Here is a 72,089-nt window from a genome sequence, read left to right on the forward strand (position 1 = left end):
CTTAATCTCTGTGATTACTCCCGTTTCTGATAAACCTATGTTAGGACCAGCCGCTGTTCCCTGATCTCTGTATCCCGGTTTATTGGCTGTTTCAATCCTTGTGATTGGTCTTTAGACTCTGGCGGTTCCCCAGTGCCTCAGACTATTTGATTTTTCTGTTCCTTGCACTTCAGAGACTATCCCTTGGTCTTTTTTTGCTGTGGTCTCATCCTCAGGGTCTACCCCCTGTTCCTCTGGTTGTTTTGCAGTCCCTCTGATTGTCTTCCACATACAGGGATTATTTTGTGGTCTCTCCAGATATTTGTTGATCCTACCGTTTTTCGGGTCCAGACACTGTCTCCTTGTCCCTCCAGCTGTTTCCTTGTTTCTCTGGCTGTTCCCTCAGCCTGAGATTGTTCCCTTATCTCTCGGGGCTGTCTCCTAGGTATTTCTGGCTGTCACATGCCATTCAGGAATGGTTTCCTCTTCCATTTGGCTGTTCTAGAGTCTCTGTCCCTCTGGCTGTTTGATAGCCTCTTTGTTGCACATCACTGCGGTGACTGATCCCTTGCCCTAAAGCTGTTTTCTAGTGACCTGGAATAGTTCTTCAGCCCTGGCCTATTTGTCTGGAGCCACAGACTGTTCCTGCTGCTTCTGGGTGTTCCCCAATGCCTGGAATAATTTACCTTCCTCTCCCAGTTGTTCCCTCAATCCTGGGTGTGTTCGCACCTGCTTATTTTCTGGTGTATCCAACTGTTTCTCAGCACCAAGGACTGTTGCATACACAGGATGTGGCTGGGGGTGTTAAACAGCAAAGAGTGTCAGCCTGCAGAGGGAGCACCTTCCTTCCAGGTAGCTCCCTTTATTTATTTATTGTTTAATGTTTATTTTTGAGAAAGAGACAGAGCGTGGGTGGGGGAGGGGCAGAGAGGGAGAGGGAGACACGGAATCCGAAGCAGGCTCCAGGCTCTGAGCTGTCAGCACAGAGCCCGACGCGGGGCTTGAACTCACAGATTCCTAGATCATGACCTGAGCCGAAGTCGGATGCTTAACCGACCGAGCCACCCAGGCACCTGCCTCCTTTAGTTGTGGCTGCCATGAAGAAGCATACCCTACAGACAAGCTTCCTACTTCAGAGTCCTTGTGTGGCTCCTGGTAGGAGATCTGTAGTCCTGAGGTCACTCCATTTCCTCCCATTACCCTTCTAGAAAATCCGCTAATGTAAGGTCAATTACCCCCCCCCCCCTCCAAGCCAGCATTCCACGTGCCTGGGTGTGAATCTCTGCTTAGGAGAGAGACTGATGACTGAGAGGAAGCACGTGGAGGGGTGTCAGCCCTGTGACATGCGCAGCCTTGGGGGGGCGGTACAGCTCAGTGGGTAGCCTGGGGGCCAGCCTTTCCCTCACCTGAGCCTCAGTACTTCTCCCTAAAACATGGGCCTCACTGTACATGATCAGAATCCTGAGGTCTGTACTAGGGTTGGAGGATGACTAATGGGTATTTTTTTCAGGTCAAAACATGAAACTCATAATAATAACTTCCTGTGTACTATTAGTACCAGTGATGTAAGTTCTCAACAGGCAACGTAGTATGATGAAGAACATAGATACTGGAGCCAAATCTGTATTCCAATCCTATCCCTTAATGGTTTCTCAGATACAGCATCAAAAGCACACACTATAAAACCAAAAGGAGATAAATAGGGTTTCATCAAAATTAGAGACACTTTTCCGCAAACGACACTGTCAAGACAGTGAAAACGCACAGAATGGGAGAGGGCACGTGAAAAGCTCCTCAACATCATTAGGCATCAGGGAAATGGAAATCAAAACCACAATGAAAAAAAAACCCCACAATGAGATAACACCTAACGCTCATTAGCATGGCTAGAATAAGAAGGATAGGCGATAACAAGTGTTGGCAAGGAAGTGGAAAAATTGGGCCCATCTTACATTGCTGGTAGGGCATAAAGTGGGGCAGCCACCCAAGAGAAATGAAAACATGTCCACATATAGAAACCTAAGCCACAAATGTTCACAGCAGTATTATTCATAGTAGCCCCCAAGTGGAAACAACACAAATGTCCACTGACTGATGAATGGATAATCAAAATATGGTATATCCATACAATGCAATATTCTTCAGGAATAAAAAGGAATGATGTACTGATACCTGCTACAACATGGACGAAGTTTGAAAATATTACTTGAAAGAAGCCAGTTACAAAAGACTACATATTGTATGGTTCCATTTATAAGAAATGTCCAGAATAGGCAAAACTGTGGAGACAGAAAGTAGATTCAAAGTCCAAGTGAGTTGGGTGCCTGGGTGGCTCAGTCCTTAAGCATCTGACTTCGGCTCAGGTCATAATCTCATAGTTTGTGAATTCAAGTCCCACATCGGGTGAGCTCGAGCACTGCTTTGGGTAAGACAGGAGCCCTGGGTGACCCCCAACTTCTCTCTCTCTCTCTCTCTCTCTCTGCCCCTTGTGGGATTCTCTCTCTCCCTCTGCCCCTCGCCCTCTCTCTCAAAAAAAAAAAAATGTTACAAAACAAAACAAAACAAAGTCCAAGTGAGCTTAGCTGGATACTCTGCTTAATTAATGGTCTCACAAAACCGAAGTTGACCACACTGGACTCTTATCTGGAGGCTCGCAGGAAGAATCCATTTCCAACCTAATTCAGGTTATTGGCAGGATTTAGCTTCTTGCAGTTGTAGTACTGAGGTTCCCGTTTCTTTGCTGGCTGTCAGCCAGGGGTGGTTTTCTGCTTTTAGAGGCCAAATGCATGCCTCGCCACAGGGGCCTCTTTGCCTTCAAAGCCTATTAGGATGTGCCAAATGCTTCTCATGCTTCCAACTTCTCTGATGACCTCTTATGCCACCAGCAGGAGAAAATTGCATTTTTGAAGTCCTCCTGCACTTAATTAGATTAGGCTCACCTGGATAACCTCCCTATTTTACGACCAACTGATTAACCTTATTTTCATTTGCAAGATCCCTTTTGCTACTTAATGTAATACAGTCATGGAGTTATCTGTCATCCTATTCACAAGTTCCACCCACATTTAAGGGGAGGAGCTTATGTAAGGGGGATTGGAATTTTGGGGGTCATTCCCACAATTCTGCTTACTGTAGCCACTTTTGTGCTATCTGCTTGTTCAGAAATATCCCACTGGCATGTCTCCATTTATGATTCCCATTGGTAAATCTCCCCTTTCATAAATACCCACCCACTGGCAACTCTTTCATTCATTAACCTCTTGGGGGAAAAAAAATCACTCCATTCAAAAATACCCATTAAAATATTTCCATTCATGACCCCTGTTGACAAGTCTCCCCCCTGAGAAATAAAAACCATTGACATATCACCCATAGATGTCTGCCATTAAGAAATACTATTCATAAACACCCATTGGCATAGTTCTTATTCAACACTCTTGTTTAAAAATCTCTTTGTTTCCTTATTTTTTAAATGTTTATTTTTGAGAGAGAGAGAGAGAGTGTGTGTGTGTGTGTGTGTGTGTGTGAGACAGCAGGGGTGGGGGAGGGGCAGAGAAAGAGGGAGACACAGAACTCGAGTGGGCTCCAGGCTCTGTGCTGTCAGCACGGAGCCTGACGCGGGGCTCAAACCCGCAAACTGTGAGATCATGACCTGAGCTAAAGTCGGATGCTCAACTGACTGAGCCACCCAGGCACCCCCCAAAATCTCTTTATCGATAGCCCTCATAATACATACCCCATTGTTGCTTGCCCTTTGAAAAAATCTATATTCTGTAAAATATGTATATTATAGAAAATATATTATATAGAATATAAAAAATTCTATATAAAATCTGTATTAAATACCCACCTGATTGTATAACTTATTTATGACTTTTGATGACAGGTTGCCTTATTTTTTAAACACCGGCCTATTGGCAGGCTCCAGGCCATGAACTGCAAGATCATGACCTGAGCTGAAGTTGGACACTTAACCGACTAGCCACCCAGGTGCCCCAAAAAGTTCTTTTTTTTTAAAAAATTTTTTTTCAAGTTTTATTTACTTTTGAAAGAGAGAGAGCATGAGTTGGGGAGAGGCAGAGAGAAGAGGGAGACAGAATCTGAAGCAGGCTCCAGGCTCTGAGCTGTCAGCACAGAGCCCGACGCGGGGCTCGAACTCACAGACCATGAGATCATGACCTGAGCTGAAGTCAGATGCTCAACCGACTGAGCCACCCAGGCGCCCCCCAAAAGTTCTTAATAAGGTACAAATAGAGATGGACCAAAGGGGAAGAGTAATCGAATAAGCATAAAAACATGAAAATGTATATAATGGCCTTATGGGATGGATGTTTTACTGTTGCTGATGTCATATAAACGCTAAACGTAGATGCCCAAATATATTTTGCTGCGAAAGAGCCATGGCCAAAGGTCTGGGGGGTAGCCTGTATAGTAAATAATTTAACCTTACTCAAAGAGAAGCCTGGCCTTTGCCTTCAGCTTCTGGAAAATAATCTCTTAGGCCCTTGGAACGTCATGCCTGATAGGAATGTCTTTGTTTACGTGGGGTCTTTATGCCTTTCAGATCATAACTACGTGATTTAGGGTGAGGGCTCAGAGTCATATGAACAACATAATGAAGTGTGGGGGCTTTGGTTTGTGAAGCTCGGCCTCCTGAGGGTTGGAAACTGAAACCAGCCATGTGAGCAGTCATCTGATGCCTACACGATGGAGCCCCATTGAAGGCTGTGGTCGCCAAGGCTGGAGTGAGTTTCCCTGGTTGCCAGTGCTCCCTCCATGTCATTGTCACGTATCAATGCCGGGAGAGTAATGTCTTGATTTCATGGGGAGAGGACAACTAGAAGCTGTTCTTTCCAACTGGAAGTTTATTTTCCTGGACTCTGTTCTATTCACTTCTTCCCCTGACTGATTTCAATCTCTGTCCTCTAGCTGTAATAAATATAACCGTGAGTTATAACAGCTTTCAGTAACTTCTTAGAGCCCATCTAGTGAATTATTGAAACTGAGGGTGGTCTTGGAGACTTCTGAATTTGCAGTTGCTGTCATAAGTGAGGACAGTCTTGTGTGGGGACTGTTTCCTCTAACTTCTGCACAAGAAAAACATATAAACAGCAACTGACTTTGTATATACTGGTGATTAACAATAAAAATTTTAAATTAAAGGGGTGTGTGGCTGGCTCAGTGAGTAGAGCATGAGACTCTTGAGCTCAGGGTCCTGAGTTCAAGCCCCACATTGGGCATAGAGTTTACTTTAAAAAAAAAAAAGAAAAAATTAAAAAAAAAAAAAAAAGAATGGGGCGCCTGGGTGGCTCAGTCGGTTAAGCGTCCGACTTCAGCTCAGGTCATGATCTCACGGTCCGTGGGTTCGAGCCCCGCGTCGGGCTCTGTGCTGACAGCTCAGAGCCTGGAGCCCGTTTCAGATTCTGTGTCTCCCTCTCTCTCTGCCCCTCCCCTGTTCATGCTCTGTCTCTCTCTGTCTCAAAAATAAATAAACGTTAAAAAAATTAAAAAAAAAAGAAAGTTATTTATTTATTTACTTTAATGTTTTTACTTTATTTTGAAAGAGAGAGAGAGAGAAAGGAGAGACAGACAGAGTGCAAGAGGGGGAGAGGCAGAGAGAGAAGGGGACACAAAATCCGAAGCAGGCTCCAGGCTCCAAGCTGTCAGCACAGAGTCCGATGCGGGGCTCAAACTCACGGACCATGAGATCATGACCTGAGCCGGAGTCAGCTACTTAACCAACTGAGCCACCCAGGCGCCCCTATTTATTTTTTTTAATGTTTATTTATTTTTGAGAGAGAGACAGAGAGAGAGAGAGACAGAGAGGGACCATGAGCGGGGGAAGGACAGAGAGAGAGGGATTCAAAGAATCTGAAGCAGGCTCCAGGCTCCGAGCTGTCAGCACAGAGCCTGATGCAGGGCTCGAAGTTGAGCTGAAGTTGGATGCTTAACCGACTGAGCCACCCAGGTGCCCAAGAAAGAAATTTAAATCGAAAACCAACACCACACAATAAAGTGGAAACAAGACAACACCAAGTAAAAAAGCATCAAAAATATGAGATGCTTAGGGAAGTTTGTCAGAAGATACAAAAGATGTATACGCTGAAAGCTGCAAATGTAACAAATGTAACGACATTAAAGAATACTTAAAGCAACGGAGAGATAGACCTTATTTATGAGTCAGAAAACAATATTGTTAAGATTTCAATTATCCCCAAATTGATCTACAAATTCAAAGTCATTCCAATAAAAACCACAGCAGCTTTTTTGTTGTTGTGGAAATGGACAAACCTATTCTACAATTCATCTGGAAATGTAAAGGACCCAGAATAGCCAAAGCAACTCTGAAAAAGGAACAACTTTATTTTGGTATCATTTACATTCCGTATTTAAATTGTACAGGTCAATGACTTTTTTTTAAACAAAAGTTTCTTCTTCAATGTACAACAAGCTCCAAGACAACAGTTCATTCTAGCTATAGGCGGCAACAGATGTTATGGCAGGGGATCCAGGTGTTTAAAAAGGAATGGAATTAAGGATCGCCTCAGTGACCTTTATTAAACTTATACCTAGTGGGGCAACCGTCACCACGATCACGTTCTAGAACATTTCTCTGACCCCGATAAAAATCCTTGTACTAATTTATAATTCATGACCATTCCAATTTTCATCCCCAGACAACCACTAATCTACAGATCTCTATAGATTTTTTCTGGACATTTCATGTAAATACAATATACAAATACAATACTTGATCTTTTGTGTCTTGCTTCTTTCACTTATACTATTTTTGAGGTTCATCCATGTTGTAGTATTTATTAGCATTTGTTCCTTTTTATTGCTGCCTACCACATTTGGTGTATCCATTTGCCAGTTGATGGACATTTGGACTGTCTGTACTTATTGCCTTATACAAATTACGCTATTATCAATAAGGGCAAGTTTGTGTGAGCACATGTTACATACATTTTGGGTGGACACTAGGAGTGACATCGCTGGGTCCTATGGTAAATTTATGATCGACTTTTAAGGAAACTGCCCCTTTTCCAAAGCGGCTATACCACTTTCGTGCATTTATACCAGAAATGTATGAAAGTTCCTAATCCTCTGTATCTTTGCCAACATTTGTTAGGATGGTCTTTTTTAATTATAGCCATTTTAGCACATGTAAAGTGGTTATTTCATTGTGGTTTTCATTAGAATTTCCCTAATGATGTTGGGCATCTCTTCATGTGCTTACTTGCATCATATCCTCTTTGATGAAATGTCTCTTCAAGTCTTTTGTCCATTTTTAAAGTGGGTTGTTTGTCTTTTTATTGAGCTGTAAGTGTTCTTTATATATTCTGGATAGAAGTTCTTTATCAGATACAGGCCTTACAAATGTTTTCTCCCAGTCTGTGTTTTGTCTTTTCGTTTCCTTAGCTGTGTCTTTTGAAGCACAAACCTTTTTGGTTTTTGGTTTGATGGAAGTCCAGTTTATGATTTTTTTCCTTATGGATCATGTTCTTGGTGTCCTATCTAAGAATTTCTTGCCTAAACCAAGGTCACAGAGTTTCTCCTGTTTTCTACTAAAACTTTTATAGTTGTAGCTTTTACACTTGTGTCTGTGATCTATTTTGAGCTCATTGTTAGAATGGCATGAAGCAAGATTTAAATTTATCTTTTTGCATGTGGGTATCCAATGATCCCTGCACCAAATGTTGAAAGGTTTTTCTTTCCCCATTGAATTGCCTTCACACTTTTGTGGGGAAAATACATGTTTATCATAGTATGAGGGCTTGTTGCCAGACTGTTTTCTGTTCTGTTAATCTATGTGTCTGAAATTGGTAGGTAAATGTCCTCCCACTTTGTTTGGCAGATTCCTTTTCACTATTCTTGGTCCTTTCTACTTCTCTCTATATTTTAAGGATTCGTTTATCAATTCTGGGGGAAGAAAGGCTGCTGGAAGTTTGATAAAATGGTACTGGATCTGTAGGTCATGTGATTTTTCTTCTTCAGCTTGTTAATATGGGAGATTACACTGATTTTTGAATGTTGAGGCAGCCTTGTGTTACAGAACAGACCTCACTTGGTCATGATATATAATTTTTTTATATGTTGCTAGATTCAGTTTGCTAGTATTTTGCTGAAGACTTTCACATCTATATTCATGAAGAATATTGGTCTGTAGTCTTTGTGATTGTTGTTATGTGTTGGTATGGCTTAAGTATCAGGGTAATCCTGGCCTCACAGACTTGGGGAGTGTTCCTTCTTCCTCTTTTTGAAAGATTTTGTGGAGTGTCAGTGTTATTTCTCCTATAAATGTTTAATGCAATTAACCAGTGAAACCATCTGGCTTTAGGCATTTTTGTGTGGGAAGATTTAAAGTTACTAATGGCTTACTATTGTTGCTGAAATATAAATGGTGCAGCCATGCGAGGACCATGACGAGGTCTCAGATCTCAGTTAACTGTCTTGGAGAGATACTACGTTGAGATTGGAAGACAAGAAATAAAAATTAAAATCACATTGAGATATCACTATATACCAACCATAATGGTTATATATGGTTTTATATATATATATATATATATATATATATATATATATATATATATATGTGGGGGGGGCTATACATATATATATGTGTGTGTATATATATATATATATATATATATATATATATGGGCTAAAATGAAAAAGACGGAAAACACCAAGTGTTGGCAAGAACGTGGAGCACAAGTAGAACTCGTATACTGTGCTGGTGGGAGTGTATATTGGTACAGCCACTTTTGAAAAGTAGTTTTAGAAACTAAAGCTGAGCATACGGATACCGTATGACTTGGCAGTTCAAATCCTAGATATATATACCTAATGGAAATTCGTAAATATGTTCATTAATAGATAGGCACTAAAATATTTATAGCACCACTATTCCTAATGGCCCCAAGCTGCAGACAACCCAAATGTCCATCAACAGAGGAATAGATAAATATATTGTAGTATATTCACACAATGGAACATAACGTGACAATGAGAATGAATTATCTACAACTACATTTGACCAAATGGATGAATCTCACATTTATAATGTGAATTTAAGAAGACAGACACCAAAGAGTATATTACTAAAATAGGAAATATAATTGTTGGACTCAATTTATATAAAATACCAAACAGACAAAACCATCTGTGCTGTTACAAGTCAGGATAGTGTTTACCTTGGGGATGGGGGACAAGGCCTGGAATGCTTCTGGAGTGCTGGGGATGTTTTCCTTCTTCATCTGAGTATGTTCGCTTTGTGAGAGATCACTGAACTGTTTGCTCATGCTATCCGCATTTTCTGTGTACATTATACTTTAATAAGAAGGTTTAAAAACAAAATAAAATTGCATGCGAGAAAGCAAGTCCCTTTTCTTATGAGTGTCATAAAAAACCATTTAAGGCAAAATGAGAAAGTGTCTGTACATCAGTGCCTAAAAAAAAGCAGTGCTCTTTCTAGAGAAGTCTCGCAGTTATTCAACTATAATCATATCCGAGACTAACCAAATACAGTGCAAGATGACTTTATCCTGTAGCAATCTACACAAAACTGCTCTTAACGTGCGTGTAGAAAGCGAATGTATCTTATCCAAATTGAAAGGAAAACCAAATCAAAGTTTTAGGTACTGAAACCCAATTTGTCAACCACTCCTTTCCAAACAGGAATCCCAAAGAAAGCAGAAGCCTCAGTGGGTGAGGGTCAGCGTCTAAGGGGATGAGAAGTCTGTGGTCTGCCAGCTTCCATAAATGACAGCTTTTGGGATACAGGTTAGAACGCATGCACGTCTTTTTTGGATGTGAATCGCCTGCTGCCACAGCATGGAATTAATGAGGGAAAAATTGCCACCTTCAGAGGTCTGTAAGGCTTAACAACTATATTTCTGTAACATCCACTACAGCCGTGCCTAAGTTGCCAATTTAAACCTAAAGCGAGACTTTCAGCTTAAAAATTCTATTTCATTTTTAAAAAATATTATATTTTGGGGGGGCCTGGGTGGCTCGGTCGGCTGAGCGTCTGACTTCGGCTCAGGTCACGATCTCAGGGTTCATGAGTTCGAGCCCCACATTGGGCTCTGTGCTGACAGCTCGGAGCCTGGAGCCTGCTTCGGATTCTGTGTCTCCCTCTCTCTCTGCCCCTCCCCCGCCCTCACAAATAAATATTTAAAAAAATTTTTTAAATATTACATTTTTTAAATTCTATCGTGAAGGGAAGAGACAGAACAGTTCCTCATGGCAATCTTTTTTTTGTGTCTTAAATGTCAACGATCACAAAAACTTGTGGCTTCTACTCACAGACCTGCGTTCCCAAATAGTTTTCTGCCTTGACCTTGGTGCTCTAAAAACTCTTCTCCCCGCCCTAGGAATCTGAAAAAGAAGTGGCCAATATCGAGTACTTTTACACCCCGGGGGACGAAGAACTCATCAGTGCCGAATTTATCAAGTCCTTCATCCAAAAAGTGAAACATAACAGGTTCCAAGTCATCTCCTGGGGTCTCTATTTGTACCGCTTGTAGGAGCTTGAGGGTCTGTGGATGAATCATGCACCCAAATAGGACTATTGCTCAAATGCTTTATCAAAGCGTCTCCCTGCACGTCTAATTGCGCGTCAGCTTGCGGCGATGCAGGTACTTGTACTTCCCGTTGACTGAAGGGTACTTGGCTTTGCCTGCCTTCTGTTCACGGAAGCTGTAGTGTCACGGTCACTCCTCTTCCCGTCTACGAGACATCTGACGCGTACCGAGTTGTGAGGTCCAGCTGAAGGCGTTTGCCGTCAGTGCCTTCATAGCTTTTCTCCACTGTGCGTTTTCTGGTGTTTAATGAGGTTTGATCTGTCGGTGAAGGCCTTCTGACATTCTGTACAAGCGTAGGGTTTCTTTCCTGTATGAATGATCTGATGCATGCTCAACGTTGCTTTCTGGATGAAGGCTTTCCCACATTTACTGCATTCATAGTGCCTTTCTCCAGTGTGAGATTTCTGATGGATGGTGAGGCGGGACTTCCAGGTGAAGGTTTTCCCACAGTCACCGCACTTATAGGGTTTCTCTCGGGTATGGATTTTCTGGTGTGTTATCAGATTTGACCTGTCGGTGAAGGCCTTCCCACATTCAGCGCATATGTTGGGCTTCTCCCCTGTGTGAATTTTCTGATGCACACGGAGTTGTGACTTCTTAGTAAAGCACTTCCCACAGTCACTGCATTCATAAGGCTTCTCTCCAGTATGAATTCTGTGATGTGCAATGAAGTGTGATTTCTGGATGAAGGCCTTCCCACACTCAGGACAAACGTAGGGTTTCTCTCCTGTGTGGATTCTCTGATGCACACTTAGTGTTGATTTCTGGATAAAGGCTTTCCCACATTCATTGCATTCATAGTGTCTCTCTCCGATATGAGACTTCTGATGTATTTTGAGGCGTGACTTCCATATAAAGGCTTTTCCACAGCCATTGCATTTATAGGGTTTCTCTCCAGTGTGAGTTTTCTGGTGTTTAATGAGATTTGACTGGTCACTGAAAGCCTTTCCGCATTCAGCACACATGTAGGGCTTCTCTCCAGTATGAGTCTTCTGATGTGTAGTGAGGTTTGTCCTATGAGTGAAGACCTTTCCGCATTCTGTACATATATAGGGCTTTTCTCCTGTGTGAATTCTTTGATGCACGTGGAGTTGGGACTTCTTAGTGAATGATTTTCCACACTCACTGCATTCGTAAGGTTTCTCTCCGGTATGGATTCTCTGATGTGTATTGAAATGTGATTTCTGGATGAAAGCCTTCCCACATTCAGTGCATACATAAGGTTTCTCTCCTGTGTGGATTCTCTGATGCATTCTGAGCGCGGACTTTCTTGTAAAGGCTTTCCCACATTCACTGCACGCATAGTGTTTCTCCCCAGTATGAGTCTTCTGATGTATATTAAGGTCTGAATTCTGGGAGAAGCCTCTTCCACATTCACTACATTCATAGGGCTTTTCTCCTGTGTGAATTCTCATATGTCTAAAGAGATACGATCTGTGGAAAAAGGCTTTTCCACACTCACTGCACTTATACGGTTTCTGCCCAGTATGAATTTTCTGATGTGTAATGAGGTTTGACTTGAGAGTAAAGGCCTTCCCACACTGAGTACATATATAGGGTTTATCCCCTGTATAAACACTTTGAGGTCCATCAATCTGTGGCTTCTGAGTGAGGGCGTTCTCACTTTTATTGCATTCGTGGGATTTTCCCTCAGCATGCATTCTCTGATGCTCAAAGAGATGTGACTTCTGGGGGAAGCCCTTTACACACTCAGTACAAACATAAAGTTGCTCCCCGGTCTGAATTTGCTGCTGGGGGATGAGAACTTGTTTGTTGCCAAGATGCTTTTCACATTGATTAATTTTCCAGGCATTTGCCCCTGTGGCAGCATTCTCAGGGGAGGAAGAGCTGTGGGCAAAATTGTTATCGTTTTCAAAAATCTTATCAAGGTTCTTTGTTGAATTGCTTTTATTATGGTTATGTAAGTTTAAAGTGTGCTTCAAACTCTTTCCAAATGTGTCATAGTTATGGAGTCTTTTAATTGAAGGAACAAGCTTGGAACTCACGTGAATTATTTTTTCAATATTTTTACATTCACAGCTCAGCACTTTCACAGGACTTAAAGGGTTATTTTGGCTTCCTGGATACCTCTCTAGCTCGCTATTATTTTGCCACAATTCTTCTAAAATGGAACACAAAGGAGCTTTTCTTATAGATTGACCAAATTTCTCACAGGGGAGTGGAACTTTTCCAGAAATTCTCTGTTGTTGTACTTTCCCAATATCCTCACCTAAAACGAAAAAGAAGAACGTAAAAATGACTCAAAGGGCAATCAGCCGAGGGTACATGTAGTTCAGACGAGATGGGGCGCGTTTGGGGTGGTCTGGCCGTGGACGGGGTACAAGGTGGACACAGAAATGGAAGGGTCCATATGACAATAATGAAAATAGTAATAATGTAGTAATACAAAATTCTTCTAAAGCACTTACTATATACAAAATAATTTTATAGCATTTATGATGCACCAGGCACTGTTCCAAGTGCTTTATGCATAAATAGCTCATTCAGTCCTCACTAACCCCTAAGAGGCAGCTGTCATGACCAGTCAGATGAGAAAACAGAAGTACAGAGAAGTTGTGTAACTTGCTGAAGACCAAATCGCTAATTAAGTGAGGGAGATGGGCTGTGACCCTGGGAATTCATATCTGTTATGTAGGAGGTCTTGATAATGAGACTAACCAGAAGAAGAAACCTAAGTCTGTTAAGGGGAATCCTAGCACGGAAGAAATATTTCAGATTATATGTCTTTATTACTTATCAGCTCTAAACCTTTCTCTTTTTTTTTTTTTTAATTTATTTAGTTTGAGAGAGAGCCGGAGTGTACACGTGAACGGAGTGGGGGGCGGCACAGAGAGGGAGGGAGAGAATCCCAAGTAGGTTCTGTGAGCCTGACGCTGGGGCTCGATCTCATGAACCGTGAGATCGTGACCTGAGCCGAAATCAAGAGTCGAACGCTTAACTGACTGAGCCACCCAGGCGCCCTTGCTCTGAACCTTTATAACCTCTCTGCTTTGTCTTGCTTTTCCTCTGAACCATAGGAGCACCAACATTAAATTTCTGTGCCTCAGAGATCCATTCCTCTGCAGCTATACCCAACAGTGTTGCAACATCAACCATCCAAATAGTAAATAGGTATCTGTGCTCCAACTCTATAGCCAGCTGCATGTTTTCCTTGGTCCCAGGGATATACGCTTTCAACAAGAGCCAGATAGGAGAGGAAAAGCCACCTGAGGCAGAAAGTACAAGCCGTCCGCCCACAACTAATTGCACTTGCATTTACCAGCCTCGCTTTGTCCTCACCAGCGAAAAGTATGAGCAGAAGAGGTATGTGCAGCTTCCAAGCCGGGCCTAAAGTCAGTGGGAAAAACTCCTCTCTTCCCCTTTCTCCTTCCCACTGGACTCAGCAGTGACCCAACATTAACCACGTAGCTGACCATGGTGCCCTGGGGGATGGCAGGGCAATGACTTGGAACATGGCCCCTGAATGACCCGTCAGGGGTAGAGTTGACCTGTTGACTGCATCCGTTCACCTCCGAATTCTTACACAAGAGAATTTATACTGAGTTTGTTGTTTGGTTTCTCTGCCTATTCAAAATTCTATCTGCTGTGAGTGTAGAAAGCCGACAGGGTACCACTCATATTGATACCTAATTTGGCCCAGTTTTCTGCTCCAACAGAAAGGCTGAGCTTGTTAACATTTCTTCCCTTTCCAAGTATGATGTATGGTCCTTTGAATTCCCCTGAGCAGACACTTGCAAAATCCTGCCGAAAGAGAGCAAGATATCCTCCGCTGCCTATCTCCCCAAATTCAATAACTGGAAGTTTGCCAAACATTTTCCAGGCTCTGCCTCAGTGAACTGAAGAATAAACGTGCCAGGTACCAACCTATTGCCTCTCGGCTCTGAATCCACTCCCCTTTGCCTGCTCTACAAAAATGGATGTGAGTCTCTTTAGATATGTTTCCTTTGCCAACTGGCATGATGTTGGCCCTTTTCAGCACCGGGTGATGGAGAAACACTGCAGGAGGAAGGGGTTTTGCTTCCTGGTTCCGGTGGGCCCACTCAGCAGCCCCCCTGCCGTCCCAGCAAGGGCAGCACGTCCGCCACCGGGCTTCCTGCAGCCACCTGTGGCTTCGCCACCACCACGCTGCTGATGCACTTCTAGCTCCCCGGGCGCCCAGGTCTTGCAGTGTGGGTGGCTTCTCTAGACCTCAGCTCCTGCGGTGGGGACGACTTTTCGAGCACCTATCTCCTGTGGCTCATACGGCTTCCCAAGCACCCAGCTCCCGTCAACTCTGGGAGCTTCTCTAGCTCCGGGCTTGTGCAGTGCGACATGGCCAGCAGCACTCCGCAGTTTACCCTAGCACCCCTCTCAGACGATTCGTAGGGGGCTGCCTCCGCTGAGAAGCTTCCGCATGATCAGCTTTCTCTGGAACCCCAGAGAGCAGATTTCCAGCGAGTTCCACTCTTCTTCCGTGCTGTGAGCCAATGGCTGCGCCTCCCATCAAGCTCTGGATTCATCCCCGGGAAGCAAGGGAGGCCCTTCCTTGGGTGTTCAATCACAGCCCTAGAGGTACCAGCTGTTCTTTTTATCTGCTATTCCTTTATTCTTTAGATTTCTCTTTACTTTTACTAGCTAATCTCTCGTGACTTCAATCTCACCGTAGCCAATCATTCTTTATGTTATACTTTCGCTGTTCAAATTAGTAGGTCGTTTCTGTCTCCTGCTCAGCCCCTGAGTTACACAAGAAGAAACAGGCTCTTAGTTCTGGGAACTTTCTAAAAACAGAGAGGTAAAAGCCTCAGTTACCACATAGTCTAAAGTCTGTACTTTCTTTCTGAGCTCCTGTGGAAAGAAAGGTGAGAAAGAGGAAAGAGCCACATATGCTAGAGTCACTGAGCCATGTCATGGAACACCGAAATCTGATCACCAGGTGAAAATGTATCACTGAATAGACAGAGCACAGAATAAAGAGTCTGATTCATAGAACACTAATACATATGGTGGACATAAGTAAAAATTCTTAAATGCACATCAAAAAAAAAAAAACAACAATCAGCAAAATGAAAAAGCAACCTCTGTAATGTGAAAACGTTTTTGCAAGTCATATATCTGATAAGGAGTTAATATAAAGAACTCATACAACTCAATACCAAAAAATAAATAAACCGATTAAAAATGGGTAGAACTGAACAGACAGTTTTCCAAAGAAGACATCAAAATGGGGCTCCTGGGTGACTCAGTCGGTTAAGCGTCAGACTCTTCATTTGGCTCAGGTCATGATCTCACGGTTTGTGAGACTGAGCCCCATGTCAGGCTCCATGCTGTCAGCAAGGAGGCTGCTTGGGATTCCCTCTCTCCCCGTCTCTCTCTCTCTGCCCCTCCCCCACTCTCACTCTCTCTGGCGCGCTCTCTCTCTCTCTCAAAATAAATAAATAAACATTTTAAAACAAAAACACAAAGAAGACATCCAAATGGCCAACAGGTACATGAAAAGGTGCTCAACATCACTAATCACCAGGGAAATGCCAGTCAAAACCACAATGAGATACCACCTCACACCTGCTACAGTGGCTACATCAAGATGACAGAGAAGAGGTGTTGGTGAGGGTGTGAAGAAAAGGGAGTCCTTGTGCATTGTTGGTAGCGATGCAAATTGGTACAGCCACTATGGAAAACAGTATAGAGCTTCCTTGAAAAATTAAAAGCGGAACTACCACATGATTTAGCGATCCCACTTCTGGGTATATATCCATAAGAACAGGAATGAGGATCTCGTAGAGATATCTGCACTCTCGTATGCATTGCAGCATTATTCACAATAACGAGATATGGACACAATCTGTCAGTCAACGTTGAATGGATAAAGAAGATATATATATATATACCCCCAAGGAAATATAATTCAGCCACGAGAAAAATATTGTGCCATTTGTTATAACGTGGCTGAATCTTAAGGGTATTATGCTAAATGAAATAAGTTGGACAAAGACAAATACTGTATGGTATTATCACTTGTATGTGGAATCTCAAAAAAGTCAAACTCGGAGTAGAGTGGTGGTTACCTGGGGTTGGGGGTGAAGGAAATGGAAGTATTGGTCAAAGGGTACAAACTGCCAGTTCTAGGTTCTATGATGAACGAGTTCTGAGGATCTAAGATACGGCCTGGTAATTCGGGCTCACGATACTGTATCAAACACTCGAAAGGTGTTAAGAGAGTAAGTCTTAAATGTTCTCATCACAAAAAAGAATTGGTAACTATGTGACAGGATGGAGATATTAACGAAGGCTATGGTGTTAATTATTTTGCAATACATAAAGGTATTAAATCAACATATTGTATACCTTAAGCTTATATAATGTTATGTGTCACTTATATCTCAATAAAGCTGGGGGGAAATAGCATAAAATGTGGTATGCTTAGGGGGTGCCTGGGTGGCTCCATTGGTTAAGTGTCTGACTTCGGCTCAGGTCATGATCTCAATGGTTCGTGAGTTTGAGCCCTGTGTTGGGCTCTGTGCGGACACCTCAGAGCCTGGAGCCTGCTTCGGATTCTGTCTCCCTCCCTCTCTACGCCTCCCCCCACTTGCACTCTGTCTGTCTGTCTCTCTCTCAAAAATAAATAAACAGTAAAAATGTGGTATACTTAGGGATAAATTTGACAAAAGATGCACAAAACCTCTATACTGAAAGGTAGAAGATATCACTGAGAGGAAGTAAAGAACGCCTAAATAAATGGAAATGTATAACTTATTCATGGCTTCGAAGACTCAATAATGTTAAGATGTCAGTTCTCTCCAAACTGAGCCAAACTGAGCCACAGAGTCAACATAATCCCAGTCAAAATTCACTTTTGTAGAAATTGAAACACTGATTCTAAAATTCAAATGGATATACACAGTACTCAGATAGCCAAAACAATTGAAAGAGAAGAACAAGGTTGGAGGGCTAACACTGCATGATTTCAAATTTATTATATACTAATCAAAACAGTGTGGAATAGTATAAAGATAAATGAATAGATCACAGGAATGGAGTAAAGACTCCAGAAAGAGATCCACACACATATGGCAACTGATTTTCAATAAACGTGCAAAGGCAAATCAGTTGACAAAGGATCATGTTTCTTTCTAATGTTTATTTATTTTTGAGAGAGAGAGAGAGCACAAGTGGGAGGGGGCAGAGAGAAGGGGACAGAGGATCTGAAGCGGGCTCTATGCTGACAGCAAGGAGTCTGACATAAGCCTTGAACTCATGAACTGAGAGACCATGACTTGAGCCAAAGTCGGACATTCAACTGACTAAGCCAACCAGGTGCCCCAAGAAAGGATCGCTTATTTTAATCTTTTTTTAAAATGTTTACTTTTTGAGAGAGAGAGAGAGAGAGAGAGAGAGAGAGAGAGAGAGAGAATATGAAGCAGGCTCTGTACTGAGAGCAGAGAGCCTGATGCAAGGCTCAGACACACAAACTGTGAGATCATGACTTGAGCCAAAGTGGGACGCTTAACCAACTGAGCCACCCAGGAGCCCCAGCATCATTTTTTAAAAAATAAATGATGCTGGAATAATTGGATGGCCATGTGTAAAAAAGTGAACTTCGATCCATACTTGAATCACATAAAAAATTAACAGAAAAGAGATCACAGAACTAAATATAAAATCTAAATTTTCCGTGACCTTGGATTAGGTAAAGAGTTCATAGATACAACCCCCAAAGCACACTCTGTAAAAGAAGAAAATAGATAAATTAGACTTTGTCAAAATTTACAATGTCTCATGAGAGGTGCCCGGGCGGCTCAGTCGGTTAAGCCTCCGACTTCAGCTCAGGTCATGATCTAACAGTTCGTGAGTTCGAGCCTGGCGTTGTGCTCTGTGCTGACAGCTCGGAGCCTGGAGCCTTCAGCCTGCTTCAGATTCTGTGTCTCTCTCTTTTCTCTGTCCCTTCCCCACTTCATGCTCTCTCTCTCTCTTTCTCTCTCTCTCTCAAAAATAAATAAACATTAAAAAAATTTTAATGAAAACTTAAAAAAAAATAAATAAAATGTCTCATGAAAGACACTGATAAAATAAAAAGAAAAATTTACAAAACACATATCCTATAACTTGTGTTCAGAATATACAAAGAACTTTCAAAACTCAATAAGAACACAAAGTTCCCTATAGAAAAATGGACAAAATATTTGTACAAATACTCCATCAGGGAAGATATATGGATGTTAACTATTAGACATTACGAACGTGCTAATTAAAACCATAGTAAGATACTACCACCCACCTACTAAAATGGCTAAAAACATTTTAAATGGACAATTCCAAATGCTGGTAAAGATGTAGATCAACTGGAATTCTCATACATAGCTGGCTAGGATGTAAAATTTTACAGCTGCTTTAAAACTCAGTTTGGCAGTTTCTAATAAAATCAAACATACACTTACTGTACAACCCAGCAATCCCACTCCTAGGTATTTACCCCAGAGAACTGAAATCTTCTCATCACACAAAATCAGTAAATAGACTTCATAGCACTTTTATTTATAATCACCCAAACTGGAAACCATCCAAAGTAGTGGATACACAAACCGTGGTACATTTATACAGTGGAATACCACTCAGCAATAAAAAAATACCAAACAATGGAAGCATACAAGAGGATGAATGAGTTTTTAATGCATTATACTAAGTGAAAGAAGCCAGGCTCAAAAAGCTTCGTGCTATATGATTCCATATATATGACATTCTGGAAAAGGCAAACCTTATAAGGACAGAAAAAAGATGAGTATTTTTCAGGGCCAGAAGTAGTGGGAAGGAGTGACAACAAAGGGGTGTGGTGTAATTTTTTGCTCTATATTCTTGACAGTGGTGGTGGTGGTTATAGGACTGTACGCATTTATCAAAACACATAGAATTATTTACATTGATAAATTATTAATATCAATTACTGATAGCAATATCAATAAACCATAAAACTGTTTAAAACGGAGATGAGTAGAGGTTATAGAAAATACACCGATACAAGTTTGAATTGGAAATATGTGGCCATATTGTTTATCTCTTTGAAAGAAGAGTTTAATTATGACATACTAAGTAATGGGGAGTAATTGTTGGGTTTATTCCATAAAGCTGACAACATAAATGGAATGTTTTAGGTAATGACATCTGTCATTAGCACTTAAAGTGAACTAATAAAAAGAATGGAATCAGCAAATTCAATCAGGAATCGAATCATCGTAATCCAAGCATAAGAAAATAAGAAGCTGGTTTTAGGTGGTATTACTGGGAATTGAGAAGATGAGCTGAGATCCAAAAATGATATTTGCAAAAATGGAAAGGCACTAGGAACTGCAGGTAATTAATTAAAAAAAAAGACTAAAAGATTTAAGAAGCACTGACAGACTGTGACAGAATTTGAAGGTGAGAAGGTAATGCATGAGATGATGATTCAAATTTCTTATGTACTGAGGATCAAGAGAAACATCTCAAGGAAACTTTCTAGGAAGCTAAATCTAGTACTAAAGTACCAGTGAAGGGGAACCTGGGTGGGACAGTTGGTTGAGTCTCAGACTCTTGATTTTGGCTCAAGTCATGATCCCAGGGTCGTGGGATCGAGTCCTGTGTCGGGCTCCCTGCTGAGCATGGAGCCTACTTGGGATTCTCTCTTTCTCTCTGCCCCTCTCCCTTGCTCGTATGCCTGCCTCTCTAAAATAAAATTTAAAAATTAAAAAATAAATTAAAAAAATAATGTACCAGGGGCACCTGGGTGGCTCAGTCCATTCAGCATCGGACTCTAGGTTTTGGCTCAGGTCATTATCTTGCAGTTCATGGGTTTTAGCCCTGCATCATCAGTACAGAGCCTGCCTTGGATTCTCTTTCTATCCCTCTCTCTCTGCCCCTCCCCTGCTCTCTATCTTTCTCCTCCCCCCTCAAAATAAATAACCATAAAAATAAGTAAATAGGGGTATCTATATGGCTCAGTTAAGCATTGGAATTAGGCTCAGGTCATGATCTCACAGTTTGTGAGTTCGAGCCCCGCATTGGGCTCTGTGCTGACAGCTCAGAGCCTAGAGCCTGCTTCTGATTCTGTTTCTCCCTCTCTCTCTGCCTCTCCCCTGCTCACACTCTGTCTCTCTCTCTGTCTCTCAAAAATAAACATGAAAAAAATTTTAAATAATAAGTAAGTAAATAAATAAAGTGCCAGAGAAAACTGGACTGGGGATGTCAAAAGCAGAGTCATCAGAATTCAGTATGGATGAATCCTTGCATGTATATGAAGGAAAGACTGGTGAACAGTAGGCAGGGTCCCTAGGGCAACCTCACGTATGGGGATAAGGAAGAGGAGAAGACTGGGAAAAAGGGCAGGTAATAAATTGGATGTAAACCAGTAAGAAACCGAGGAAACCATAAGAGACTCTTAAATACAGAGAACAAACTGAGGGTTTGCTGGAGGGGAGGTGGGTGAGGGGCGGATAGGCTAGATGGGTGATGGGTACTAAGAAGGGTACTTGTTATGATGAGCACTGGGTGTTGTATGGAAGTGATGAATCACTGAATTCTCCTCATGAAACCAATGCTACACTATATGTTAACTAACTTGGATTAAAATAAATTTAAAAAAAAAAGAAAAAAGAGGAAAAAAGAAGGTAACAATAAAAATTTGAACATATAGAATTGAAGAGAAAAAAAAAAGAAACAGACAGGAAACTCAAGCAAAACACGGGGAACATCAACAAGGTCACTCATAGAAGGGGAAACTCAAACAGACCACAACAGATCAGTCATGAAAGGCTGAAACTAGGTACTGGAGAGATGTGCAATAAAAAAATGAGATGCCAGGGGCACCTGGGTGGCTCAGTCGGTTGAGCGTCCGACTTCGGCTCAGGTCATGATCTCACAGTCTGTGGGTTCGAGCCCCGCATCAGGCTCTGTGCTGACCGCTTGCTCAGAGCCTGGAGCCTGCTTCAGATTCTGTGTGTCCGCTCTCTGCCCCTCCCCCGCTCACGCTTTGTCTCACTCTGTTTCTCAAAAATAAATAAATGTAAAAAAAAAAAAATTAAAAAAAAAAAAAAAAAAATGAGATGCCACTTTATACCCATTGTTGGCCAAAAGATGAGAAAGCTTGGTTCTACTAATCGTTGGCAGAAACTGTTGCTAGTATAGACTCGTTCAGTCAACCTGAGAACAATATGGTGGCACTCAGTCAAATTCAGGATGGAAATATACAATGATCAGGCAAATCCCTTCTTCTGTAAACATCCCCTGAGACATTCTCACCCTCCATAAGGGAACACTGCTGTAGAAAGTTCTCGCAGAGCTGTTTGTATTAGCTGGGAGCTTCATTTAGCAACAACCCTAGGTTCCGCCACAGGGTGAATGGTTAAGATGTGCTGCTGGCACAGGGGGGATGCTTTGCAGCAGTCTGAAGGAGGGCAGCCAGCGGAATACACTGCAGTATGGACAGACCTCACGGATGAGTGAGAAAGAGGAACAGAATTAAGACACGTGGTGCAACACAATTTACATACACTAAGAACACCTACTCACACACCAACCCTCCAGGCTTTAAAAGACCACCGCACAAATTCAAAGACCAGACGCAGTAGGTCAGTTGCCCCTGGGAGGACATGTAGGGAAGGAGCACGTGGAATTGGCATAAAAGGGAAGACATTTTAGAATACCTGAACGTACAAGGAAAGAATCTAAGATAAAGTGGGTGGGAGTGGAGTAGAAAGAATAAAAAGGCTTTAGCTAAGATAAGGTGGCACGTGTGTGATCCAGGGTGCAGAGACTAGAGACAGCTCTCCTGTCAAAAAGCCAAACAACCAAGACAATGGCTTTTTGCGAGGGTTGTACTTAGAGACGTTGTTTAGGTATCAAAGACGCTTCTGTCAACCATCTCCAATAAACGACCAACGTTTAGAACTTTCAAGGCCGGTTATCTTCACAGCCTCTTCTAGAAAGAGTCGATTTGTTTTTGTGTCCCCCGTCTGCTCTGATCACACTCACCTGAACAGCTCTGATGTGGGGTTTCTCCCTCCAATGTCCATGGCCCCTCTCCTTGCTCCAATTTGAAGATGACCTCTGGTTTGGGAACCTGGTACCCTGTTGACAGGACATGATACAGGATTGGGTCCAGCTAATTGGGTTTCAGGGGACTTTCAGTGACATTTCCATTTGCCCTTCAGAACACGCATTGCACCGGGAACAGGGTAATAATAATAGTCATGGAAAGGGAATGAAGAATCTTGGACCAATCAAGGATGACACCATCACACACTTAAGATGTTCCAGAACACTCAGCAGCTGAGAATGGAAATAGCACACTGACGCCCCTGGCAGACACACAGGGCAGCTGTGCTTACCCACTGAGCGCAGGTGGCTGTAGTTCTCCAGTGTCACATCCCGGTACAGGCGTCTCTGAGCAGGGTCCAAATGCTGCCACTCTTCCCTGCTGAAGTTCACGGTCACATCCTCGAATGACACGGAGACCTGTAACAACACAATCCTGTTCAAGGCAATATGGTCAGCACTGGGGGGGTTGGATAGAAGGCAAATAGGAAGTTGTTTTCAATGACGTATCTGTATATGACATAATGACATAATGTATCACACAGGGTTTGCACTCAGTGTCTGGTTTTGTATTTTATGAGAGGAAAAAAAAAAACTTGTTGAAGTATCTTAGCATTCATTACGTATGTAGTACATTTATTCATTGATTTATGCAGTCATTCTTTTTCAAAAATGAGGATTAAATTAGGCTTTGTTTAAATCCGCTAGTTAATGTGGGCACTATATACATTTACTGCTTGATTATGTGCCAGCCATGGCAACATAGAATTGAATGAACTAGAATTGACTAAAAAGAAACGTAGGGGAAAAGGCAAAACAATAAAGCCTTTAAAATTAATGCAGAAAATTCCTTCCCAGGTTTTGGCACCCCAAAAAAAAAAAAAAAATGCAGAAAAAAGACATGATCTCAGATTAGGAAAATAATTCTCAAAACAAGATGCAAAAAACATTAACCATAAAGAAAGATTGATGTCTGGCTACAACACGTTTTAAAACTTCTATTTATTTAAAAGACAGCATTATAAGAGAACAAAAGGAAAGCCACGGAAAAGGAGAAGATATCTGCAACACATAGTACTGTCAAAGGGTTCATATCTAGAAGATGTAAAGAACTCTTACAAACCAATAAGAAGAAAAGAGAGCACCAAGTAGAAAAGTGGGCAAAGCATTTGAACAGGCATTTTACAAAAGGGTAAATCCAAGGTTTCAATAAACATGAAAAGGGCTTAACCTTGGTAACCAGGGAATGTAAATTTAAACCACAGTGAGACACCACTATATGACTTCTAGAATGTCCTCAATAAAAAAGACTGATAGTATGGAGTGTTGAGGAGAATATGGTGCAATGAGAACTCTCATATTGTTGATGGTGTAAATTGGCACAACCACGTTAGAAGGCATTTTTTCTTTATTGGGTAATGTTGAAACATGCATACACTAGGACACAGTGATTCATTCCATTCATGGAAATATGCCCAATCTGAATATGCATACATGTGCAATTAGAGGCATGGTCAAGAATATTTATGGCAGCATTATTCAAATGTGTGTAATATTTCATGATAAAAAGTTAAAAATTAGTAATTAAAAAAATCAGTGTTCAACATAATAGTAACAATATCTACTCTGTGAAAAATATTAAGAATAGTTTCTTAGTTGCTTTCATTTGCATAATCTCTAAGCATATACCCCACCCACTCACAAACTAACCAAGACCGGTTTTCTGCTAGAGAGATCTGGGGAGTTGAAGGAGGGAACCATGTGAATGTATTACCTATTCAAAAATTAAGTTAGGGGTGCTTGGGTGGCTTAGTCGGTTAAGGGTCCAACTTTGGCTCAGGTCATGAACTTGCAGTCCGTGCGTTTGAGCCCTGCATCGGACTCTGTGCTGACAGCTCAGAGCCTAGAGACTGCTTCCAATTCTGTGTTTCCCTCTCTGTCTGCCTCTCCCTGCTCGTGCTCGCTCACTCTCTCTCACTGTCTCTCTCTTTCTCTCAAAAATAAACAAACATTTAAAAACTTAAAAAAAATAAGTTAAAAATTACCAATGGGACCAAAATGGAATAGACATAATTCTTCCTAGGTCTCCTGCTAAGTATAGCTAAAACCCCTGGATATTATATATAAAACAAAGATAAGAATACTCTGGCCGTTGGAGAGAGGGAGGCAAACCTGTCGTGATCCTCAGGTGCTAGAGAAACTGGCAACTTAGAATGCCAACTGGCACAGGCAGGAACAGCCAGAGAAATCTGCTTTCATTAGTTCAAGTACCAGGAAAAAGGCAACGTAGCAAGAGAGAAAAACCTAGATCATATTGCCCTGTTCCAGCCAGGCATCACAGAAATAACTGTGCCCCCTACTTCCATTCTTATCAGTAAAGGCTGAATGGGGAGGCTAGATTTTCATTCCAGCCTGTGGGTAATGAGACCCTTCCCCCACAGCGTCAATTTAGGCTAGGTGGCGATCTTGGACTCCACCCCTGACTCAAAAAACGAGGTGTCAGTCTTGTCTTCCCACCAGGGTGGTGTCAGAGGTGGTCTGGTGGAAAGCCTGAAATTCTACCCACCCCCTCCCAGTAGCAACAAGGTGCTTGGCCCCTTCTGGGGTGTCAAAGGAGGCCAAGTGGGGAACTTGAACTTCCACTTCCACGTGGCAGTAAGGAGGATTTTTCTGAATCCTCTTCCGAATTCTCTTCAGAAAAAGATTCTCCTTTTCTAGCAGAACAGTGTCAGAGGAGGCCTATTAAACACAAGATTTAAATAATATCAAAGTCTCATAGTTCCCCAAAATATCCAGGACATAATTGAAAATCAGGCATCATGTGAAGAAGCAGAAAAATCTCAACTGGAACGAGAAAAGATAATCAACAGACACCGACACTGAGATGAGACAGAAGTTAGAATTATCTGACAAGAATTTTAAAGCAGCTATCATAAAAATGTTTCAATACACTTAAATTTGAAAATAGAAAGTCTCAGCAGAGAAAGAAAAGATATAAAGACAAACTGAATGGAAATTTCAGAACTGAAAAATACAATGACTAAAAATTTAAAACTCAACTGTGGGCTCAGCAGCAGAATAGACAGTACAGAGGAAAGACTCAGAGAACTTGACCATGGAACAATGGAAATGATCCAATATGAACAGAAAGAGAATTGGCTGGAAAAAAATGAGCAGAGCCTCAGGGATCTGTGAGACTATAATCGGAGATCTGGCATTGGTGTCATCAGAGTCCCAGGAGGAGGGGAGAAAGAGTGTGGGGCTGAAAGAGTATTTGAAGAAATTGACCGGAATTTTCTCAAATTTGGCAAAAGTATCAACTTAGAGATTTGAGAAGCTGAGCGAACCCCAAAAGGGTAAGCCAAAGAAATCTACACCAAGACACATTATAATCAAACTCCGGAAAGCTAAAGACAAAGAAAAAAATCTTGCAATCAGCAAGAGAGAAACCACAACTTACCTATTGGGGAAAAACAATTAAAGTGACAGTGGATTTCTCATCAGAAACCATGGGGGAGAGAAGGAAGTGGCCCAACAGTTTTCAAGGGCTGGAAGAAGAGAACTGTCAACTCTGAATTCCATATCTGGCTCTGGCAAAACTATCCTTAAGAAATGAAGTGGCACTGGCCAATACATACATGAAAAGGTGCTTGGCATCATTAATTATGCGGGAAATATGAATCCAAACTACCATGAGATACTACCTCACACCCACGAGAATGGCTAGCATCAGAAAGTCAGATAGCAACAAGTGCTGGTGAGGATGTGGAGAAATTGGAGCCTTTATATATTGCTGGGGGAGTGTAAAATGGTACAGCTGCTTTGGGGAAACAGTCTGACAGTTCCCCAAATGGTCAAACATAGTTGCCACTTGACCCAGCAATCCCATTCCTCGGTATATGTATCCTCAAGATAAATGAAAATATATGTCCACATAAAAATGTGTACACATATGTTTATAGTGGCATTACCCATCATAGCGAAAAGGTGGAAACAACTAACATGTACATCAGATGACGAACGGATAAACAAAATGTTGACCCATCAACATTTCCAATAAAATGGAATATTATTCGGCCATAAAAAGGGACGATGTACTGATACATGCTACAACATGTACACGCACAACATGCTACATTCTTCCCCGTCTGCCTATGTACAAATCTACCCACCTATCATATGGAATGGTGACTTCCTACTTTATTCATCAGGTTATAATCGATGATTATCATTATTTATTTTGCTACTCGAATTGTCCCAAATTTGGCCAGAGGGAGCTCCTTGAAACATTACGTTGAGTGAAAGAAGCCAGACACAAAGACCACAGATGATATGATCCCATTCATGTGAACTGTCCAGAATAGTGAAGTCTAGAGGACAGAAAGTGTATTTGTGGTTGCTTAAGGTTAAGGGAGGCAGGGAACACGGGTGGGGTGGGGAGGAGTGATGGCTAAAGGAAATGGGGCCTCTTTTTGAGGTGATGGAAATGTTGTCAAATTGATTGTGGTGGTGGTTGCTCCTACCCATAAATATAAACAACAGTAAGTTGTACACTTTAAATGGGTAAATTGTATGGTATGGAAGTCATTATTTCAGTAAAACTGTTACTAAGAAGAAATGAAAAGGAAATCAAGATATTCTCAGATGAAGGAAAACTAAGAAAATTTGTTGCCAGCAGACCTACCCTGAAGGAATGGCTAAAGGAAGTTCTCAAAACAGAAAGGAGATAATAAGAGAAGGAATTGGAACATCAGGAAAGAAGAAAAAATGGAAAAAGCAAAACTATGAGTAAAGACAGTAGACATTGCTTCTCCTCTCGAGATTTCTTTCTTTTTTTAATTTTTATTTATTTATTTTGAGAGAGAGAGTGTGTGTGAGCAGGGGAGGGGCAGAGAGAGAGAGAGAGAGAGCAAGAGAGAGAACCCTAAGCAGGCTCCATGCTGTCAGCACAGAGCCTGACATGTGGCTTGATCCCATGAACCATGAGATCATGACCTGAGCCAAAATCAAGAGCCGGACATGTAACTGAGCCACCCAGTACCCCACCTCTTGAGTTTTTTCCTAAACTATGTTTGAGGGCCAAACCAAAAAGTCTAACATTGTCTATTGTGGATCTCCATGTATGTAAGGGAAATATTTAAGACAACTGTATTATAATAAAAACTGGTGAGGGTAAAGGGATTTTTTTTTTTGAGGGTAAAGGGATTTAAAGGCAGCTGAGTTTTCTATACTTTAACTGGTAAAATTTTAACACCAGTAGACTTGTTTGGTGATGGAATAGTGCTGTATGTGTATTATTGCCCAGGGATCAATGCATGGTTGGCAGAGAACTACACACACACACACACACACACACACACACACACACACACACACACTGTAGCAATGTCAGTTTCCTAGTGATGCAGGATGTAACCACTGAGGGAAACTGGGTAAAGGGATACATGAGACCTCTCTCTACTATCTTTGCAACTTCTAGTAAATCTGTAATTATTTCCAAAGAATACCAAACTACCAATATGAGCCTCAGAAGGACCGGAGGAATGGACACACCAGAAAAGATCAGAATGCTATTAAAAAGAAGCACTCACCAGAAAAGATCAGAATGCTATTAAAAAGAAGCACTCACTTCTCCCTTGTCTGCCTACCTACATACCTATTTACCTATTAAATGGACTGGTGACTTCCTACTTTATGCCGTGGGTTATAACTTATTGCTATCTTTATTATACTTTGCTACTCAAATTGTCCCAAATTGGACCAGAGGGAGTTCCTTCAAGGTAGCTCCTGTGTCCTGTCGACTCGTCCCCATCTTTTGAACACTTCATTACTTTCCAGAACAATGAGTTCTTCCAGGATCATTTTGTACTCTCTCTGCTCTAGCCCTGGAGTCTGTCTTTTCTCCAAAAAGCTCTAGTTCTTGGTGACTAATGACAAATCGAGGTGTGCTCACTGTGCCTGGCATGTAATTATACTTCCAGCGGTCAGAGAGAGGAATATTTTCCCCTTATAGTAGAATGCCAACTAATCAATGTAGGAGAAATGATGGGATTAGAACATCATTAGGGAAACAGTACAGTAATTAACTGTTACACACAAGAATCACCACAGGATGCTAAAATCAGAGAACATGAGACACAGGACATTTATGTAGTCTCAAATTATCCCCCCACAAAATGGTTTTTAATTACGCAGGGAAAGATGGTCATGTTATAGTACTTGACGGACACCATTGTAGTCGTGGGTAATCAGTTAGTATTATCAAGAAAGGTTACATTGATATTGAATGCCTGCTGACATGAAGCCCTGAGAGGAACACAGCATCATTTTTGTGATATTTCTGAGAAAAAAAATGAATAACTTAAATCAAATGAGGAGGCAGGAACAAATCCAAATTGAGGGACATTCTTCCAAATGTTCAGTGTCACGAAAATCAAGGAAAGGCTGAGGAACTGTTCCCGATTAAAGACTAAAGGGACATGACAATTAAACACAATGCAGGCAGCTGGATTGGATCCTGGATCAGGGGAAAATGCTCTAAAGGACCTTACTGTGACAACTGGGAAAACTGTATATTACACATGAGATGTCAGATAATTAGATAATACATGGTATGTTAGTACCCTCATGGTATGTAGTAACATCAGTATGAAAGTTCTTGATTCTGGTAACTGTACTGTGGTTATGGAAGAGAATGTCCTTGGTTTTGAGAGATACACATTGAAGTATTTAGGGGTAAAGGGGAATTGTGTCTGCAAATTACTCTCAAATGGTTCAGAAAATAAAGTTTTAACTATATCTGTGTGTATAAACATATACACACGCACACACAAACATACATGCATAAGTCAAGAGACAGCAAAAGCAAATGTGGCAAGATGTTACTATTCTTGTAACTTCTCTTAATTTTAAAATGATTTCAAAAGAATCAAAAGTTTCAAGAAAATCCAAGCTTTGAAACTCCTAGTAGAAAATGTAAGTGAGGGGCACCTGGGCGGCTCAGTCGGTTGCATATCCGACTCTTGATTTTGGGTCAGGTCATGATCCCAGGGCCGTGGGATCGAGCCCTGAGTTGGGCTCCGCACTGAGTGTGGAACATACTTAAGATTCTCTCTCTCTCTCTCTCTCTCTCTGCCCCTCTCCCCTGCTTGCGTGCTCTCTCTCTAAAACATAAATAAATAAATAAATAAATAAATAAATAAATAAATAAATACATAAAATTTAGGTAAATGTTTGTTCAGGCCTTGGGGTAGGTGAGGATGTCCTAAACAAGACAGAAAACATGCTAAGTATCAAAGAAGAGATCCAATGATTTGACTATGAGGAAATGAGGAGCCTTTATTCACTTTGGGGGCCTGGGTCACCCTCCCTTTGTTGGTGAATGTTCAGGGGCACCAAGCAGGCAGGGAATTCACAGTACGTTCTCCACCACCAATAGCTCCTGGAGGCAGATCCGTAAGCACCAGAACATGCCCAGCACTTCTCCACCCACCAGCTCTCCTGAGCACGGCCCTGAGGGTTACTGAGAGCAGGACCTCCACTTGGGCCCCTAGCAACACCCCCTGACTTGTGCCCCCTTCTTCACCCAAGAGCAGTCAACCAGGGAGAGCCCTGGGGTCAGGCTTGAGCGAAGCTCTCATTTTGCCTGCCCATCCAACCCACCAGCTTGCCGGCTACCCAGGACAGGCCCACAGGTGTGTGGGTAACACAGGGGAGGAGCCTCAAGCAGCAGGACAGGAGTGGCTATTTACCCACCAGTAGGAATGAATGAAGATGTTCCATCATTTTACACTCTCAAACATTTTAACAACTCCAGTGGCCCAAGCTGGTGGATGAAAGACCACCCTCATCTCTCTCTCCCCTCCCTGGGAGTCACTAAGGCCACATTCTCAGGGAAAGTGTACAAAGACCATGATAGGCATTACGAGCATTGACACAAGATGAATACACGCAAGGTACGCTGCCCACAGCTGCCCCTCTTTGATCCTTTCCCACTAAAATAGAAGCTTTGGGAGGGGGCATTTTGGTACTAGGAATTTGGGTAGAAAGTAGCTGGTACAGATTCACCCAGATTCCATTCTCATCTGCCACATATGAGAAGGTTTGATTTTCTGGCCCATTTCTACCATGGAGGATGGCATGTGTCCCTATCACCACCAGGACCCCTACAAGGACTTCTTCATCCTAGGTGAGGGTCCCCACTCCAGCTCCTCATGGCTCTCCAGCGACCCACACAGCAATGTCTCCCTTCGGGATCACTGGAACCGGCACACTGTGCGCTCTCATCCCCAGGGCGTGCTGGGCTGCCGGGATTGCCCGCTCACTACCCACTGTGTCCCTGCCACCTTCTCTGTCCCACCCTGCAGCTGGCTTAGGGCTGGGTCCTCCCACTTTGGGGGCTGCCCTCACTCGTGCCCGAGAACATTTCTGTATCACCTCCTGTGATATATGATCTTGCCTTTCTACACCCTGTCCCAGCCTAGCAGAAGGGCTTCCAGCATGTTCGCTGAGCCAGCTGAAAGTGTGCGGTGACTTCTTGGCTCACTGTGCCCTCCCTAGAGGGCAGATACCCAGCCTCTCTGTATGTCTGCCCTTGGCGGGGGTTGTTCGGATCCTTTCTGCTCCCTCTGGCTATTCCCGTTCCCTGGTGCCCCTATGCTCCTCCCTCTGGCTTTCCCCTGCTTCTCCTGCCCACTACTGTGCCTCACTTCTCCCTGCTGCTCCCTCTGCTGGTCCTTATTCCGTCTGCATAGTCCCCATCTGACTCTTCCTTGGTCCCTCTGTTTCCTGTTCCCTCTTAATGTAGGTTGTCCCTGGCCTCTTTCCTGATTGCCCCTGGATTCCTCTAACTGTTCCACGCCTCCTGTTTCTTCTTCCCTTTGACTGCTTCCTGCTGCCCCCGACTGTTCTGTGTTTTCCTTGGACAGTTTTCCCTTGAGCTGATCCTTAGTCTGTGGTACATTTCTTCTGATTGTGCCCTAGTCAATCTGGCTGTTCCCTGGTCCTGATGAGCCTTACTTGTTCCTTCTGTTTGACACAGATTGACTGCCCTTTGAGCCCTCTGACTGCCGCCCAGTCCCAATTCTTTCCTGTGCCTTGGGCAGTCCTGGAATGCATTTCTCAGACACCCTCACTTGATGCTCCCACATCTGGTTCGGGGACCACACTTTGCGGAGAGCTGGTCGACCTGGCTCCTGGCCTAGGCTCTTGATCACCAAAGTCTACTGGTTCTGTGCACTCTGCACCATGCTTGATTCTGTACTTTCACCTTGTCCATCGTTTCCATCATGTCTGACTATTTGCTGGTTCCTCTGGTTGCCTCCTGGGTAGGGTGACCAACTGTTCCAGTTGTCTAGGACTTCCTCTGTTTTAGCAGTGAAGTCCCACGTCCCAGGAAATCCCTGTCACCTTATTCCAGGGAACTCTGGTGGTTCCTCAGCCTCTCTCCAGCTTCTGCGACTGTCCCTTCACCCCAGTGCCTGTTGCGTGGGTCCTCTGGCTGGCAACTAGCTTCAGGAATGGCTACTATGCCTTTCAGCTGTTCTCTAGTCCCTCTTGCTGCTCTCTGGTCACTCGAGTCACTCTCCAACACCAGGTAAACTTTGAATGCCCACTTCGTTGTGTCCCTGTCCTCTGGTTAGCCCCTGGGACTTCTTAGTAGACACCCAGTGCCCAGCACAGCTTTGCTGTTCCCTCTGGCTGTTCCCCAACCTCAGAGACTATTCCTTGTTCCATGTGGCTCCTGGTTTCCTCAGCTACTCCTCAGCCTGGGAGGCCTTTCTTTGTCCTTCCAACTGTCCCATGGGTCAGTCCCTTCCCCACCCCTCCACCTGTTCTGCAGCCTCAGCAGCTGGTCCCTGCTTCCTCTGGCTGCTATCTAGTCCCTTCCCATTCTTTCCTATTCCTTGTTCCCTGGTACCTCTGCCTTTCCCCATCCCCTCAGATTCCCCTCTAAACCCTGGTGCCTTGAGAAGTTGCTTGTCTCACAGGCTCTTGCCCAGAACACCATACCCACCTGCTTTTTTTCCATTTTAGAGCCAAATCTTCTGTTTTCTCATCCCTCTGGATGGTCCCTGCTCCCTGTGGCTGCTACCTGGTTCCTCTACGTTCTGATCCCTGCTCCTATTTGGAGCCCCCTCTTACTGTTCTCGGACCAGCTTCCTTTTCCTTGCTCTCCATTTCTCCAGCCCCAGTGACTGTTTCTTGGTTTCTCTGCTGCCCCTGGCTTCTGGGCTTCTGTTTCCCGTTTCCCCTGTTTGTTCCACTGCGTTCTCAATTGTGCCCGGGGCCCCTTGGCGATCCTCTGTCTCCAGCAAGTGCACCATGGTTCCCTCAGCAGGTGCCTGGGGCTATTCCGCATCCCTCTTTCTCTCACTGACCCTTCTGCCTGTTTTTCCAGCTCCAGCCACTATTTCCTGGTCCTGTTCTTGGGAAGGAAGAGATGAGTGGAGAAATGTGACTCGTACAGCCCAGAATCATTCATCTAGAAATTCCCACACACCTGCTGGCCAAGAGGCCACTTGTAGAAAGACTGGGGAGGACCACGTTGTTGTGGCCCCAAACTGTGGGTCTGTGATGGAGATGACGGAGCAGAGCCTAAACGCCTCCACGGGTACAAGTGCACTGCAGTTAGGCAGCATTTCATTTGCCATTCAACGCCCTTATTCCTTTGACCCAAATATAATTTTGGTGACTCGGGCAAAAAGATTTAAGCGTAGGAATTTTACCACAGCAGTGTTAATCACAACAGAAAACCTGAAACACCCTAAATGCACACACAGTGGAGGGGTTAAATTAAAGTTTATCCAAAGGACATAATGCGGTGTGTTACGTGTACGTGAAGACAAAAGTATTTAGTGCCTAGAAAATTATGTTAAACTGTCAAATTAAAAACCAGGCAACTGGGCGCCTGGGTGGCTGAGTCAGTTAAGCATCCAACTCTTGGTTTTGGCTCAGGTCATGATCTCACAGTTCGTGAGATCAAGCCCTTGGTTGGGTGGGTTTCGTACTAACGGTGTGGAGCCTGCTTGGGATTCTCTCTCTGTCTCCCCCCCTCTTTCTTATTTTATTTTATTTAAAAAAAAGTTTTTTTTTTTAACGTTTATTTACTCTTGAGACAGAGAGAGACAGAGGATGAACGGGGGAGGGTCAGAGAGAGAGAGGGAGACACAGAATCTGAAACGGGCTCCAGGCTCTGAGCTGTCAGCACAGAGCCCGACGCGGGGCTCGAACTCATGAGCCGTGAGATCATGACCTGAGCCGAAGTCGGATGCTTAACCGACTGAGCCACCCAGGCGCCCTCCCCCCCTCTTTCTCTGCCCTTCCCCTGCTCACGCACTCTCTCTTGCTCCCTCTCAAAATAAATACATAAACTTAAAAATAAAAAATAAAAATAAATAGAAAGGAGGCAACCAAATGCTGTGATTCCATTTTCAAACTTGAGCTATATAATGCATATGTATATGGTACGTATGCACACTCACAGCCCCACACATATACCCATATACGTGCACGTATGCGCATACAAAGGAAAAATCAACTGAAAGGAAATATAGCTAAATATTAACAATGGTTTACTTTGGGTAATGCTGGAATTATAAGTAATGTTTTATTCTCTTCTTTTTGTTTACCTGCATTTTCTGACGTTTTATTGGGAAATAGTGAAGTTGTGAAATAATAAAACCAAAATAATTTTTTAATGTTTACTATGATCCTAATGACCATATGACCCTGAGCCCCTGTGACAAGGAGCCTGTCCCAGAGGTGACAGCATCCAGGAAGGTCCGAAGGAGGGGGCTGTCGGGCAGGGTCTGGCTCTTTCATCACATTCCCCTGTTTACAGATTCTCAAGGGGGAGCTTTTTTTTTTTTAATTTTTTTTTAATGTTTATTTATTTTTGAGACAGAGAGAGACAGAGCATGAGCAGGGAAGGGGCAGAGAGAGAGGGAGACACAGAATGTGAAGCAGGCTCCAGGCTCTGAGCTGTCAGCACAGAGCCTGACGCGGGGCTCGAACTCACGGACCGTGAGATCATGACCTGAGCCGAAGTTGGACGCCTAACCGACGGAGCCACCCAGGCGCCCCTCAAGGGGGAACTTTTAGTGGGAAACTTGGTTTGGCTGTAGTGCGGCAAGGGTGGAGGACACATTCAGGAGACCTGGTCCCAGTCCAGTGCTGTCACTCACAATCTGAGAGGCTGGGCAAGTCATGTCCCTTCTCAGGCCATTACCATCTTCGAAAAGAGGAGGAAGACCTAGAAGGACCCTGGAGAATGTTGTCACCCTATTTCCCTGCCATCCTCTCAGTTCCAAAGAAAAGGGATTTTTCTGCCTAGATCAGGATAGAGGAGAAATCAGCAAATCTCCAGACACAAAGGGAAAAGGAGGGTCTAGTGTGGATCAGCTGAGCATCTGCGAAGAGCCAATGGAGAGGGCAGGGCCTGTGTCGGGGGTCGGCGGGGGAAGCGTCTCTCTCTGGCTAGGACCCCAGATGTAGGGTGGCCCTCCCATCCCACCTCTCCTCCATCAGCCACATCACAGGTCCATTGAAACACACAGGGCTCTGGATGTGGGACAGCAGGTGGATGGTGATCTGATAGCCTAGAATCTGCCACTTCTGTGCCCCTCTGCCCCTTCCCTGAGGGCCTGCTGACAGGTCTGGGCTGTGTCCTCACTGAATGAATTCCTGCCCCTGGGGTCCTCTGCCTGCTCACCTCACACGAGCTGCCATGTCCCTCTGGAGCTAGGACCGAGGACCACCGGGGAGAACTCTGGTCAGCTGGCATGTTCCCGCCGGGCCTCAGCTCTCAGGCTCTCTTGCTGATGACTCCACTCTTCCCAGGAGCTTGAAGTCAGGTAGACACCTGTGGACTCAATCAGAGCTGCTGGGGCCGGGAGGTGGGTCCTGCAGCCTTCACTGCGGGGTCTGGCCCAGGGGCTCCTCAGAGACTCCAAGAAACCCTAGAAAGACAGTGTCCACATAGTCCGTCAATCAGCAGCCACCCCACAGATGCCTCCTGGGGGCATCAAGGCGGGCAGCTCTCTGTGCTGGATACTGTGAAAGAGAGAAGTTTAGTAAAACCGACACCAAGCATTAGCATATAACATGAAAAAAAAATACTCATAGGATTTGGTATAAAATGAATGAGGCTTTGAATTCCAGGTCTTCTATGTTCTAGCTAGAATCTGGGGCAAGTCACTTTGGTCAGAGTTCCTTCATCTTAAAATTGAGGATGAAAACACTGGCCTCATAGGGATGTTAGAGATAAATGGTATAAAGCCTCTAAAGCACTCACCCCTGCTTGCTACCTGGAACATATTCTAGTGATATTAAATATTGCTATTATTACAAGGTTGCAAGGCATGTTTTATCAGGTACCTCATTTAATTTTCAAACTCATCCTGGGAACTAGGTAATTCTGCTATTATTATTCCCATTTATCATCAGATAGAGGTGTTCAGAGATATCAAGAAATCTGCCCCAAGATCACTCAGATTAGGGGGAAGGACAGGGACTCGAAGCCAGGTACGCCGGGCTCTACAGTACATTTTCTTAACTACCATGCCAGATGGTGTTCTGTACATGGCAGAGTCATAAAAAACATGATTTCCATTTCCTGCTGCCCTTAAAGTGCTCTGGCTAGGGGATGATCATGTCACATGTGTATAAACTGAGTTTCTGTATAATTCAGTGTATGTTCTGGGCAACTTATAAAGCCCACCCTCTTCTGCCATAGATGAAAACATAAACTCATTGCCTCCCTTCCCCAGCTCCCACCTGGGTCCAGAAAACCAGCATGTCTGCATAGGCTCCTAAATCTATAACCCCCACTGCTTGACAAAACCGTGTCCCAGATGGCACCATCAACTGGTTTCCATAGGCTCCTCAAATAATCACCAATACAGGCAATTGACCCTCAGTAGAAAACCAATCACTGATCTACTCAATGCCCTTTGAGGGCCAAACCTGACCTCCTAGAGGACCCCATAACTCACAGCCCATATATAGAATGAGGGACTCCCATCAAACCTTCAATAACAGTCCTTCACATACTAACTCGCACAGTCCTGCATTTACAGATATCCACAGGTCCCAATCAATGACTCCTATAGGGCCACCAAAACTGACTCCCGACCATTTGTAACCCCAGGCTTGCAATCAATCATTCACCACCTCCACGTTCCAATCAATAACTCGCATGGGCTAATCGATGCCTTCAGATATTTACATCTCCAACTCTTATAAAACCTCAAGAATTTCCCGATTGTCACTCACTGCTCCAATATGAATCACATCTATAGGCTTTAGATTATCTAATCCTAATGGACCCTAACTCATTGATCCTCCCCCACAGAAATCCCCCCAATCCTGGACTCCCAGAGGAACCAAATCAACCCCATATCTGATTTGGCACTGAATTTAAAGGATAAAAAGCAAACCCAAAACACTTCCAGGAAGAAACAACACATTATTTACAACGGAAAGGGCTCACAATGGCACTAGACTTTTTATTGGCACCAATAGGAATCATATTAGAAGAAAACATCTACAAATTATTGAGAGAAAAGGGCTGAGATCCGAGAATTTTAAACCCATCCTAGTTCAATACCATTCTTCTGTCAGCGCAAAAGACGATTTTAGACACAAAAGCATCTACAGCATTATGCCAATATTCCTATCTCAGGAGAATACTCCAGGGAGTAGTCTAAACAATTATAAACTGAATAGTAGCAGAAACCTCAAAATCAGAGGAAAGCAGTCTTGAGAAATGATTCTCATAATACACAGTTATATCTGAATAAAGAAAAATAATGTAATTGGGCATTTTGAATAAATAAGATCATTACTAACTGGAAATTTTAAAATACCCTGGAAAAATCTACTGAGTGAAATGAGGAGGGGAAGGCCAATCAATCACATACCTCTATTAGTAGATCCAAATACTAGTACAACATTATTGGATCTAGTAATAGAGAAAATATAGATCATCATACCTGTAAGAGAGGTGAAGGCAACTACTAGCAGAAATTGATAAAAATAATCAAAACTCCAAACTATCAGAAGCCCAAGATATTAAGACCTTTTAAAAATTATTTTTTATTAAATTTTTTTAAATATTTATTTATTTTTGAGAGAGGGAGACAGAGTGCGAGCAGGAGAGGGGCAGAGAGGGACGGAGACACAGAATCCGAAGCAGGCTCCAGGCTCTGAGCTGTCAGCACAGAGCCCGACATGGGGCTCGAACTCGCAAGCGGTGAGATCATGACCTGAGCCAAAATAGGATGCTCAACTGACTGAGCCACCCAGGCGCCCCAAATTATTTTTTTTTAATTTGAGAGAGAGAGAGAGTGAGCACAGGCAGGGTAGGGGCAGAGAGAAGGACAGACAGAATCTGAAGCAGGCTCCATACCATCAGCACAGAGCCCGATGTAGGGCTCAGATTCACAAACCGTGGGATCATGACCTGAGCCGAGACCAAGAGCTGGACACTTAACTGACTGAGCCACCCAGGCGCCCTGAAATTTAATACGTTACAATTCAACTAAACTGAATGAGCTGAATCCTGCCATAAAAGGTAAAGACGATGGGACCGGTTAACAAAACAAAAATACAGTCGCCACACATCTAAATAAAAAAGACAAAGATGTGAGATGAAGCACTGGACAGAAACATGCCGTGCTATTTATCATTCTTTCTGTTATGGTCAGCACTCATTATGTCTTAGTTAGGAAAGCTTTGCCTACCTCAGGGTCATAAAGATGTCCCATGTTTTCTTAATTTTTATTGTTCTTTCACATTTAGATTTATAGTCCTCTCGGGAAGGGTTTTGGTGCATGGTATGTGTTAGGGTCAAGATTCATTTCTTCCACATGGATATCAAGGTGATCCAGCGTGGCTTATTGAAAAGACTACCCTTTCTCCACTGCTCTGCAATGTTGCTCTGTGACTGTATATGTGGAGGTTCATTCCTGAACTCTGTATTTCCATTGGTCTATTTGTCTATTCTTGGAACAGCACTACCGTGTCTTAATTAATGTGCCTCATATCAGGTTTTGCTATCTGGTAGAATAAGAGGTTATTAAATTAGACTACACTAACATTAAAGACCTCTGTTCATCAGAAGATGAAATTAAGAGTGTAGGGGCGCCTGGGTGGCTCAGTCGGTTAAGCGGCCGACTTCGGCTCAGGTCATGATCTCGCGGTTCGTGAGTTCCAGCCCTGCGTCAGGCTCTGTGCTGATGGCTCGGAGCCTGGAGCCTGCTTCGGATTCTGTGTCTCCTTCTCTTTCTGCTCCTCCCCTGCTCACACATAGTCTCTCTCTCTCAAAAATAAATAAAAATTTTAAAAAACCCCAAAACTTTGAGTGTAAAGGCAAATCCCACAGTGGGGGAAGTTAACTGCAATACCTGTATCTGACAAACAATTCATGTCTCAAATGTATCAGGAATTCCTAGAAACCAATAGGAGCCAGAGGAAAAGAGCAAAAGGAACAGGAACTTCCCGAAGAAGATACCCGAGTGGCGAGTAAGCCGAGGAAAAGATGCTCAACTTCATTAGTTAGCAAGGAAATATAAACTGCAATCAGACATGCCTTCATGCCCACCAGAAATGGCTAAAACGAAAACGATGGCAAATAACCAAGAGACCCGGTGAGGATACGAGGGGCGGAAACCCGTAAGTTGTTTTTAAGGAGCACAAAAGAGTACAAACACTTTGCAGAGCTGTTGGGTGTGGTATTATCTACGAAAGCTGAACATAGGCAATATCCTCCTAGGAGTGTACTCCCGAGAAATGCGAACACATGTTCACTGAAAGACAGGATATGTTCAGGATGGCTTTATTCAAACCTGAAAATTAGGCAAACGCCCATCAACATCAGACTAGATAAATAAGTGGTCTTACAGTCATACAAGGAAGTACTATACAGCAACAGGAATGAACAAGTGACTACAGACAACACACATGAATCTCATCTGATGCATCGGCCAAAGAAGCCAGACCCAAAAGAGCTATGAGTCAACACTGTACGATTGTGTTTATATAACTTTCGAAAACATGTAAAACCATTCTATTGCCGCTAGAAGGCAGGATATTGGTCCCCCGTTGGGAGGAGGTTGGGGATTGGAAAGGAACACAAGGGGGTGTCTTCTGGGTGCTAGTCACGTTCTATTTCTTAATCTAGGTGGTGGTTGTGCGTGTTCGCTCAGTCTGTTAAAAAATCATCAAGCTAAATGTGCATAATCTGTGCAGTTTTCTGTATTATAATTAAACATTTAAAAAACATATGACACACCAGGCAAGTGCAAGAAAATGCAAGCACATCTAGAAATATGATGATTGAGGTGGAAATTAAGCCCAAAGTGCTCAATACATTAACAAAGGGGGCCATTTTTAATAATAAAATATACAATAAAGAAGGATGTAAACCTTTGCATAAACCTTTAGTGGTCATTCAATATATACAAATAAAACTAGCACAGACGCATGAACTCACATGAAGTCTTTTTTTTTTTTTAGAGAGAGAGCACGAGTCAGAGAGAGGGGCAGAGGGAGAGGGAGGGAGAGAATCCCAAGCAGGTTCCATGCTCAGTCAGCACAGAGCCCAATGCGGGGCTCAATCCTACAATCCTGGGATCATGACCTGAGCCAAAATCAAGAGTCGGATGCTCAACCAACTGAGCCACCCAGGTACCCCAAAACCACATGAAGTCTTAAAAATCATAATTATGGAGACTTCCTCTTGTGGAGATGGAGTAGATATGTTTAACTGTTTTTTCTGCTACATACAACTAACAAGTGTGGACATCATATATAAAACATAGGAAGATTCTGAAAGAAATGAAGAAGGCATATTGGCTAGGGATCCTGAGACCCCAAAAACGATGTGGCAGTACAGGGTTTTCTTTTAGCCTCAGATATCCTAGACTTGGTGCTAGAGAAGCCAGCAACCTAGAAAGGCCAATGGGTGCAGACAAAAAGTGCCCAAAGAAAAGCCTGCTCTCTCTAGTCAAAGGACCAGGGAAGAGGCAGTCTAGGAAGATAGAAAACTTTCAGACAATGATGGCTCTACTCAAGCCAAGCACCACAGAAAACACTGGGGTCCCACCACCATCACTAACAGCAAAGGCCAAGTGGAGAGCCCATATTCCCACCCTTGACAAACTGTAACTTCTTACAGTACCCCCAGCCCAACAACCCTTGCCCCCTGCCAAGGCGGTATCAGAGAAAGCCCATTAGGGTGCTGGAGCTTTCTGCCTTGCTGGGCAATAATAACCACTGCCTCTTCCTCTCCCACCCGTTGGTGACAGTGGAGACAATGTGAGGAGTCTGGGCTCCCATCCTCACCCAGAGCTAACACAGTGTCCTCCCTTCTCCCCACTGAGTGATGTCAGAGGAGGCCTACTAGAGCTGTCACCAAGGCTCAGCAGTAACTAGGCCACTTCTGCCAACAATGTCAAGGGGCATCAAATGGGAAGCAGTGACAAGGCACCTATCTCCCTCCCAGTCAGGGTGGCATCAGCAGAGGCCTAGGGGGAAGCATGAACTCCTACCCCAACCGGGCAATATAAGGGACACCCCCCGCCTACCGCAAAGAAGCCAAGTGGAGTAATGAGCTGACATCTCCCTTCACCCAACGGAGGTCTGTCAAAGGACGCCTGTGAAAACATGAGAGTTAAATGAATTCCAGAGCCTCTTAATTTAATACCCACATGTCCTAGACACGATGAAACATCAGATGTCATACCAAGAACCGGGAACACCTCAGCTGGAAGGAGGAAAGATTACTGAGCAGATGCCAACACTGAAACCCCAACAGATGCCAGAACTGCCTGACAAGGATTTTAGAGCAGCCATCGTAAACACACTTCACTGGGCAATTATGAAGAATGCCTAACACAAATGAGACAATAGAAAACCTCAGCGAAGAAATATAGGCATTTGCTCACTTCGTGTCTCTGTGTCACGTTTTGGTAATATAGTTCTCGTAATATTTCAAACCTTTGCACTATTCTTATATTTATTGTGGTGACCTGTGGCCAGTGACCTTGGACGTTACTATTATAATAATGGTTTTGGGGTGCCGCAAGCCACCTCCATATAACCAGCCACAACACTCCCTTAAGCCAAAGCCTAATCCCCAGCAAGGCACTCACTCCTTTCAATTCTCTGAAGGCTGAGAGAGGTGAGGAAGTTGCAGAAAAAAAGTTTGATGCTGGCAGAGGTCGGTTCATGCATTTTAAGGAAGGAAGCCACCTCCATAACATACAAGTGTAGGCAAAGCAGTGGGTGCTGATATAGAAGCTGCAGCAAATTATCCAGAAGCTCTAGCTCAGATAAGGAAGGTGGCCACACTAAACAGTAGATTTTCAATGTAGACGAAACAACCCTCTATTGGAAGAAGGTGCCATTTAGGACCAGAAGTAAATGGCACAACATCTTTCCTTTAAAAAAATTTTTTTTAATGTTTATTTATTTTCAGAGAGAGAGAGAGAAAGACAGACAGAGACAAACAGAGACAGAGCATGAGTGGGGAAGGGGCAGAGAGACAGAGGGAGACACCGAATCAGAAGCAGGCTCCAGGCTCCGAGCTGTCAGCACAGAGCCTGATGCGGGGCTTGAACCCACGAACCACAAGATCATGACGGGAGCTGAAGTCAGATGCCCAACCGACTGAGCTACCCAGGCGCCCCGAACAACATGTTTCAAGTGCTAAAAGGAAAGACTTGTTAGCCTAGCATCCCATGCCCATAGAAGATATCCTTCAGGAATGAAAGAAGTATTGAGACATTTTCAGGTCAAGGAAAAGTAGGAATTTATTACCAGCAGGCTTACCAAAAAAGAATGGCTATAGGAAGTTCTCTAACCAGAAAGGAAATGATAAAAGAAAATGGACCATCAGTAAGGAAGAAAGAATATGGAAAGAGCAAAAAATATAGGTAAATATAATATGCTTTCCTTCTCTTAAGTTTTCTAAAATAGGTTTGACAGTTGAAGCAAACATTATAACCCCATCTAATGTGGTGCTCAATGCATATAAAGGAAATATATAAGACAATTATATTAAGACAATGAATAGGGGAGGATAAAGAGAAAAGGGGTAAGGAAGATCTCCACACTTCGCTGAAAGTGGTAAAATGATACCAATAGACATTGATAAGTTGTGTATATATTACACAATACATAAAACATCTGGCAAAAAAAAAGCTCCATAAGGAGATCCTCCTGAAAATACTAGATAATCAAAATGGAATTCTTCAAAATGCCCATATACCCCAAAGAAAGGGGAAAAATAAAGGAGAAAACAAAAACAGAGAGAACAAACAGAAAACACAAAATATGACAGGCTCCAACCTTAACATATAAATAGTTATATAAAGTGTAAATGGTATAAATGCACTAATTAGAGACAGAAATTGGCAGATTCAATTTAAAAAATCATGATCCAGGGGCACCTGGGTGGCTCAGTCAGTGGAGTGTTCGACTCTTGATTTCAGCTCAGGCTCAGGTCATGATCCCAGTGCTGTGGGATCAAGCTCCGTATTGGGCTCCATGCTGAGTGTGGAGCTCTTTCTCTCTCTCTCTAAAATAAAAAAATAAAAAATAAAAAATCGTGACCCAATTATGTACTGCCTACAAGAAATGTGCTTCAAATATGATGATATATGTAGGTTGAACTAACTAGAGTTTAAATAAAAATTTGAAAAAAAATAAAATAATAAAAATTGAAAAGGAAAGCTGTATCATGCAAACATTGATTAAAAGGAAGCAGGAGTGAACTTATTAATATTGGATAGAGTAGTAGACTTCAGAGTAAAGAAAATTACCAGGGACATACAGAGACATTACATAACGATAAAAGGGTCAATCCGCCAAGAAGACATAGCAATTTTAAGTGTGTATACACCATGCAATAGAATTGCAAAATATATGAAGCAAAATTTGATGAAACTGAAAGGAGAAATAGACAAAAGTCACAATTATAGTTGGAGGCTTCAATACCCTTCCTTCGGCAACTGACAGAACAACTGGACAGAAAATCAGCAAGGTTAAAAAAAGAATTCATGAACACCATCAACCGACAGGATCTGAGCAACATTTATAGAACATTCCACCCAACAGTAGCAGAATATACATTCTTTTTAAATGTCCACAGAAAATAGACCATAAAGACCATATCCTAGACAACATGACAAACCTCAACAACTGTAGAAGAATTGAAATCACACATAGTATGCTCACTGACAACAATGGAGTGAAACCAGTAATCAAAACAAAAAGGAACAGGAAAATCCCCAAACACTCAGAAACTCAACAACATCTTCTAAATAAACCACAGGCCAAAGAGGAAGTCTCAAGGGAAACTTAAAAAAAAATTTTTTTTAATGTTTATTTATTTTTGAGACAATGCGAGAGACAGAGTGCAAGCAGCAGAGGGGCAGACAGAGGGAGACACAGAATCTGAAGCGGGCTCCAGGCTCTGAGCTGTCAGCCCAGAGCCCGACGCAGGGCTCGAACTCATGAACCGTGAGATCACGACCTGAGCCGAAGCTGGACGCTTAACCGACTGAGTCACTCAGGTGCCCTGTCTCAAGGGAAATTTTTAAAAAATACATGGGGGGCGCCTGGGTGGCTCAGTCGGTTGAGCGGCCGACTTCGGCTCAGGTCATGATCTCGCGGTTCGTGAGTTCAAGCCCCGCGTCGGGCTCTGGGCTGACAGCTCAGAGCCTGGAGCCCGCTTCAGATTCTGTGTCTCCCTCTCTCTGGCCCTCCCCCCCGTTCATGCTCTGTCTCTCTCTCTCTCAAAATTAAATAAACATTAAATTAAAAAAAAAAAAGAAAGAAAAAAATACATGGGACTAAATAAAAATGAAAATACCACATATCAAAATTTGTAGGATACAATCTCAGGCATATAATCTTTTAATCCCTACTTGATGACCTAAGCATTGACCTTGGGCCTAGAACACTTCCTTCCCAAAAGACAAAGAGCTCACATAGCCTGTGTTGGGTTTATTGCCTTGTGTGGGAATATTTTTCCCTACTTCAGACTGAGTGTGTGCTGTTCCTTTTTTAAAAATTTTTTATATGTTTGTTTATTTTTGAGAGAAAGAGAGACAAGAGACAGAGCATGAGCAGGGGACGGGCAGAGAGAGACTGAGACACAGAATCCGAAGCAGGGTCCAGGCTCCGAGCTGTCAGCACAGAGAGCCCGATGCGGGACTCCAACCCACAACGGTGAGATCATGACCTGAGCCAAAGTCCCAACTGATTGAGCCACCCAGGTGCCCCAGTGTGTGCTATTTCTTTCTGCTGAACTTTTGTACATCAATGGCCCCCAGCTTTCAGTATTTCAGACTCTGCAAGGGAGGGGGTGAGGTGCTTCCACTGTGACATGAGAGGTGTGTGAATTGTATCTAAGTTTAGTTTAATTTCTATTTCCTTGCTAACTAATGGAGTGAAGGATCTCTTCCGATGCTTATTTGCCGTTTGGCTGCGAGGGGACCTGCTAGCTATGAGAAAAGAATGCACACTCCTGATGCTGATCTCGCTCTGTCTCTTCTCCGTGTGAGTAAAGCATTGTTCCATTCCATGCTTGACTGTGTTGTGTTTTCCTTGGTGACTCTGATACCAAAGTGCAGTGGGCAGAAGTGTTTGGAGTCCTCCCCTGGGATTGATAACCAGTGCCCAAGACACTGCTCCATAAACTAAAGGAGTGCTGTAAGTGAAATTTATGGCACTAAATGTTTACAAGTAAAAAGAGAAAAAGCCTCAAGTCAGTAATCTAAACCCTCATCTCAAGAAATTAGAAAAGAAGGGGTGCCTGGCTGGCTCAGTCGGTAGAGCATGCAACTCTTGAGCTCAGGGTCGTGAGTTAGAGCCCCATGTTGGGTGTAGAGAGTACTCAGAAATAAAATCCGAAAAAAAAAAAAAAGAAATTAGAAAAGAAGAACAAAGCAAACCCAAAGCCAACAGCAGAAAAGAAATAATAAAATAGGAGCAGGAATCAAGGACACTGAAAACAGAAAAACAATAGAGAAAAACAATCAATCATAGGCTGGTTTTCCAAAAAGAATAATAAAATAAACAAACCTCTATTAATATTGATAACGAAAAAGTCAGAGACACAAATGATTAATATTAGGAAGGAAATAGGGGATATCACTATAGACCCTGAAGACATCAAAAGAATAATAAAGAAATACAATAATAAATTTGACAACTTATATGAAATGGACTAATTCCTCGGAAAGTACAAACTACCACAACTCTTCCACTATGAAATAGTTCATTTGAATAGCCTCGTAACTATTAAGGAAACTGAATTTGTGATTTTAAAAATAATGCTTGAAATAGGTACCTGGGGTGCCTGGGTGGCTCACTTAGTTGAGCATCCGACTCTCGATTTCAGCTCAGGTCATGATGCCAGGGTTGTGGGATTGAGCCCCACATCAGGCTCCACATGTGTGGAGCCTGCCTAAGATTCTCTATTTCTCTGTCTCTGTCTCTCTCTCTCTCTCTCCCTTGCTCGTGCGCTCTCTCTCTCAAAAATAAAAAAATTAAAAAGAAAAAAGAAATGTCTAGGCTAAAATGGTTTCACTGGAGATTTCCACAAACTTCTCAAAAAGAATTAACATCAGTCCCACTCCATCTCTTCCAGAAAATAGAAGAGAGAATTCTTAACTCATTCCCTAAAGCCTGATACCAAAATGAGACAAAGAGTACAAAAAAGACACTGTTGATGTGTTAATGTTTTCCCACTGGGTTTATACCTGGTTTGCATAGCAAATTTTGCATTCTGTCATCAGCTGTATTTGAAAATAGGATGTTTCTTGATGAATTATTCTATTACCTAACCAAAAAAGTCTTAAAAAAAACTACAGACCAATATCCTTCATGAACATAGATGCAAAAATTCTTAACAAAATATTAGCAAATATAATTCAGCGATATACAAAGAGAATTGTACACCGTGACCAAGGGGGGGTATTGCAGGAATGCAAGATGAACTCAATATTTGAAAATTAATCAATGTAATCTACCATATTAACAAGCCAAAGAAGAAAAAATCACATGATCATATCAATCAATGCCGAAAAAGATTTTGACAAAATCTAACACCCATTCATGACAAAAAAAAAAAAAAAAAGAAAAACTCTTAGAACCTTGGAATAAAAGGAAACTTTGTCAACTTGATAAAAAAAGACCTACAAAAAAAACTATAACTAACATCATATTTAATAGTGAGAGACCGAATGTCCCCTAATATCAGGAACAATGCAAATATGTTGACTATTACCACTTTTGTTTTTAATTAAAAAATTTTTTATGTTTATTTTTGAGAGAGAGAGAGAGACAGAGTGTGAGTAGGGGAGGGGCAGAGAGACAGGGAGACACCGAATCTGAAGCAGGCTCCAGGCTCTGAGCTGTCAGCACAGAGCCCAATGAGGAGCTCAAACTCATGAACTATGAGATCATGACCTGAGCTGAAGTCGGATGCTCAACTGATTGAGCCACCCAGGTGCCCCTCACCACTCTTATTCAATATAGTAATGAAAATTCTAGCCAGTGCAATAAAGCAAGAAAAAGGAATAAAAGGCATACGGATTGAAAAGGAAGAAATAATACTGACCCTATTTGCAGATACTATGATGGTCCTGATAGAAAATCCCTAGGAACTTACACAAAAACTTCTAGAAGTAATGACTTCAACAAGGTTATGGGACACAAGAACAATACACAAAAATCAGCTGTACTTTTATATACTACAAATGAACATGATGAAACAAATAAATACAATAATTTACATCACTCAGAAAATGAAATATTTAGGTGTAAATGTAACAAAACATGTATAGGGCTCGCATGCTGAAAACTAGAGAATGTTGATGTAAGAAATCAACAGAGATCTAAATAAATGGAGAGAGCTACTGTGTTTATGGTTTGGCAGCCTTAACATAGTAAAAATATCAATTCTCCACAAGTTGACATACAGACTTAATAGAATTCCTATTAAAATCTCGACAAGAAGTTTTTGTAGACATAGGCAAAGTTATTGTTTTCTTTTAAAAATTTTTTAACATTTATTTATTTTTGAGACAGAGAAACAGAGTGTGAGCAGGAGAGGGATAGAGAGAGAGGGAGACACAGTATCCGAAGCAGGCTCTAGGCTCCAAGCTGTCAGCACAGAGCCCAATGTGGGGCTCGAACTCACAAAACGTGAGATCAAGGCCTGAGCCAAAGATGAATGCTTCACTGACTGAGCCACCCAGGAGCCCCTCTTTTTAAAAAATGTTTATTTATTTATTTTGAGAGAGACAGAGAGCGAGCACAAGCAGGGGAGGGGGAGAGAGAGAGGGGGAGAAAGAACCCCAACCAGGCTCTGCACTGTGAGCACAGAGCGCAACGTGGGGCTTGAACCCACAAACCATGACATCACGACCCGAGCCAAAACCAAGAGTCAGACGCTCAACTGACTGAGACACCCAGGAGCCCCTGGGCAAAGGTATTCTTAAATTTATGTGGGAGGACACGGGGCGCCTGGGTGGCTCAGTCGGTTGAGCGTCCGACTTCAGCTCAGGTCACGATCTCGCGGTCCGTGAGTTCGAGCCCCGCGTCGGGCTCTGGGCTGACGGCTCAGAGCCTGGAGCCTGCTTCCGATTCTGTGTCTCCCTCTCTCTCTGCCCCTCCCCCGTTCATGCTGTGTCTCTCTCTGTCTCAAAAATAAATAAACGTTAAAAAAAAATTAAAAAAAAATTTATGTGGGAGGACAAAGGATCTACAATAGCTAAAACATTTCTGACAAAGAAACAGGAGAAATCAATCTACCTGATTTCAAGACATTTTATTTAACTACAGGATTCAAGACAATGTGGTACTGATGAAGGGCAGACACACACATCAGTGAAACTGAAGAGAGAACCCAGAAATAGCCCCACACAAGTAGAGCCAACTTTTTTTTTTTTTTACAAAGGCGCAGAAACAATTCAATGGATGAAGGAAGGTCTTTTCAACAAATGGTGCCGGAGTAACTGGATCATTCATAAGGAAAAAACAAAATGAATCTCGATTGAAATGTCACACTTCATAAAAAATTAACCTGAAATGGATCATAGATTCAAATGCACAATGTAAAACTGTCAATGTGTTAAAAGACAACGTGGGGGGAAATCATCAGGACTTAAGGCTTAGTGAGACGTCTTAGATACGACACCAAAAACATGATCAATAAGAGAAAATGCACATATATTTGATTTCACCAGATTAAAAACTGTAGCAAAAGACACTGTGAGGAGGATGAAATGACAAGCTACAGACTTTGAGAAAGTATCTGGCAAAGACTCATAACTGCAACGTATGAAGGATTCTCAAAATTCAATACCGAAGGAACAAAACAATCCAGTTAGAAAATGGGCCAAAGACATGAAGAGATTTCACCAAACACGATACAGGGGGCACAAATAAGCACCAGAGAATATGTTCAACATCCACAGACAAGCATATTCTAGAATTTCGATGGAAAGGCACAGCCCCTAGAATAGCGAAAGCAGTATTAATGGAGAAGAATAAGGTGGGAGTGAACAAAATAATGTATCACACGCAGCTCTATGAGAATATAAAATCCCCAGCAAACATAAACTACCGAAATTAATCCCCCCGCCCCCAAAGGCTGTTAAGACCAGTAACCAGAGAAAAGAAAATAATTACAATTTTCGGATTTTAAAAGACCAGTGCTGAATGTATATTGGTGCAGTCACTGTGGTAACAGTATGGAGATTCCGCAAAAAACTGAAAAACAGAAATACCATATGATTTGGTAATTCCACTACTGGGTATATACTCAAAGAAAATGAAAACACTAATTCAAAAAGATATATGCACCCCTATGTTTACTGAAGCATTATTTACGATAGCCAAGATATGGAAGCAACCCACGTGTCCATGCATGGATGAATGGACAAAGAAAATGGCTGAACCTTAAAGAAAATAATCTCTATGCCATTTTAACATATAAAAAGATATAAATCTCTTGGATTCTTGTTAAAAAGTGGCAGAACCTTAATATCGACACATGCAAATATAGTACAAAGGCAAGAAAAGTATAAACAGTTTTCTTCTAGTGGCAAAATTTTTAAATAAAATATTACTAACTCAAATCCAACCATGTCTCATAAGAAAAATTCCTCCTAACCAAACAGAATTATCCCAGGAAGTCAAAGATGGGGCCACACTACATATCAGTATAATTCATTACAACAGTCAATTAAAGAGAACAACACCATAAGACTAGTAACATCAAAAAGCATCTGGGCGCGCCTGGGGTGGTTCAGTCAGTTAAGCGTCCAACTTCAGCCCAGGTCATGATCTCGCGGTGAGTTCAAGCCCTGCGTCGGGCTCTGTGCTGACAGGTCCGAGCCTGGAGCCTGCTTCGGATTCTGTGTCTCCTCTCTCTCTCTCTCTGCCCCTCCCCTGCTCATGCTGTCTCTCTCTCACAAGAATAAACATTTAAAAAAACATTTTTAGGGGCGCCTGGGTGGCTCAGTCGGTTAAGCGGCCGACTTCGGCTCAGGTCATGATCTCGCGGTCCGTGAGTTCGAGCCCCGCGTCGGGCTCTGTGCTAACAGCTCAGAGCCTGGAGCCCGTTTCAGATTCTGTGTCTCCCTCTCTCTGACCCTCCCCCGTTCATGCTCTGTCTCTCTCTGTCTCAAAAATAAATAAACGTTAAAAAAAAAAAATTAAAAAAAAAAAAGAAAAAAAACATTTTTAAAAAAAGCATCTGACACAATTCGGGAGCCATTCCTAATAAAAATACAAATTAAAATGGGAACATAAAAAGCTACTTAAATATTATAATGGCTACCAAAAAGTCACCAGAAAACATTAGGCTAAAGAATGCCCAGATCATAAGACTTAATATCATTAGGATGGTAATATTCTTCAAAACGATGTTCAGGTACAACATGGCCCCTGTCAAAATCCAAGCTGGAATTTGTACAGAGGGTGATAAGTGGATCTTAAAATTCATATGGAAACGCAAGGGACCCTGAATAGCCAAAATATTGAATAAGAACATAATTGGAGGACACACATTTCCCTATCTCAAAACTTACTACAGGAGCGCCTGGGTGGCTTAGTCCGTTGAGCGTCCGACTTTGGCTCAGGTCATGATCTCCTGTTCAGCACAGAGCCCACTTCAAATCCTCTGTCTCCCTCTCTCTCTGCACCTCCTCTGCTTTTGCTCTCTTAAAGATAAATAAAACATTTTAAAAAATCTTACTACAAAGCTACACAAATCAATACAGTGTGGTATTGGCAGAAGGGTAGACATATAAATAAATGAAATGGAATTGGGAATTCAGAAATAAACCCTTATATTTACAGTCAATTGATTTTAGACGAGCGCCCCAATATAATTAAATAATTCGTGCTACAAAGTCAACCACCAAGAAAGTGAAAAGATACCCACAAGATGGGAGAAAACAAATGCAAGTCACATAGCTGACAAGGGACTTGCATCCAGAATATATAAAGAATGCTTACAACTCAATAATAAAAAAGATCAAATCACTCAATTACTAATAGGTAAAGGATTTGAACTGATATTCCTTCAAAGAAGATACACAAATGGGCAAAAAACACATGGTCAGTGATTACGGGCTGCTATAATGAACTACCACAGACTGGGCAGTTTAAACAACAAACATTTCTCACAGTGCTGGAGATGGGGAAGTCCAAGATCAAAGCATCAGTAGATCTGGTATCTGGTGAGAACTGCTTCTTGGTTCATAGATGGCCATCTTCTTGCTGTGTCCTCACATGGCAAAAAGGGGGAAAGGACTCTCTGGGGTCTCTTTTATAAGGGTGCTAATCCCATCATGAGAGCTCCACCCTTATGACCTAATCATTTCCCAAAGGCCTAATCTCCTAATACCATCACATTGGGAATTAGGATTTCAACATATGAGTTTTGGGGGGGACCCAAACATTCAGTCCATTGCACACACGAAAAGGTATTCAATATCAGTAGTCATTAGAGACATAGAAATCAAAACCACAATGAGATACCACTTCACACCCACTAGGATGGCTAGAATAAAAGAAGAAAGGGGTGCCTGGGTGGCTCAGTAGGTTGAGCATCTGGGACTCCAGCTCAGGTCATGATCTCACGGTTCGTGAGTTCAAGCCCCACATCGGGCTCACTGCTGTCAGCACAGAGCCTACTTCAGATCTTCTGTCACCCTCTCTCTCTGCCCCTTCCCAACGTGTGCTCTCTCTCAAAAATAAATAAATCTTAAAAAAACACAGTAGAATAAAAGAATACAGTAACAAGTGTTGGTGAGGGTGAGACTAATTGGAACCTTCATACATTCCCAGTGGGGTGTAAAATGGCACAGCCATTTTGAAAAACAGTTTGGCAATGCCACTCCCATTCATTCACTCAACACTTAATGAGTTCCACTCCCAAGAGACATGAAAATGTATGTCCATACAAAAACTTGTACACAAATGTGTACTCAATAACTGTTGAGTGAATGAATAAATGAATGAATGAACACCTTTCACTTTCAAATTAGTAACAAAATAGGGATTCCCTCTATCAAGTATCATTTAACATTGTTCCAAAAGCTCTGGCTAGTGTAAGAGAAGGCAAGGTAATCTGCATAAATATTTGGAAGGAAGAGAGAGTATCATTGTTAATTGGATGGACTGATATTCTATCTAGGAAAACGAAGAGACTATAAAAAGCAACTAGAATTCACATGAGAATCTAATGATTGCATTGGATAAGAAATAAAATACAAAAAAGAAAAAGAAAAATTGACAGATTTTTTTTTTCCTATGGAAATAGAAAAAATATGCTCTTCACCCTGGTGACAAAAACAAATGTAAAATATCTAAGAATGTAATTTTTTTTTTAAGAAAAAGGTGCTGGGTCTATAAGAAGAAAACTATAAAATACTATAGCTTTAATGGTCATTTTGAAACAAAATAAAATGGTCTTAACATTCAAACGGAAGAATAAATGCTAAGAATACCAAAGAAAACAACCAAAAAAGAAAGAAAGAAAAAGAACAGTGAGGGGACTAGCACTGTTGGCTATTAAAGTATTTCTAAAGTCAATACAATTTTTTGAAAGGGAGTAGATACATATATCAGAAGGAAAAATAGAGCTCAGAAACAGTGATATACATTTAAAAGTTTTTGTGACAGGGGCACCTGGGTGGCTCAGTCGGTTGGGCGTCCGACTTCCGTTCAGGTCATGATCCTGTGGTTCATGGGTTCGAGCCCCACATCAGGCTCTGTGCTGACAGCTCGGAGCCTGGAGCCTGCTTCGGATTCTGTGTCTCCCTCTCTCTCTCTGTCCCTCCCCTGCTCATGCTCTGCCTCTCTGTCTCAAAAACAAATAAACATTAAAATAATAATAATAATAAATTATTTAAAAAAATAAAAAAAAAATTTGTGACAAAAGAGGCATTTAATTGAGTTAGAAAAGTATATTCCTTTAATGATTGGTGCTGGCAAATTTCCTATCCAAATGGAAGATACAAACACTGATCTCATCTCACATCACACACCAAATTTCGGTTTGATTGAAATTTAACTTTAAAAATTAAAACAATAAAAATGTTAAATTTAAGGCATATATATATTTATTTTTTTAAGGCATGTATTTATGGAAGCACAAAGCAGGAAGAACTCAGTAGGCAAGACAAGATACTCATAATATGAAAAGGAAAAAGAGAGCTCTAATCAGATGATTATTTTTTTCTATGTGAAGACATCTTTCAAAAATCAAGATATAAAGAGAGATCGAGGGGAAAAAAATCACAGTAAATGACAGAAGGTTAATATTCACAAATTAGAAAGACAAACCACCTGAAGGGAAAAAAGAGCAAGGAATATGAAAACTTTAAAAAAATAGATTTTGGGGCACCTGGGTGGCTCAGTCAGTTAAGCGTCTGAGTCTTGATTCTGGCTCAAGTCATGATGTCACAGTTGGTGGGATGGGGTCCTGCATTGGGCTCTGTGCTGATGGCATGGACCCTGCTTGGGTTCTCTCTCCCTTTCTTTCTGCCCCTTCCCCACTAACTCTCTGTCTTTCTCTCAAAAAAAAAAAACATTAAAAATACATTTCAATGGCCAATAAATACGAGAAGATATTCAACCACTAGTTGCCAGGAAAATGCACATCAAAGTAAAACAAGATACTAGGTACCATTTACTTTACGAAACTAAAGACAAATACCATTCTGTTTGGCCCTCAGAATGGGGAAAATGAAGAAAAGCAGCAATATTCAGTGTAGGAGACGATATTAGAATGAGCCCTTTGAGTATAGTTTAGAAATCAATAACCAAAATGTCAACTCTTGGGGAAACTGAAATCTCCTACCTAAATATGAGGGTCAGAGAGAAAACTGCAACACAAATCAGAAAACGTTAGAAGTAAACTACAGTGAAAATGTTACACATCAAAATGCGTTACATGGAGCTAAAGTGTTCTTAGGGGAAAATTCATCAACTTAATGCTTATATTATAAAAGAAAATGATTGAATGTTAACGAGATAAGCATTCAAGTCAGGAATTTAAAAAGACGCGTGAAAGAAAAAAAAAAAAAAACCAAAGAAGATAAATAATGAAACCAAGGAGAGACATTAATGACTTAGAAGAAAAAGATACAGGAGGCCCAACAAAGTCAAAGTGGGGTTCTGAAACAATCCCATGTCAGTTTCAGACCACCTATCACTGACTGACTCCATGAAGCATCATATCTGATTCCCTTGGCCCCTCTGTCACTAGTCCCAAATAAATGCATCAATGACACCACAGAAACCTTGACCATCCACTCAATAAATCCCATCACACACCTCATAGACCATGCAACACTCACCTCACGGTCGGAATCATTCATTCATTCATTGATTCTTCAATACTCACCCCACAAACTCTCCACCATTTACTCCACAGACCATTTCATTACTCCCTAAAGGCCCTCATCACTCACCCATTGAACTCCAATCAGTCATCTTGCAGACCCCCTATCACTTACCCCACCAACCCGCTATGACTTACCCCTCAGAACTCCCATCATTGTTCCACAGACCTCCATCACTTACTCTACAGACCCCCTCAGTGACCTGTGAGAGTCGTCACCACTCACCCCGTAGACTCCTCATCGCTCACCTCATAGACCTGCCAAGTCACCCCACAGTTCTCCCATCACTCATCCCACAGACTACCCATTTTCCCCGTTGACCCCATCACTCACCCCCAAACCCTTGTCACTCCCTCTACACACCTCCTCCCTAGGGACCTCAGAGAAGCCTCATCATCACTGGCCCTAAAGAGTACCATCACTGCTTACGAAATCCATGTCGTAACAGCCTCATAATCATATCAATTGCTTTACTGGCCCAACTGTGCCGCCTCTGTTACACTCCGTCCCGGGCCCCTAAGTGTTGAAACTACCTCTGAGGGACTCTTCCGTGTCTGGACTTCCCCGTGCACATGCTCAGTGTCAGCTTGGGAGCGGCCGGCCGCCCGCAACCCCACGGGGTGCACTCGCGAGGTGCCAGCGCGTGTGCGCGTGTCGGAGGAGAGGCGGGCTTTCAAGTGTTCTTTAGTGACTTTGTCAGGCAACTAACATGGCTGTCCCCTCGGGAGTGTCTCTACGGGAGTCGCCATCTTGGAAGGGTGGTCATTTCGGTCGCGGGGCCGCCGGGTCCCAGGCCCGATCCACCCCTGCGGGATCTGCCGGGGAGAGCGAGCCGGCCGGAGCGCGCGCTGGGCCGCCGGGACTCCTCCCGCCGCGGGGCCGCATCCTCCCCGGCGGCCGCCCGGGCGCAGGCCCTGCCCAGCGCTCAGGGGGCCCCGCCCTCGGGCCGCATCCCCCCGGGGGGGGGGGAGCCGCGGCGTCTTCAAAAGCCGCTGGGCCACACTCCGTCTCCCGCCGCCCCGTCCCCGCTGGCAAGACACCGCGGAGCGGCAGGCCCAGAGATCGGCCCGCCCCCGCCCCCGCCCCGGCCTCCGCCCCGGCTCCCCCGCTCGGGGGAACGGAAAAGGCCCCGGACGGCCCGGGGCGCCGCGACATGCCCACCTGCCGGCGCTTCTGTCCGCCCCGTCGGCTGAGGGCATCGCCGGGCTCCTCGACTGTCACCGACCCTGGGTGGTTCCCACGGGGTGGGGGGAATAGTACGTGTCAGATTTAGGCCAGGAAGCGGAAGTCGCCCGCAGCGAGAGTTTAACCACTCTGGGCGCGGGGAGCGGAGGTGATTTAGCGCCAGGGACCAAGTGTCTGCGGAGCGACTAATTGCGGGACCTGTGACATCAGTGGTGGGGCATTTCCTCCAGTTTAAAAAAATCGAGGCATCGACCTTCCTGGCCTCCCTATATAAGCATTAAGGCTAAAAAGTACCAAAGATCCGAGTTTTGATTTATTTCCATCCGTGTTCGGTTTCAAGTGCTCATTTGTAAATCCCCCCCCCCTTTTAATCCATGAATTATTGAGAAGTCCATTGTCCAACTTGCAAAACTTCAGGACACACAGGGTAACGGAATGGGTACTTTATGTAGACTGCTGCCCACAGGGAGAACAGCCCAGCCCAGAGTTTCCTGGAGCCTGGGGAGTTTTATAAGAGGAAGGAAACAAAAGCGGCTGAGTGCCAGCTGCACGTATGGTGGGCTTTGGTCCACACGTGTTGAAAGAAATGCTGCCCGGAAGGGGCTGTTTGCGATTTGACTCATCTCAGTCTGTCACATACTCCTCTAAAAATTTAATGACTCCACAGCGGATTTAGAGGGAGTGCAGCAAATTTTACAGTTCCTTACACCGTTTTTCATTTTCCCAAACACCAGGATAATCCAATGTTACTGATTTCTAACCTAATTGCATTGTGATCTGCGAACAGTGTCTGAATGATGTTGAGTGTTTGAAATTTGTTGAAACTTGTCTTAAGGCTCAAGTATGGGCCCAGTTTTCAAAAATGTTTCATCTCTTCATTGAAAAGACGGTTATTTTGGGGCGCCTGGGTGGCTCCGACTTTGACTCAGCTCACGATCTCATGGTTTGTGAGTTTGAGCCCAGTGTATGGCCAGGTGCTGACAGCTCATAGCCTGGAGCCTGCCTTGGATTCTGTGTCTCCTCTTTCTGCCCCTCCCCTGCTTGCGCTCTCTTTCTGTCTTTCAAAAATGAATAAACATAAAAAAAAATTTTTTTAAGAAAAAATGGCTATTTTCCAGTTGTGGCATTTAGCGTATGTGTTTGTTGGCTCAAGCTTGTTAGTTGGGTCTTTAAAAATGTGTTATTTTGTTCACCTGGGTGGCTTAGTCCGTTGAGCCTCTCACTCTTGATTTCCGATCAGGTCACGATCTCAGGGTTCCAGATGGTCCTGTGATGGAGCCCACAGCATGGAGCCTGCTTGGGATTCTCTCCCTCCCCTGTGTGCACATGAGTGCACATGCGCTTGCTCTCTCTCTCTCAAAAATAAATAAATACTTTTTAAAAATGTGTTATTTCCTTCCTGATGACTTTCTTCTTTGTGCGCTGAGTTCCTAGAAAGGAGAGAGATTCTCCCACTGTATTGCTAAGTCAGGTTTTCATTGTGCTAGTCAATTTTTGCTCCCTATATTTTGAAGTTTACTATTAAATTTAGGTAAGGATATTTTGTTGTCGAATAGATACAGCCAAATCACTTTCCCAAAAGACTGTACCATTCCTACTCCCACCAGCAACATATGAGTTCACAGAGGCAAATTTTCTCAGCCCTGGATGTTGATGCTGTCTTTAATGTTTGCCAGTCTGGGGGCTAGTAGTATTTAATTTGCTTTAATTTGCTTTTTCCTGATTACTAGTGCAACTGAGGATCTTTTCCTGTTTGTTGACCACTTAGATTTTCTCTTCTGTAAGTCTTCATATCCTTTGTCCAATTTACTTTGATTTGTGGTTTTCTTATCCGTTTGTAGAAACTCTTTGTGCATTAGGGATATCAACCCTTTGTGAGTTGCATTGTAGTATTTCCCCCTTCACTCTTTTTCTCCTTTGCATTTTATAGGTGTCCTTTGATATGTAATTAGAAAAATGTATTCTCTCGTCAGAAATGTCTACGCTTTCCTTCCTGGCTTCTCTATTTCCTGTCTAGCGTGGTCCTCCTCCTCCGTTCCAGGTAGGCTTAAAAAGATAGTCTTAACATTTATTTGATTTGTATTGCTTTAATTGTTTCTACTTAAACCTTTAATCTAGTTGGAATTTACTGTGGCCTACGGTATGAGGTCAAGGTCAAGCTTTGTTTTTGCTGCGTCAAAAACAAGTCGTGACTTAGATTGGGAGATATTAATTATAAAGACTGTTGCAAAAAGGGAGAAAGCTTCCATTTCAGAAATCTGCAATTATCTCCAAACCAAACAAAAAGGCTTCTCCTTTATAGATAGGGCAAGGGGGAGGCAAGCCGAGCTAAGCAGAATCTGTAAGAGGAGAAGCTGCTTAAGCAGGGGAATGGCCAGTAGAATCTGACTGGAAAGTGCCCACTGTGGTCAGTGGATTCCCACCCAGGAGAGGCTGAGAAGAGGGAGCAGTGCTCCACATGTTCTTGTGTTTTCTCAGGGGCGGGGACGAGCAGAGTTCAGGAGCCTGTAGGAAAGAGAGGAGCTCAACTGAAGTTTGGCTACCAGCATCTTGTTCTGATTAAATCAGTGTTTCTGAGGCAAGGAATGGGAATTTGGAAGGTGTCTGTCCTTGTCATAGGTAAACAACAGGAGCATCCATGAGTCCTAAGTCACGTAGGGAAGGGGCGTTCTTTGCAGTAAGCTGTTTTCCAGGATCACAAGGTTCAGGTAAAATTCAGCAGTAGGAGCCCCTGGGAGGCTCAGTTGGTTGAGCGTCCGGCTTCGGCTCAGGTCATGATCTCACGGTTTGTGAGTTCGAGCCCCACGTCGGGCTCTGTGCTGACAGCTCAGAGCCCGGAGCCTGCTTCGGATTCTGTGTCTCACTCTCTCTCTGCCCCTCTCCTGCTTGCACTCTGTCTCACTCACTCTCTCTCAAAAATAGATAAACATTAAAAAAATAAAATAAAAAAGATATTAAAAAAATTCAGCAGTATCAGCTGGCACTGTTCATGGGACACACTGCCCTGTATCCACTGAATGAAATATCACTTTTGTCATACAACATTGCAAGTATGTTTTGCTTGATCTGAACTCTGTTGTGTCTGTAACCGAATTTCAAAGGATTTTTGTTTCTTGCGAATTTATTTTTCTAAGAACTCTCTGAAGTTTGAGATGGAGTTTCAAAATGAATGTTGGGGTGCCTGGGGGGCTCAGTCCATTAAGCGTCCGACTCTTCGTTTCTGTTCAGGTCATGATGTCATGGTTCGTGTATGCAAACCCTACATCGGGCTCTGTGCTGACAACCCAGAGTCTGCTTGGGATTCTCTCTCTCTCTCTCTCTCTCTCTCAAAATAAATAAACAATACAAAACTATTGGGATTCTGATTGGAGCTTATTACCCTAATATAATAGTTTGGGAAGAGTTACTGTTTTTTATTTCATGTGTCTCTATTTGATTATGTCTTATATACTGCAATGACATTTTGTAGTCTTCTTATAAGTCCATCGTCTTTTTTGGTTAAATTTGTTCTTAGGTATTTACCATACCTTCGTTGTAATTGTCAAGGCTTATGTTGGCTAATCCTATCTGCATACTGTTAGTATAGGATGAAAATACCTATTTTTATAATTTTATCTTGTATCCAGCCCCTTACCAAAACTACCTACCAATTCTGGTAGCTTCTTAGTATAGTCACTAAAGTTTTCTAATTGTACAGTGATATCAGATACAGATAATATTCTCTCTTTTATCCAATATTTGGTGTGATTATTTCTTCTTTTTTCAGCACAGTAGCTCGTGTGGCTCATGTGGCTCTTTAAATTCATTAGGAAACAGACTCTTAATTATAGAGAACAAACTGATGATTACCAGAGGGGAAGGGGTGGGGGATGAGTTAAATAGGTGATGGGGATTAAGGAGTGCACTTGTCATGATGAGTGCCGGGTGATGTATGGGAGTGTTGAATCACCTGAAACTAATATAACACTCTATGTTAACTAACTGGAATTAAAATAAAAACTTTAAAAGCCTAAATAAATAGATAAACAAACAAATAAATTTAAATTTATTTAAGCCAAATAAATTAAAATTCAGTTTCTTAGTTACCTAACCACATTTCAGATGTTCAATAGCTACATATGGCTAGTGGCTACTGTCTTGGGCAGCACTAAATATAAAACATTTCTGGACAGTGGTATTGGACAATGCTGAAATACAGCCTTCAAAATAATGTTGAGGGGCGCCTGGGTGGATCGGTCGGTTAAGCATCCGATATTGGCTCAGGTCATAATCTCATGGTTTGTGGGTTCAAGCTCTGCATTGGGTTCTGTGCTGATAGACCAGAGCCTGGATCCTGCTTCGGATTCTGTATCTCCCTCTCTCTCTGGCCCTCTCCCACTTGCACTCTGTCTCTCTCTGTCTCTCTGTCTCTCTGTCTCTCTCAAAAATAAATAAACATTAAACAAAAATTAAGAAAACAGGGGCGCCTGGGTTGCTCCGTCTATTAAGCGGCCAAATTCGGCTCAGGTCATGATCTCACGGTCCGTGGCTGCTTCAGAGTCTGTGTCGCCCTCTCTCTCTCTGCCCCTCCCCCATTTGCACTCTGTCTCTTTCTGCCTTTCAAAAATGAATAAATGCTAAAAAAATAAAAAATAAAAAAATTAAGAAAACAAAAACAAACCCAAAATAATGTTGAATAATACATGTAGTAGAGAACATCCCTATCTTGTTGCCAATTTTAATGGAAATAATTTAAACATTTTACCATTTAGTATAAAGTTTTCAGGTGATTTTTGGAAAATGGTTGTGTTAATTTTAAGTAGTTTCCTTCTATTGCTATTTTGAGTTTTTAATCATTCATGTAATGGCCACTGAATTGTACCATATACTTTTGAAATATTAATAGCATTATATAGCTTTTCTAAAGTATTGATGTAATGAATTATGTTGACCGACTTATAAATATTAAACCATACTAGCATTTCTAGAATCATCTTCTTTTTAATTTTTTTTATTTGAGAGAGAGAGGGGGAGAGAGAGAGAGAGAGAGAGAGAGAGTGTGTGTGTGTGTGTGCAAGCTGGGGAGAGAGGCAGAGAGAGAGAGAGAGAGAGACACACACACACACACACAATCTCAAGCAAGCTCCACACTGAGCGCAGAGCCCGACATAGGTAGGACTCGATCCTATGACTGTGGGATCATGACCTGAGCCAAAGCAAGAGTCCAAATTTTGGCTCAGGCCATGATCTCATGGTTCATGAGTTCGAGCCCCATGTCAGGCTCTGTGCTGATCTCTCGAAGCCTGGAGCCTGCCTCCAATTCTGCATCTTCCTCTCCTTCTGCCCCTCCCCTACTCACGCTCTGTCTCTCCCTCTCAAAAACAAACAAACATTAAAAAAATAAGCTGAGTAGTTTTATAACTGTTTTTTGGTTTTAGGACTCTGACAGCCTTTCTTCACGTTATTCTATCTTTGTCCCTTTTGGTCCACACTGGCAGTGTTTCTGACGGTCTAACATTCTCAAAAACCTTGCAGGTCTCCCGTGTATGTCACAGGGATTCACATCATTAGAGAAGAGGAACGTCCACAGGTTTTTCTTCATTAATCCCCTCTCTACTCCTGGCTTCTGCTGTGAAGGTTGAGGGGCTCCATGAATCACACGCTTAATCTCTTCAGTACTAGCAGAAGGTTGTATGGCCACACCCTTGGCCCCATCTCCAGAACATGCTTTCCTGACAGTGAATCTCCTAATTTTAGCACCTTCTGCAATCTTGATAGGCTGAGGATTTCCTAAATCATCAAGTGCTGGCTCCTTTTTACTTAGTAGTTCTTCCTTCAGTTTCTCTCCTCTCACTTTTTACTATAAGCAGCAAGTAAAAACCAGGCTGCACCTTCAACACTTTGCTTAAAAATTTCCTCAACCAGGGGTGCCTGGGTGGCTCAGTCGGTTGAGTGACCGACCTCGGCTCAGGTCGCAATCTCACGGTTTCTGAGTTCAAGCCCCGCATCGGGCTCTGTGCTGACAGCTTGGAACCTGCCTCGGATTCTGTCTCCCTCTCTCCCTGCCCCTCCCCTGCTCACACTCTGTGTGTGTGTGTCTCTCTCTCTCAAAAAGAAATAAACATTAAAATTTTTTAAATTTCCTCAGCTAATAAAACTCAACACCCAAAACCGAATAATCCCGTTAAAAAATGGGCAGAAGACATGAATAGACATTTTTCCAAAGACATCCAGATGGCTAACAGACACATGAAAAGATGCTCCCCATCACTCATCATCAGGGAAATGCAAATCAAAGCCACGATGAGCTACCACCTCACACCTGTCAGAATGGCTAAAGTCAACACAAGAAACAACAGGTGTTGGCAAGGATGTGGACAAAGGGGAATTCCTCGTGGTAGGAATGCAAACTGGTGCAGCCATTCTGGAAAACAGTATGGGGATTTCTGAAAAGGTTACAAATAGAACTACCCTCCAAGCCATCAATGTCACTACTAGGTATTTACCCAAAGGACACAAAAATACTGATTCGAAGGGGTATATGCACCTTGATGTTTATAGCAGCATTATCAACAATAGCCACATTATGGAAAGAGCCCAAATGGCCATCGACTGGTGAATGGACAAAGAAGTGGTAAATATGTACAATGGAATATTACGCAGCCATAAAAAGAACAAAATCTTGCCATTTGCAGCAACGTGGATGGAGCCAGAAAGTATAGTGCTAAGTGAAATAAGTTAATCAGAGAAAAACAAATACCGTATGATTTCACTCATATGTGAAATTTAAGAAACAAAACAAATGAACATAGGGGGAAAAAGAGAGGCAAGCTAAGAAACAGACTCTTAACTATAGAGAACAAGCTGAGGGTTACTGGAGGGGAGGTGGGTGAGGGGAATGGGTTAAACAGGTGATGGGGATGAAGGAGGGCACATGTTGTGATGGGCACCACGTGTTGTATGTAAGTGATGAATCACTAAATTCTACGCCTGAAACTAATATTGCACTGGATGCTAACAAGCTGGGGGTTAATAAAAACTTGGGGGCAAAAATCTCCTCAGCTCAATATCCAAGTTCATTGCTTATAAGTTCTGCTTTCCATATCACTTTAGGACACAATTAAGCTACATTTTCTGTTATGATATAACAAGAATCGCTTTTCTTCCAGTTTCCAATAACATGTTCCACATTTCCTTCAGAGCCCTCATGAACAGCACCTTTAATGCTCATATTTATGCCAATATTTTATTTAATATATAATATATACTGTATTATATTAACATACATTATATCAATATACATTATATATTATAATATATATTAATATACATCATATATTAATATATTATACTATATTATATATTGTATATATTGTCTAAGACAATATAAGATTTTCCACCATGCTCCTCACTTCTGAGCCCTCACCAGCAGCACCTTCAGCACCTATATTTCCACCAGCGGTCTGTTTTAGGCAACCTAGGCCTTTTCTGTCCTGCTTTTTAACATTATTCCAGCCTCTTTTACCCAATTACCCCATTCTGGAGCCACTTTTGCATTTTTAGAAATCTGGTATAGTTATACCATCCTTCCAGTACCAAACTCTGTTTCCTATTGTGGCTGGGACAAGTCACCACAAAGCTGGGTGGCTTAAAACAACAGATATTTATAATCTCACAGTTCTGGAGGCCAGAAGTCCCAAATCAGGATCACTGGGCCAAGATCAAGGTGCTGGCAGGGTCATGCTCCCTCTGGGAGCTCTAAGGGAAAATTCACTCCTTGCTCTTTCCAGCTTCTGGTGGCTTCTGGCATTCCTTGGCTTGTGGCCCCATCACTCCAATATCTGCCTACATGGTCACATTTTCTTCTCTTTGTGTGATCTGCCTTTGCCTCCGTCTTAGAAAGGCACTTTCCACTGCAATTAGGGCCCACCTGGATAGTTCAGGAGAATCTCTTTATTGCAAATCCTTCATCACATCTGCAAAGTCCTTTCATGGTAACATTCACAGGTTTCCGGGGTTAGAACATGGGTTTCTTTCAGGGAGACATAACTCAGCCTACCTCAATAAGGAAAGAGAATGTCCAGATAATAGTAGGTAAATAGAGCCAAGAGTTCTCAGAAACAGGTTGCCATAATTTTTAGCACTATGCAAAAACAACAGAAGAGGGAGCTCTGACATTTAAGAAGCTAACCCTGAACCCCACCTCCCTCCAAAAGTTAAGGAAGATCAATTTTGTATAAAGACCTACAACAGTGTTCAGAGGGGAAATCCCATACAATGTTGCTAGAAGGCTAAAGAATCAGGGGCAGAATACCATCCCTAGAGACAACAAAAGCACGCCAAAAACACATGCTAACAGAACAGATCGAAGCTATCGCCAGCTATTTTGAACAAGCTAAGAGACATTAAGAAAATGACGGAAGGGGGCGCCTGGCTGGCTCAGTCGGTGGAGTGTGCCACTCTTGATCTCGGGTTGTGGGACTGAGCCCCGTGTTGGGTATAGAGATTACTTGAAAATAAAATCTTTCAAAAAAAGAGGAAACGGTGTAAGATAATGGAGAACATAAAATAAGTACTAGAAAAATTCAGAAATGACTTGATAGATCTCAGGAAATATTTGGAAATAAAAGAAAAAGATCATTTGAGGATAGAAGATTAAACTACAAGGAACACAAAGCAAATACACACAACACATGATGGCTTAAGAGAAGTAGAAGGTGACAAGCAGGAACGTGTTTCTTCAAATAAAAAAGAAAAAGATTTGAGAACAAATGACAAACATCAAGTTAGAAAGAGACAATCTAATTGTTACACCATCAGAGTCCCTGAACAAGAAAACCAGATCGGGGCGCCTGGGTGGCTCAGTCGGTTAAGTGTCCGACTTCGGCTCAGGTCATGATCTCACGGTTTGTGGGTTCGAGCCCCGCATCGGGTTCTGTGCTGAAAGCTCAGAACCTGGAGCCTGTTTCAGATTCTGTGTCCCCCTCCTCTCCCCCCCACCCCTCCCCCACTTGCCCTCTGTGTCTCTTTCTCTCTCTCAAAAGTAAATAAACATAAAAAAAAAAAGAAAAGAAAACCAGATTAAGGGAACAAAAGAAATACTGAAAACTATAATTCCATAAAACTTTCTGGAATAAAAGAGCCCCTGCATACTGAAAGAGCATGCCAGATTTTCTTCTGCTTCTGACTCAGAGTCACAGGGACCAGATTTACCCTCTCACCTGAAACAAATGAAGTGAGCTCTACGGACATCTCAGCCCGGATAGAGTTTCCCATCACAGCCCTGAGAGGGGAATCCAGGCAGAGCCCGGTGCTCTCCCTGAGTTAAGGAGATGGACTCGGGAGTCCAAGGAGACCAAGGCAGCTGGAGTTCAAGGACAGGGTACTAGAGAGGAGAAAGCTGCACAGAGTTGAAAAGAGCTGAGCTGTAGAGGTCTGTAGAGGGTCCCGCTTGAGCCTTCGGCTAAATACTCCTCAGCTCTTGCATGTGAGGAAACCACCCAAGGCTGGGCAAAGAACCACCAGAAATGATTAGAGGGAATAATCCTTGGAGTTTGCAGAGGGCTGGCAGAAGTTCCTGATCTCACTAGATAGAGTGGAAAGCCTCATAATTTACAGAGGAGCAAGTAGACGATTGAGGAGGCCAGCAGTGGAGACCAAATTAGCCCTAGACTAAATGCTGCTCTGCTCGTGCCCAATATGGCTTAAAAGCCAGACCCAGAAGAATCAAACTGTTCCCAGACAAATGAATTGTGTCTTAGAAGAAAGCTGAACAATATTCATAGGAATACAAAAATATCCAGCCCCAAGCAAGATAAAAATCACAATGCCTGCCACCTAGTAAAAAATAACCAGGCATCCAGTGAACCAGGAGACATGATACATAATTTTGAGAAAAATAAATCGATTCGAATTGACCCAGAAATGATAGAGAATCTGAATCAATAGTGAAGAACATTAAAACGGTCCTTATAACTCTATTCCAAATGTTCAGAAGCCTAGATTAAGCATATTAAGGCCCAAATAGAACTTCTGGAGATTAAAGCTATAAAATGTGAAATGAAAAATGCATGGATGGAAAAAAACAAAGAAAAAGAAAAAAAATGCACGGACAGGATTAACAACAGATTAGACATTGCAGAAGAAAAGATTCATGTATTCGAAGGCATAGTGATGGAAACTATCCAAACTGAAAGGAAAAAGAACTGAAAAATGAGCATATCCATCCAGAGTGAACACCACTACGTCATACCCTCGTAAGTGATTGCACTTTAAAATAAAGAAAAAGAGAAAAAAATCTTTGAGCAGCTAGAAAAGAAAAAGAGCAAGTGATAGATCAGGGTAAGAAAATTAGATCATCACACTTTGACAGCAGGATCAAAGAAAATGTGAGCCAAGAACTTTATACCAAGAAAAGCTGTTTTTCAACAAAATGTTATCAACATGCAAAAACTGAAGGAATATTGTCCTCATCGTTCCTTTCTGAGGAATCTATGAAAGAACAAGCTTCAGAAAACCACAATGACCCAGGAGTCTTTGACCTAAGGTACAGTAAGTACTGAACGAAGGAGTAAGACTAAATAGTAGTTCAAACGGAGAGGTGAGTATGTAGCGGCTCAGGTAGTGTAGATAAAAACGCAACCACGAAAATAATTGGGGGAGGGGCGCCTGGGTGGCTCGGTCAGTTGGGCATCTGACTTCGGCTCAGGTCATGATCTCACAGTTCCTGAGTTCGAGCCCCACGTCGGGCTCTGTGCTGATGGCTCAGAGCCTGGAGCCTGCTTCGGGTTCTGTGTCTCCCTCTGTCTCTGCCCCTCCCCTGCTCACACTCTGTCTCTCTCTCCCTCTCTCTCTCTCTCAAAAATAAATAAACATTAAAAAAATAAAAACAATTGGGAAAGAATATGCTCATGTCTTTAAACTATTCGTGGTAATTAAATCAGTGGTGCAATTAGTATTGTTTTTCTGAGACTGGACAGCACGCACTAGCAAGCCTGAGCCCGTCCTCCGAAAGTCCTGTTCACAAGGTTTGCCCCTGGCTGGAGTCTCATAACTTGGATTTCGGGAGGTTTCCCACCATTCCCTGACTGATAGGGATGGCTCACGATGTGCACCATGACTGTGCAAACAGTGTGATGTATGTCAAACATCTGCTTTCGTGCTGGGAATCTGGAATATTGGTACGTGCTTGGCAGAGGGTGCCTAGTGACTAAGTCCCAAGAATAACTAATCTTGGGCACTGGGTCTCTAATGGGGCTTCTCCGGGCAGAAACATGTATGGCTGCATTTTTGTTTCTGGGGAACAGCAATCTGTGTGTGACCCCTCGTGGGAGGAAGACAGTTTTGTTTTGTTTTTCCCTTGCAGATCCTACCACATAGTTACATGCTGTTATCAAGCTTAGCCATGGGTACAACTATATCCCCGAGTCCTATGAGTCCTTTTAGCTAATCACCGGATGTGGTGGCAGCAGTGGGACTCACTGAAAATTTAGGAAAATGGAACGGGGGTGGGGATGACAAAATCCTGGTGTCTCGGTGGCTGTGGAGTGACCTACAGTATTAAACAGTAACAGGGCTGCACTTGGCTCTGTTGGCTCTCTTGGCTACTCTTGGTCCTGCTGGCTAAAGGGAGGAAAAAGAACAACTCAGAAGGTGGCTTTGGTTTTCGTTCTGTCCTCCAAGTAGAGGAGAAAGGCCCCGAATATCCCTCCCCCACACACAAAATGAGCTTTGCATGAGTTAAAGACAAGGAGGGGAAAGAATCCCCAAATTCCTGCAGGCGGATTTTTGGGTGGACGGAAAATGTTTAGTCCTGTCTTGCTCTCTCCTCCAACTGGAAGAAAAACAGCTAAATTGGATCCGAGGGCTGCAGCAAGGCTTTAGATAAGCCAGAGGGACAAAAAGGGCAAAAGAAACAAACAAACAAAAAAAGAACAAAAAAACATGCCAGCCTTTTCTTTGGCTTAGCAGCTGCCCCTCCTGACTGGGCTGCAAGGATCTCCTCCTGGCAGCTGTAATGTTAACCCTGTAAATGCTGATTTTACAAGCTGGGGGTTTGAGGAAAAAAGAGGGATTTTTCCAAAGACCTTGGGTTCTGGGGCTACCGCATGGTGGTGGGGGAGGGGGATCTGATAACAATTGATGAAGACATTAGACGTTTCATCAGTGCTAGGCAGGTAGAGGAAAGCCATAAATGAAACAAAAAGTGTTGATGGATCACACCCCCCTCGTTTGTCTTGCCTGTGGGCAGATCGCAGTTTAAAGTCTGAGTACTGGAGACAGAACAAGACTGTGGAAAAAGGGAGGATGTGAAAAGAGGCAATCTCCACATAGGACACTTCAGGGGAGGGGGGCGGGGGCGGGGGGCGCCTGGGTAGCTCAGTAGGTTAAGCGACCAGCTCGGATCATGATCTCACAGTTCGTGGGTTCAAGCCCTGCATCGGGCTTTGTGAGGGAGGCACAGAGCCTTGGGATTCTCTCTCTCCCTCTCTCTCTTGCTCGTGCTTGCTCTCTCTCTTTCAAAAATAAACATAAAAAAAAAAAAAAAAGAAATGGCACTTCAGGAGATTTAAAACTCAGCTTTTAGTGTGCTGGTGTCCCAGCCCCAAACACGTATGTTTGTATGTTTGAGGGGGTCTGTTTGGACTCTAAAAAATTGACAAAATAAAAAGAGCAACTGGGAAAGCATTGCTTGGCACTGGGACTTGGGAACACAGCTGTCCCCTTCCTTGTCTGGGCTTTGCTGCTCCTGAAGAAAGGCTGCTGGCTTAAAAAAAAAAAAAAAAAATCCTGGACTCCCCAGATCCTAATTGCCTGGGCCCGACTCTGAGCTGAAAGCTGATACTGGCTTCTGCAGCTGTTTTCAGCCCGTCCATGAGTTGTACAGGACTGCAAGCATATCTCAAAGAAAAGAACTCAGATTCTGGACCGGTCGCCTATTTAAGACAGCCTCTGTGGGGCCATAAGCTATGAAAATATCGTAGAGGGGCGCCTGGGTGGCTCAGTCGGTTGAGCATCCGACTTCGGCTCAGGTCATGGTCTCACGGTTCGAGGGTTCGAGTCGCGGCGCGGTGGCCTCTCTGCTGACAGCCTCTCAGCACCTCCTCCCCCTGCCCCTCCCCCCCTTGCACTCTCCCCAAAATAAATAAATATTTAAAAAAAAGAAAGAAAATATTGTGGATGCCAAGTGAGTAGGATATTTGAGCTTTTTTTATTATGTGTTTTTTATTATTGAACTAGGGTTGACACACGATATTATATTAGCTTCAGGTGGACAGCGTCGTGATTTGGCACTTCTATACATGGTGTGATGCTCGCCATGGTGTGAGCATAAGTATGGGCACCATCTGTCGCCGTATAGCGTTACTGCACTTTATTGACTATATTCTCCACGCTGTACTTTTCATCCCTGTGACTTATTTAATTAAAAAAATTTTTTTAATGTTTATTTATCTTTGAGAGACAGAGACAGAGAAAAAACATGAGTGGGGGAGGGGCAGAGAGAGAGGCAGACACAGAATCCGAAGCAGGCTCCAGGCTCCGAGCTGTCAGCACAGAGCCCGATGCAGGGCTCAAACCCACGAACTGTGAGATCATGACCTGAGCCGAAGCTGGAGGCTTAACCGACTGAGCCACCCAGGCACCCCGTGACTCATTTATTTTATAACTGGTAGTGTATATTTATTCACCCCCTTGACTTATTTCACCCATCCTCCACCCCTCCCCTCTGAAAACTGCCAATTTTTCTCAAGAAATGCAGAAACAAAGAAAGCCAACAAAAAAATCAGAAACAGACCCATGAATATATTGGAAAATCATACAGATGCCGACAGGAGACAGCTTGTTCTCAGATTGGCTTCAGATTACTGATATGGGGACTAACTGTGAGGGAACACACAGGAAATGTAACCCTTCACCCACTCCCTACAGATGAGACTCCCGACCCTCTCTTGGAGATGTCTCACTGCTGTTAACTTGCAGTCTTCAAAGTTCTAGATTCCTCGCAGTTTGTAGCCCTGAATTGATAGCCTGACTCTCTTTTCTTCATCTCCCTCTTGCTACACATGCATTTGCCAGCCGTTTGCTTATCAAATGCAGCTGTCCCCAGCATTTTTTTTCTAGGCTGTTCACTGGGAACACGATCGGGACCAAAAGAGTGGGAGTTATGTAAACCCATTTTGGAAAAAAAAAAAAAAGAAAATGAAAGTTGAGAATTTCTCCTGACCAGTTCCTGGACGTGATGCATCTTTCTGGTTAAACTGTATAACAATGTTTTTCTTGGGAAAATGATTCTGTCCTTGTTGCACGCAACCCTTCCAGACAAATAAGGTCTGGTGGAGAATAAAATGCTTGGGAAATGTAAGCTTAGGTCACCGAGTGAGACACACTGATGGTGTAACCATGGAGAAATAAGGAAATATCCGGGGAGGAGCCAGGGAGTACAGAGGGCATTAGCGCCCTTGGCCTTTCTGAAGTGTTCCTGGAAGCTTCCCCTCTTCCGGAAGAAAAATGCCCCCTTGGTGTTTCATTTCCAAGCTGCCGTGAGCACCTTGAATGCAAAGTGACTGCTGAGCCCAAGTCACATCTGCCAGGGTGCTGACACCTCCAGATGTTGTCCACACTCATGAAAAGGCGGACATACGGGGGGCGCCTGGGTAGTTCAGTCGGTTGAGCGTCCGACTTCGGCTCAGGTCATGATCTCGCGGTTCGTGAGTTCGAGCCCCACATCGGGCTCTGTGCTGACAGCTCAGAGCCTGGAGCCTGTTTCAGATTCTGTGTCTCCCTCTCTCTCGGCCCCTCCCCCGCTCATGTTCTGTCTCTCTCTGTGTCAAAAATAAATAAACATTAAAAAAAATTTTTAAAAAAAGAAAAGGCGGACATACGTCTCAGGCATATGTCTCAGGCAAGCAGAACCGACGGAGTCTGGCTTGCCTTCAGGCAGTCTCTCTGGAACTAAGAGCTAAATGTAATTCTGTGGTTTGGACTGGGTGGGAGGCCACACTGGGGACCTGTTAACCCATACCTCCTGACTATTGTCTGTCCTGCTCGGGGTGGGGGGGGGCCCTAACAAGTGTAAACTGTTTCCTGGGGTGCCACGTGTGCCCTCTGGATTGCACTTCCTGTGTGTGCACCGACTAGCCCGACACTGTCTTGGCCTGGAAGGCTTTCAGATCAGCTTCCGCTTCCCCACCAGGCTATGCTGTGTCTGAATGGACGCCGTGAGCCAGGTCAAAAAGGATTAAAATAGAAATGTAAGGAGGAAGCCACCTGGCTTTCTAAGATGGATCTTTATGGTTAATGAGATTTGGGGTTTTTTTTTTAAATTTTTTTAATGTTTATTTATTTTTGAGAGAGAGAGAGAGAGAGAGAGAGAGAGAGAGAGAGAGAATGAGTAGGAGAGGGGTAGAGAGAGAGAGGGAGACACAGGATCTGAAGCAGGCTCCAGGCTCTGAGCTGCCAGCACAGAGCCCCACGCGGGGCTCGAACTTACAAACTGCAAGATCGTGACCTGAGCTGAAGTTGGATGCTTAACCGACTGAGCCACCCAGGCGCCCCTGGGATTTGTTTGAACTGGTGAAATCTAGGACCCCTGGAGTGTATAAATGAGGTCAATACTACAGGCCGGTCTCACCCTGCTGCATGCGGTCCTACTGATAATTTTTCTGTAAACTTGACTTGGCCAAGGGGTTAACACAGCAGGCCTGAGACTGCTATCTTTTGAAAGGCCTGCTTGAGAGGTTGGCACTTGGCTGGGACCTTGGATTTGGGGACTGCTCCCACTACCCTTTAACTGATAAGAACGGTTCACTGTGCCCAGACTGTGCAAACAGCATGGTTTATGCATCATCTGCTTTCCTCTTAAGAGTCTAGAATTTTGGAATGTGCTAGGCAGAGAGTGCCTAGTGACCTGCCCCGCAATAATGGGGCATTGAATCTCTAATGGCTTCCCAGGGCAGAAACATCACATATTCGTCACTGTATTTTCGTTGCTAGGGAATAGTGAGCTGTGCATGACCCATCGTGGGAGGGAGACAGCATAAGGCAGCCTGTGTGCATGGCATCCTTTAGACTCTGCCTATGTCTTTTTCTCTTGTTTTTTTTTTTTTTTTCCTGCGGCAAATCCTTTCTCTGTATTAAAACTTAGCTGTGAATACAACTATATGTTCAAACCTGTGAGTTTTTCTTTCTTTTGAAGTTTATTTATTTATTTTGAGAAAGAGAGAGAGAACCACTGGGGCAAAAACAGACAGAAACAGGGAATCCAAAGCGGGCTCCACGCTGACAGCAGAGAGCCTGATGTGGGGTTCGAACTCATGAACCATGAGATCATGACCTGAGCCAAGGACTGGTGCCCGAC

General features: G+C 43.0%; 1 protein-coding gene across 5 annotated transcripts; it reads right to left on the minus strand.

Moving 5' to 3' along the window:
* Window positions 1-10,208: 10,208 nt before the first annotated feature.
* ZNF41 (zinc finger protein 41) lies at window positions 10,209-56,079 on the minus strand. 5 transcript variants are annotated; one of them, XM_042974561.1, is made up of 6 exons: window positions 55,730-56,079; window positions 41,222-41,290; window positions 35,347-35,593; window positions 22,928-23,054; window positions 22,572-22,667; window positions 10,209-12,801 (listed from the first exon to the last, which is right to left on the minus strand). In XM_042974561.1, the coding sequence occupies exons 3-6, from the start codon at window positions 35,416-35,418 to the stop codon at window positions 10,781-10,783; spliced, it is 2,316 nt and encodes a 771-aa protein (XP_042830495.1). In that variant the 5' UTR covers window positions 35,419-35,593; window positions 41,222-41,290; window positions 55,730-56,079; the 3' UTR covers window positions 10,209-10,780. The 5 variants fall into 5 exon arrangements, with proteins under 5 accessions (XP_042830495.1, XP_007081667.1, XP_015392803.1 ...); XM_007081605.3 differs by lacking the exon at window positions 41,222-41,290; XM_015537317.2 differs by lacking the exon at window positions 41,222-41,290 and having other exon boundaries at window positions 22,928-23,070.
* Window positions 56,080-72,089: the final 16,010 nt, after the last annotated feature.

This window comes from Panthera tigris, chromosome X (genome assembly GCF_018350195.1).
Source record: "Panthera tigris isolate Pti1 chromosome X, P.tigris_Pti1_mat1.1, whole genome shotgun sequence".
In the NCBI taxonomy this organism is placed as follows: Eukaryota; Metazoa; Chordata; class Mammalia; order Carnivora; family Felidae; genus Panthera; species Panthera tigris.

Excerpts from the sequence above, each read along its gene's own strand:
- ZNF41 (XM_007081605.3), bottom strand. The coding sequence starts at position 35,418 with ATGCCAGCTGACCAGAGTTCTCCCCGGTGGTCCTCGGTCCTAGCTCCA. Across the intron at positions 23,055-35,346 it reads GACATGGCAGCTCGTGTGAG|GTCTCCGTGTCATTCGAGGA; the intron begins GTGAGCAGGCAG and ends GTGTTGTTACAG. Across the intron at positions 12,802-22,571 it reads CCCACATCAGAGCTGTTCAG|GTGAGGATATTGGGAAAGTA; the intron begins GTGAGTGTGATC and ends TTTTCGTTTTAG.